Source organism: Telopea speciosissima, chromosome 2 (genome assembly GCF_018873765.1).
Source record: "Telopea speciosissima isolate NSW1024214 ecotype Mountain lineage chromosome 2, Tspe_v1, whole genome shotgun sequence".
Classification (NCBI taxonomy): domain Eukaryota; kingdom Viridiplantae; phylum Streptophyta; class Magnoliopsida; order Proteales; family Proteaceae; genus Telopea; species Telopea speciosissima.
In genome coordinates this window covers 56,471,987-56,543,658 of record NC_057917.1, presented here as the reverse complement: position 1 = coordinate 56,543,658, position 71,672 = coordinate 56,471,987, and the positions used below count along the sequence as shown (strand labels likewise).

The 71,672-nt window shown below is 41.2% G+C and overlaps 4 protein-coding genes and 1 pseudogene across 5 annotated transcripts; 3 read left to right on the top strand and 2 right to left on the bottom strand.

Annotated features, from left to right (window-relative positions):
• Window positions 1-14,635: 14,635 nt before the first annotated feature.
• LOC122651519 (GDP-L-galactose phosphorylase 2-like) lies at window positions 14,636-34,463 on the bottom strand. 2 transcript variants are annotated; one of them, XM_043844928.1, is made up of 7 exons: window positions 34,452-34,463; window positions 23,062-23,068; window positions 16,980-17,094; window positions 16,445-16,890; window positions 16,118-16,303; window positions 15,693-15,953; window positions 14,636-15,051 (listed from the first exon to the last, which is right to left on the bottom strand). In XM_043844928.1, the coding sequence occupies exons 3-7, from the start codon at window positions 17,086-17,088 to the stop codon at window positions 14,713-14,715; spliced, it is 1,341 nt and encodes a 446-aa protein (XP_043700863.1). In that variant the 5' UTR covers window positions 17,089-17,094; window positions 23,062-23,068; window positions 34,452-34,463; the 3' UTR covers window positions 14,636-14,712. The 2 variants fall into 2 exon arrangements, with proteins under 2 accessions (XP_043700863.1, XP_043700862.1); XM_043844927.1 differs by lacking the exons at window positions 23,062-23,068; window positions 34,452-34,463 and adding an exon at window positions 17,397-17,529 and having other exon boundaries at window positions 16,980-17,342.
• LOC122651522 (kirola-like) lies at window positions 23,164-33,906 on the top strand. Its single transcript, XM_043844931.1, has 2 exons — window positions 23,164-23,407; window positions 33,623-33,906. Exons 1-2 carry the CDS (start codon window positions 23,218-23,220, stop codon window positions 33,892-33,894), a joined length of 462 nt encoding a protein of 153 aa, XP_043700866.1. The 5' UTR covers window positions 23,164-23,217; the 3' UTR covers window positions 33,895-33,906.
• Window positions 34,464-38,096: 3,633 nt separating the features above from the next.
• On the top strand, window positions 38,097-38,998 carry LOC122651521 (MLP-like protein 423). Its single transcript, XM_043844930.1, has 3 exons — window positions 38,097-38,340; window positions 38,666-38,939; window positions 38,982-38,998. The coding sequence occupies exons 1-2, from the start codon at window positions 38,151-38,153 to the stop codon at window positions 38,935-38,937; spliced, it is 462 nt and encodes a 153-aa protein (XP_043700865.1). The 5' UTR covers window positions 38,097-38,150; the 3' UTR covers window positions 38,938-38,939; window positions 38,982-38,998.
• Window positions 38,999-46,500: 7,502 nt separating this feature from the next.
• Window positions 46,501-51,554, bottom strand: LOC122651520 (transcription factor MYB1-like). Its single transcript, XM_043844929.1, has 3 exons — window positions 51,427-51,554; window positions 51,182-51,311; window positions 46,501-47,098 (listed from the first exon to the last, which is right to left on the bottom strand). Exons 1-3 carry the CDS (start codon window positions 51,545-51,547, stop codon window positions 46,522-46,524), a joined length of 828 nt encoding a protein of 275 aa, XP_043700864.1. The 5' UTR covers window positions 51,548-51,554; the 3' UTR covers window positions 46,501-46,521.
• Window positions 51,555-70,886: 19,332 nt separating this feature from the next.
• The window catches only part of LOC122650902, an 8,158-nt pseudogene continuing 7,372 nt past the window's right edge, over window positions 70,887-71,672 (top strand).

Below are 71,672 nucleotides of genomic sequence, written 5' to 3'. Positions count from 1 at the left end.
ACAGGCCGATAGTCGATGTTGTAGCGGTGACAGAATGCTTGGAATTTAGGGTTGTTGAATTGTTTTCCATTGTCTGAGACGAGGATCCGTGGTACCCCAAACCTATAGATGACGTCGTCGCGGACGAACTTCTCCATCTCTGTCTCTGTTATCTTGGCCAAGGGTTTAGCTTCAACCCACTTGGTGAAGTAGTCGATCGCGACGACCAGGTACTTTCTGTTTCCTGGTGCTGCGGTGAAGTTGCCTAAGATGTCTAGTCCCCACATGACAAAAGGTATGGGGTTGAGGATTGATGTCAACTTGGTGGCGGGTAGATGGGGTACTGGGGCGAACAACTGACATTGCTCGCACTTCTTGGCATATTGGATGGCCTCCTCTTGCATTCGTGGCCAGTATAGTCCCTGGCGGAGGATTTTGTAGGCTAGGGCTCGTCCCCCCATGTGGCTTCCACATATCCCCTCATGGACTTCGGCTAGGGCGTACTCTGCCCCCTTGGGTCCTAGGCACCGGAGTAGTGGTGTTGTTACCCCCCGCTTGTACAGTACCCCGTCTAGGACGGTGTACTTTGCAGCTCTCATCCTGATCTTCCTTGCTTCGGCCTTGTCTTCTGGTAAGACATCGTTCTGGAGGTAGTTGAGTAGAGGGTCCATCCAGCTAGGTCCCTCCGTGATCTCGTTAACCTGCTTTTCCTTATACGTTGGCTCATGCAGGATCTCCACATAGAGCGCGCTAGCCAAATTTCGGAGTTCCTCATTGGCTAGCCTGGATAGGGCATCGCGGCGGCGTTCTCCTCCCTGGGAACTCGAACCATCTCAAACTTCTCGAAACCCTCGATCAATGCTTGAGCGCGTGCTAGGTATGATGCCATCCTCTCATCTTTTACCTCATACTCTCCATTCACCTGATTCACCACGAGCTGGGAGTCGCTCCGGGTGGATAGGTGTGTGACTTGGATGGCTTTGGCCACCCGGAGTCCAGGTAGTAATGCCTCGTACTCTGCTTCATTATTGGATGCTTGGAAGGTGAACCGGAGAGCATATTGGATACGAAATCCCTCGGGGCTGGTTAATATGAGCCCAGCACCGCTTCCTGCCGCATTGCTCGACCCGTCCACGAACATGTCCCACGATCCGTGATCCTTCTCTTTGGGCTCCCCTGTTTGTGACTCGATCTCAGATTGGGTACACTCTGTAATGAAATCTGCAAGAGCCTGGCCTTTGATGGCTGTCCTTGGTTGGAACCTGATGTCATGCTCACTTAACTCCACCGCCCATGCTATCAATCATCCGGAGACGTCCGGCTTATGCAATATCTTCTTCAAGGGTAGGTCTGTGAGGACTGTGATGGTATGGGCTTGGAAGTATGGTCGCAGCTTCCTGGCTGCCATTACCAATGCATAGGCTACCTTCTCGATCCTAGTGTACCTGGTCTCTGCATTGATCAGGACATGGCTGACGTAGTAGATAGGCCTCTGGACTTTGTCTTCTTCCTTCAGCAGTACTGCGCTAACCGCGACAGGGGTGGCGGCCAGGTAGAGCTGCAACTCTTCGTTAGGTTCTGGTCGCCCAAGCAATGGTGGGCTCTCTAGGTACTCCTTCAATTCTTCAAACGCCTTCTGGCACTCTTTCGTCCATGTGAAATCTTTAGGGCTTCGGAGGTTCTTCAATGTTTTGAAGAATGGTAAGCATTTATCACCTGATCGTGACACGAACCTGGAAAGGGCGGCGACCCTTCCATTCAACCTCTGCACTTCCCTGACCGTTCGAGGAGGTGCCATTTCTTGGATGGCCTTGATCTTGGATGGGTTGGCTTCTATTCCACGGACTGAGACCATGAACCCCAGGAATTTTCCTGACGTTATGCCGAAGGCGCACTTTGCAGGGTTTAGCTTCATCTGGTTCCTCCTCAGTACCGCAAATGCCTCCTCTAGGTCGGTCAGGTGTTGGCTGGCGTGGATGCTCTTTACGAGCATGTCATCCACATACACCTCCATGTTGCGCCCGATCTGCTCCTCGAACATCTTGTTGACCATTCTCTGATAGGTGGCCCCTGCGTTCTTTAACCCGAACGGCATGACGTTGTAGCAATAGTTCTCTTTGTCCGTCTGACATGCGGTGTAAGACTCATCATCCTCATACATGAGGATCTGGTTGTATCCGGAGTAGGCGTCCATGAAACTCAGCATCTCATGGCCGGCGGTGGCGTCGATCAGTAGGTCGATCCGGGGCAGTGGGTACTCATCTTTTGGGCATGCCTTGTTCAGGTCGGTGTAGTCGACACACATCCTCCACTTCCCATTTGGCTTTGGTACCATGACCACGTTGGCGAGCCAGGTTGGGAACTTCTCCTTTCTGATGAACCCGGATCGGCTTAACTTCTCGACCTCCTCCTTGATTGCTGCTTGTCGGTCGAGGGCGAAGTTACGCCGCTTCTGTTGAACGGGCTTCCTGGTAGGGTCGACATGTAGTCGGTGTTCCGCTATGGAACATGGTATTCCTGGCATGTCGGAGGTCGACCATGCGAAGACATCCATGTTCGCTTGGAGGAGGTGTCCAAGCCCTTCTTTCTGCTCCTTGCTTAGCAGCGAGCCGACCTGAACGACCTTGGAGGGGTCGTCCTGGTTGAGGGGCCATGGGATGAGGTCTTCCACCGGCTTTCCCCTTCTCTCTGTCGCCATCTCTCTCGGTCACCGATCATGCTCTCTAGGCAGAGTGCCATTCCACGGGTGTTGCCATTATTCTTTTTCATGAAGGTGGCGTAGCACTCCCTTGCTTTCTTCTGATCTCCTCGGACTTCGCCTACCCGTTCTCGGTGGGGAACTTCATCTTCAGGTGAAGTGGTGATATGACTCCTCTAAGGGCTGTCAGTGATGGTCGCCCTAAGAGGCCGTTGAAGGACACCACGGACTTGACTACCATGAAATTTACCATGATGGTTACTTGTTGAGGGTGTACCCCGAAGGTGACGGGTAGCTCTATGGTACCTCTGATGGAGGCGGTGGCACCTGAGAATCCATGGAGATAAGTGGGTTCTGGTTTGAGCTGGTCGTCCCGAACCCGAATTATCGATAGGCGTCCAAGGAGAGTACGTCAACGGACGCCCCGTGTCTATCAAACTCGTGTGCAGGTCGATTGGCTACCTCCACCTGTACTACCAGGGCATCTTCATGCAGGAAGTTTAGTCCTTCCAGGTCTTCATCCGAGAAGGAGATCACCGCCTCAGTCTTGGCTATCTTGCTGGGCTTCTCTGCCACTCCCACGAACCTGGCATGAGCTTTAGCTTTTCTGGTGGACTCTTGCCCTGGTCCTCCAAGTATGGTGAGGATAGGAGGTCCCTTGGTGCCACTAGGTTCTGTGGCATCTCTCCGCTCTTCTGGGCGGTCTCTCTCTCGATCTGTTCTTCTTTCTTCTCGTCTCGGCTCCACTCTGTCTCCGTCGCGACCTCTATCTCCTTGGCCTGAGCGGTTGTCACGTCTCCCCTTCACATACTTATTCAAGCTTCCTGCTTTTACCAGTTGTTCTATCTCTCTCTTCAATTGATAGCACTCCTCTGTGTCGTGCCCATTCTCTTTGTGGAAGAGACAATATTTGTTAGGGTTTCGCTTCTCTGGCGCTGCTAGCATGGGTCGTGGCCAATGGAGTAGGTCACAGTCCTGGATCTGCATGAGTATCTGGGACCTGGTGGTGTTCAGTGGTGTGAACTCAGGGGTGCTTGCCCTCTCTCTTCTCTCTGGGCGGCGGTCTATCCTCCTAGATGGGCGGTCGCTCTTCTCTTGTCGGTGCTCTGTCCTCGACCTCTTACTCTCGTTGCGGTCATCAGGTGCTGACCTCTTGTTGTCCTGTGGCTTGGCCTCGATTATTTTTGTTCTAGCTTGTAGTACCTCGGCCATATTTGCAAACTCGTTGCACCGCTCCAGGAGTTCTTTCATAGTCCTGGTCTCGTGACGTGCCAGGTCCTTGATCAAGTCCAGGTCCCTAATACCTCCTGCTAGGGCTGCATGCTGTGTCTGGTCATCCAAGTCTCGAACCTCCAGGGACTCCTTGGTGAACCTGGTAACGTATTCCCTGAGAGATTCCCCAGGGTTCTGTACCACGTTTAGTAGATTGACGGTGGTCTTCTTCTGCTTGACGCTGCTTTGGAAACGGGTGACGAACTGTTCGCATAGCTCTGCGAATGAGCATATAGATCTCGGTCGTAGCCTGGAGAACCATGATGTGGCTGCTCCCTTGAGGGACGCAGGGAATGCCCGACAGGATACCACGTCCGACCCCCCATACAGCGTCATCATGCCATTAAAGTAGTTGATGTGGTCATTAGGGTCAGTGGTACCACTGTAGAGTTCAAAGGTGGGTAGTCGAAACCTGGAAGGTAGTGTGGCTGACATGATCTCTGCCGAGAAGGGGTGTTGTCCAGGTATGGAATGTGTCTCGCCTTTGGTCTGCTTCTTCAACCCTTCCAGCTTCTCATCCAGGTCGCGGAGTCTTTGATCGAGCTCCTCGTCCCTTGTCTGCCCCCCACGCCTAGCCGGAAGTTCGCTGCGACCCCGTTCACGCTCTCTCCTGGATGTCCCCTCCCGCCTTGAGTGTTGGCGGGATGGTGAATGGTCATGCCGTGATGAACCCTATCGTGAAGGTGAGGGGCTTTCTTCTCTGTAGGTCCGGCTTCATCGTGGTATGTGACTTTCTTCCAGTCGTCCGTCAAACACAGACCTCCGGACCGATCTCTGCGGGCTAGACACCCTCGCCTTGGGTGTTGGCGTCCTCCCACGTTCTGACCGTGGCGAGAGGTCTCTTGTTCTCCTGGGATGCTGGGAAGGCTCCCCCCGCTGCGGAGTGGGGGTTGCCTGTCGCGCAAGTCTCTCTGATCTCGCGCCCCTGGGAGATGATCTCCTAGGGTTTGGCTCTTGTTGAGGTATGGACTCCACCCTTGCTGCTGGTGAAGTCCTCCGACGGTGAGATGTCGCACGCTGCGTCAGGTATTCTCGAAAGAGTCGTTGTTCATCGAGGATCTGTCGTTGCAGGTCGTTGATCTGACCCACAGTGGCTGGAGCATTGGGGTCAGGTGTCACCTCCACCACCACATCGTTGGCCTCGTCATTGTTGGGCTCGGCGATCACGAACTGGTCATTAAGGGGGATCTCCTCCTCCAGAGGGACATGGTCCTGGTCGTTGGCTCTGCGGCGAGAGCACTCTGGGGGTGGTGATCCATTCCTTGCTCCGTTGTTGGTGGTGGTAGTCTTCCTTCGTGCCATTGAATGAGTATGGAAGCGAGCTAGTAGCTGTAATGGCTAGCGTCGTTCCCACAGACGGCGCCAATCTGTTGCGTCAAGAAATCGTCGAGCGGTCCTGCGAGTGCCGTCACCTGCAAGTGGACCAAAGGGGTCAACAGAGAGAACCGGTGTGGTCCCGGCCTAGGGCTCTCCGATGCCAAAGTTAGATCTCCTGGCGCAAACAGATGAATAGTGATTATTCAGTATGAGTTTTTATGTCCCCTATGGGGTTGTGTACCTTTGTCTTTTATAGTAGCATATGGCGGTGTGGAGAGTCCCCGTTTGATTGACGATTGTGCCGTTGAGTGGATAGAGGCCCGGGGTAGCGGGCTCTATCCCGATTGGTCATCTCCCGTGGGAGGGAGTGTCTGGTGGCATCGGGATCCTTGATGGATAGATACTGCGTGTGGTGATAACGCCCTTGGTGCTTGAATCCGTCTGGATGACGTGACCTCTAAGCGGCGGTTTAAAGTCCTGGTAGTGACATGAGTCTTAGCGATATGAAGGGTCGTAGATGGGTAGCCCCCACCTCACGTGCCCACGATGCTGTGTCTGGGTGCAGGCCCCGCCTGGGTGAGGCCGCGCCTGGGTGAGGAGGCCGCGCCCTGGTGAGGAGGCCGCGCCTAGGTGAGGTCGCGCTGGGTGAGGCCGCGCCTGGTGAGGAGGCCGCGCCTGGGTGAGGAGGCCGCGCCCTCGTGAGGAGGCCGCGCCTGGGTGAGGCCGCGCCTAGGTGAGGCCGCGCCTGGGTGAGGCCGTGCCTAGGTGAGGGGGCCGCGCCTGGGTGAGGAGGCCGTGCCTGGGTGAGGGGGCCGCGCCTGGGTGAGGAGGCCGCGTGTGGGTGAGGCCGCGCCCCGGATGTGTGGCCGCGCCCGAGTAGTGGCCGCCCCCGAGTGGGGCTGGGACTCCGGTTCGTTCCCCCTGGCTATGGGGCGGGTCGTCTGTGACACATGGCGATCGTTGGTAGGCCCGGTGAATATTGGATGTATCAGAGGGAATCCACATGTTGGAAACTCAATCACCTATAATACTCATACCATAAAGAGAAGATTACAATGTTATATATGAAAGATTGAGGGAGATTATATAAAGATCATGGATTGTCAAAGGATTGCATGCTTGATGCTCAAGCAATGACAAACATAGAAAGAAATCGGATATGGTGTGATATGGTCTGATACACCCCCTCAAGATGAAGATTTGAGCGAACGAATCTTTAGCTTGTCTCGAAGAAACAAGAATCTGGCCGTACCGAGCACTTTGGTCATAATGTCAGCAATCTGATCTTTGGTAGAAATAAACCGGACTTGAAGGTCACGTTTGGCAACTTTGTCATGAACAAAGTGGAAATCAATTTCCATGTGCTTAGTACGGGCGTGAAAAACTGGATTTATCGAGAGATATGTGGCGTCGATGTTGTCACACCATAATACAATAGCCAAAGAGGTAGAGAGGCCAAGTGAGCTCAACATAGGCGTCAGCAAGGGCCTTGTACTCGGACTTAGTGGAGGACCGGGTAACAGTCTTCTGCTTCTTGGAAGCCCAAGAAATCAAATTATTTTCCATATAGATGGCATATCCACCAGTGGATTTACGATCGTCACCATCACCAGCCCAATTGGCATTAAAGAAAGCTTGGAGATCTTGGGATGAGGACTTGGTGATATGGAGCCCATAATCAACAGAGTGTTTGAGGTAGCGTAAAATACGCTTTACCATGGTCCAATGGTCTTCTGTAGGGTTATGCATGTATTGGCAGGCACGATTCACAGAGAAAGCTACATCCAACCGGGTGAGAGTAATATACTGTAATGCACCAGCTATCGACCGGTACTTAGTTGGATCAGAGTAAGATACACCCCCCGCAATAGATGCTTTAAAAGTAGTGGCCATGGGTGTAAGAACTGGTTTGCAATCTGACATGCCAGCCCGTTGGAGAAGATCAGTAATGTAGTGGGACTGAGATAAGGTAAGGCCATCAGAGTTGTAAGTTGCCTCAATCCCTAAAAAGAAATTTAAGCGGCCCAGATCTTTGATCGAGAACTCATAAGCAAGCTATTGCAACAGCGTATCAATATGCATGGGCTGATTACCAGTAACCAGGATGTCATCGACGTACATAAGAACATAAGAGGTCGTGGGACCTTGTGTATAAATGAACAGTGATGGATCTGTTTGGGAAGACCAAAAACCAGACTAAATCAAGAACTGGGATAGCCGGCTGAACCAGACACGAGGGACCTGTTTGAGGCCATATAAAGATTTGTGCAACCTGCATACATGAGTTGGTCGATTAGCATCTTTGAATCCTTGAGGTTGAGTCATATAAACCTCCTCATTAAGTACACCATGTAAAAAGGCATTTTGGACATCAAGTTGTCGAACACCCCATCCATTGCAGACAGCCAAAGTTAGCATTGTGCGAATAGTTGTAGGCTTGACAACAGGGCTAAAAGTCTCATCATAATCCAAGCTCAGTTGTTGATGAAACCCCTTGGCCACAAGTCTCGCCTTATATCATTCAATAGTCCCATCGGCCTTACGCTTGATCATGTACACCCACTTATAACTAACCAAATTTGCAATAGTAGGGGGAGGCACCAATGACCAGGTGCCATTTCTAAGCAAAGCCGCAAACTCATCAAACATGGTCTGGCGCCATTGAGAATCCTTCTTAGCCTGAGTATAACAGGTAGGTTCTAAAAGAGAAGGGTCAGAGGTGATTTGGCTAAGATTGGCACGAAGTGCTGTGGAGGGGTCATCATACAGCTCACGTAGGAGGCGTGTGCGATATGGGGGAGACAATGGAGGGGTTGAGGATGGGGAGGGTTGCGGACTAGGGGAGGGGGATATGGGATCAACACTAGGTATGGGGATTGAGGTAAGGGGGTCTGTGGCAAGGTAGGGGTTGGGGCTTGGACTATGGGTAATGGCGGATCGGGTAAGATGGTTAGGGGTAGGGAAGCCCATGGTGGTGAGGGGGATGAGGGAGGGGGAGGGGATTGGTTTTCGAAAAATGGAAATATAAGCTCGTCAAATCAAACATGGCGAGCAATATAAATGCGACAGGACTCAAGATGCATGCAACGGTAGCCGTGGTGATGAGAACTTTACCGAAGGAAAGCACATGGAGCGGACTGGGGATCAATTTTATGATTATTGTAAGGACGAAGAAAAGGAAAACAGAGGCACCTGAAAACTTTGAGAAAGCTATAATCGGGTGGATGAGATGTAATTAGATGGTAGGGGGAAAGGTTCCCAATTGCAAGGGTGGGAGTGGGCATTCGATTGATTAGGTATACTACTGTTTCAAAAGCATAATCCCAATAAGATTGAGGGAGAGAGGCATGATGCATAAGGGTCAGCCTGATCTCAACAATATGGCGATTATGCCTTTCAGCGATGCCCTGTTGTTCATGAGTGTGAGAGCAAGAAATGTGATGGTGAATGCCAAGAGTGGCAAAATAAGAATGGAGAGAGCGGAACTCTCCCCCCCCAATTAGTTTGCACATTTTTAATTGTGGTAGAAAATTGACGCTCAACTAATGCTTGAAATTGTTTAAACACAGAGAAAGCATCAGATTTAGTCTTAAGAGGATAAAACCAAATATACCGAGTAAAGTCATCCACAAAAATTAAGAAATAGCAATGTCCATCTCATGAAATAGTGGGAGAGGGTCCCCAAATGTCACTACAAATTAAAAATAAAGGAGAACTACTATGATTATGTGATTCACAAAGGATCATACGGCATGATTTGCCTATTTGACAAGCAAAACACAAATATGGAGATGAAGGAAGCTTGACATCGTTAATCCTGAGGCGAAGGGAGAGGTCATGAGGATGACCCAGACGTTGGAGAGGCAACGGTGGAGATGGCAGATGGTAGAGACCACCTTTGCTAGGCCCCGTAAGTAGAATGTGATTGGACGTCGGATCCTTCACATGAAAATGGGTAGCATGAAATTCAAAGAAAACCTTGTTGTCAGAAGCAAATTTATTAACTGAAAGGAAAGAATTAGAAAGAGAGGGTACATGTAAAATGTCAGAAAGAGATAAAGAACGAGAAGAAGATGGGATGGAGGAAGAGCCAATATGAGAGATGGGAATAGAGTTACCATCACCAACCAACAAATCGTGCTTACCAGTGTAGGGCGCATATGAGGAGAGAGACTTCAAGTCAGGTGTCGCATGATGAGTAGCCCCAGTGTTAAAAATCCAAGTCGCTAGGCCCGGGTTAGTACTCGGTGGGGAATAATGGCCATGGTTGGGGGGGTAGGACGGTTGGGGTTGGGAAAATGCGAGTAAGGCTGCGGGGTGGCTAGCAATGGAGGGTTGGGCATGGCAATGTAAGCGGATGGAGAAGGAGCTTGATGAGACTGTTGACCAACGGTCTTATTACGGTAGTAACAAGTGGGAGCTTGATGATTGGTGCGACCACAAACTGTGCAAGGACTATGTGCAAATGCATTGGAGTGTCCAAAACCACTTGGACCATTGGGAGGGCCACGACTACCACCACCCCTGCCCAGACCGTGACCACCAGGTGTGCCACGACCATAGGGCTGGGTAGGGGGCCGCTAGTATATTGAGAAACATTTGCAGTTGCATTGGCAGCAGGGTCTACAACAACCTGTCGTGATTGAAATAGGTACTCATGGCTGACAAGGAGCCCATATAAATCAGTGTAACTGATTGGTTCTTTACAGTCCATCATGGTTGGAACAAGGGGCTTGAACTCAGCACGTAGAGCACGAAAAATATGAAGATTAAGATCCTCCATGGGGTGTGGTTTGCCGGCTGCACCGAGTTCATCAGAGAGGGCCTTGGCCCAACTTAAAAATTGAGTAACATGTTCTTCTGGTTTTTGAACAAGTTGTTGAAGAGCAGCACTGAGAGATAAGATCCGCGGGGTGGAGGCATTGTTGTAGGCAGTATGAAGAGCGTCCCAAATCTCTTTATTGGTTTCACGTCCGACGGCGAGGGACATAGCTTCGTTAGATAAAGAGGAGATGAGTATACTCATGATTAAGGAGTCTTTTTCCTCCCATGTTTCAACCTGTGATGCATCCTTGGGGCAGGGATTGGAGCCAGTAACGTAACCATAGAAGCGCTGGCCTTTTAGATAAGGGACAATATGGGTTTTCTAATAGAGGAAGTTCTTAGATGAGAGCTTGATTGAAAGAATTTGTGCAAGGCTAGGTGTAGTGGATGGTACAATGGTGGAGGAGGTGGAAGAGGTGTTTGGGGTGGAGGGAGGAGAGCCCATGTCGTCCAAGAGAGGGAGGATGTTGGGATGGAAGAGATGAAAAGAACAAAAAAATTAATAAATTCTCTTGCTCGGTGGAGCTAGAGGCTCGTGATACCATAATAGAAGTTGATATTTTATCTATTATGATATTTTATGTGATATTCCTTGGATTGAATTACAATTGTGAGTGTATAAATAGATGAGGGAATCCAAATGTTGGAAACTCAATCACCTATAATACACATACCATAAAGAGAAGATTACATTAATGCTATATATGAAAGATTGAGGGAGATAATATAGAGATCATGGATTGTCAAAGGATTGCATGCTTGATGCTCAAGCAATGGCAAACATAGAAATAAATCAGATATGGTGTGATATGGTTTGATACAGAGGGATGGATTTCCTGAGCTAGGGGAAAACCAAGAGCCGATCCTCCTTCCTATTCTTCTTTTTTTTTTCTATTTTTTCTCCATCACACAAAACCTGAACATGCATCTCTCTCTACCCTTTTCATTACCATTTCTTTCCTTCCCGATGACCCAGCCATCCCACATCAACTGAAAACCCAATTTCTTCATTCCACCAACTGAAACCACCATTTCACCATCCAAAACCATCATTTTCTCTTAGATTTCCAGGCCTTATCCCTAAACCAAAACCCTCTATGACTATCTTCTTTCCAACGTCAGTTCCAATGACAGTGGGCAACGGAAGTATGAAGGAACAGGTACACCATTTATTTCCCCAAATTGTTTAAAATTATCCATCCAATCACGAATATGAGCAACAAGATTCACCATCTGATCTACATGGTCTATCTCCTAACTGGTTTTTCTTGCATTCGGCCTTCACTCTCTCTTTTTTCAGTGCCACTCTTTTTATCGTCCTCTTAACATTACCGACACCCTCTCAAACCTTAATCCTAAATTCCCCACCACCACCACCACTAGCGTCACCTTCATCTCCAGATTCACAACTAACGAACCCCGTAAAGGTTCCAATGTCCTTATCAAAGCCCTCGAACGTGAAGGCGTAACCACTGTCTTTGCTTAAAATGGCAGAGAGAGAAGCGCGGGTCTCTCTTTCGTCACCAGAAGTTGCAACGTTTCGGCAAAGGGGGTTCATCGCCCCTCACCCTTCCAGCGATGATGGTATTGAAAGAGGTTAGGTTTTTAATGTTTTAGTGTAGAGGATATTTTAGTCATTTGCATTTTATATAGTTAATCTGTTAGTTTTTTGGGTTGATTTTGATATTTGAATACTTAGTGGACTTGCATTAAAATTAGAGTGTAACTTAGGGGGTGGCGTTGATAATTTCCCTAATTTAATTTACATTAGCATTATTTCGATAAAAGAAAAATCAGTGGTTATTAGGTAACTCAGCTTCCAAACAAACTATTTTTTTTTTTTTTATGTTTTGAAAATCTAGGAACATAAGAATTGTCATTTTCTAAAGGGATTGAAAATCTAGTAATGTAAGAATTGCCAATTTTTTTGAAAAATGGATTCTGGATTTTCAAAGCTTTGTATCGTCATGTGATAAACTTAGATCCAGTCGAAACTTGACATGTAAATAAGGACTTAGAAGCCTACTCATCCATAAAATATAGACCCCATCTCATCTATCACTTAATAGTTATCAGGACACAAAACAAGTGAATGCCTAGAAAGTTGGAGATCGAGAGTTAAGCTGTATCGGTATTTTTATTGTTAATGGTCAACCGTTGGGATATGACCATCGATCAAAAGTAGTCGTTGGAGATTTGGTGATTGATCATTGGTCATCCGTCAGGCGACCGTCAAATCCCGATCGATCGTAAGTCTGACAGCAACAACTATCAGACTACCGATTTTTTGTCGGTCGATATGTCTTATGAGAAACCTATTTTATTGGTCGATCGTCAATGTCGATTCTCTGCCTTGTTTTTGGCGGTCTGACTTTGAGAGTCTTTTGTTCGAAAATACCTTGCTGTAGCATTCTTCCACTCTTAAAAGGATACTTCTCCAGGCCCATGAGGGAGAACTACCCAATTTAGCTTCAAGGAACCCGCACTTAGGGAAGTAGATGGATTTGAAGAATTGGGCCCATTGGGATATTGGATCGCTGAAAATTCTCCACGCCAATTTTGAAAAAGAGCACTGTTGTGAGTAGCTTAGGTCTCGAATGCCTAAACCTCCCTTCTGTGATTTGAGCCACCTTGTCCCACGACAGTCAATTAATTTTCGTGGAGTCCTCCTCACCGCCCCAAAAGAAATGCAACATCTCCTTCTGAAGCCTATCATGTATAGATTTTGGGAATTTAAAATGGCAACCAACATAACTTGGCGTTGACTGTACCACAACTTTGAGCAAAACTTCTCTGCCCACGTGTGTGAGGAAGTGTTTCGCCTACCCATGCATCTTTATTGTAGATCTATCACTCAAATCATGGAATACTTCGTAGGACCATCTCTGAATGGAATATGAAAAATTCTCGAAAACCATCTTTTGATACGAGTAGCTGTATTTAGAGAGAAGCAGAGACTGAATTTGTTGGAATTTATGAGTTGACCACTCACCCTTCAATAGGAGTCAATGCATTGCTTTTAGGTTATGCATCTTACCAAGTTTAACCTCTACGAATAGGAGACAGACATCCACATAGAAGGAGGCAACTTAGCTAATGAGAGCGGTTATGCACTCTGATGCCTTTAATCAAGCCCCTCCTTTCAGCTCCAAGCAGCACATTGCTGAAGGCTGGAGGACACATTATAAACAAGGCTGGGACAACGGAGCCCCTTTGCCTAATGTCGCTAGAGGAGGGGACCACCGTCTATATGATATTTTTTTAGCTTATCAAATCCTTACAAAAAAAGATAAGAAGGTGATTTCAGTAGCTGATAGATTAGTTAAACCAGCAAAAGTTGAAAAATCATCATTCTCTTTTACTAATTTAATTTTTTTTAATAAAAAAAAAAGAAAAAGTAACTGAGGAATGCAATACGCCCATATGTTTTTTAGCTCCAACAGACATCCACATGGCATATATTTGGACATAAGACTTACCGAAGTTTAGATACCATAAACTAAATTTAAATAGGGTTTTTCTGAAGATTCTGGTTCTCTGAATCCTTGTGACGTGCACAAGACAATGCTTTAAGTACAATTTGTTTAGTGGGTCTTGACCTTTTGCATCTGAGATGTCATGAATGCAACTATCTTGCAATTTTTCAGATCTGGAGTTGTAGACTGATTACTGAAATTTAAATTTATAAGCTGGTTTTACATGTTTCTCTAAATATCCCCCAAGACAAATTAAGCAATTCGACACAGAATTCTCTTTTCTAGTCTAACCAAACATGACAGAAATAATAAACAATAACTGTGAATTGGCAGAAGCTACTGAGAACTTTACTAGTATAGATTTTAAATGGTGTGATATTATCTTATATGTACAAAACTCTGTAAGTCTATATATATATATATCATTTTCATCAAATAATAAATAAAAAAATTGACAGAAATAGGTCCTGAAAATTTGTGGGGCTCAAAATACAGCATTCTTTCCTGTGGTGCTCTGTTCTATTGTGAAATTCATGATGTCTTTGTGCTCTTGGAGACAGAATTTCATTTTCCATATCAGAAAGCCCACAAGATTTACATCACAAGCAAGGGTTTAATCATCATCCATGTGTGAAAACGAATTAAGCAATAAAATCTGTAACTCGTTCAAGGCAAATGTGACCACAAATATAGACCATCACTTTTGCCTTGACTGTTTAGCTTTGAAAACCTGTTTAGATAGGTTGAATCCAACCCTTCAGAACTGAGAGATGTATGCAGATTTCCGTTTTCTATTTAACGGATGGAAAGAGGTTACTCGGGGTAGTGATCACCATCAAACTATTAGCAAGTTCAAGAGATCGGAAGCACGTAAACTTTCTTTCTGCTAAATGGTCCAAGCTAATTTGGTAATCTTCTTTAGGAATACCCCAATTCATTAGCTATAACACTTCATTTCATTCTCATAAAAAACAAAAAACCACTTCATTTCATTACTTTAAAAACAGAAACAGACCACAAGGATCTCGTCCAACACAGAATCACGGGCGTGACAAAGACTATAATTTTTAAATTCTGGGCTACTGCCATCTTCACTGCAGAAGCAAACTACATAAATTTTTTAAATTGGCGATACTAGGTAGTAATTCACTGCAGAACTAAACAATCTTGGGGAAGATGAGGATTGGCAGGCAGAACTGGATGGTCGAACACAGCATCTTGCTGCTCCTCATCCGAGTCTTTGGCCTCTTCGCATGCCTCTTGCAACGCTGCAGCTTCCAGGATGTAAGCCTTCACCTCTTCGAACCTCTCATCTGAGAGAGACACTTCGGCAAGTAGGCTCCATGCGTAGTCCTCCGATGCATCTTCATAATCCTTCTTCCTCTTCAACACCATATGTCCACTGATCTCCCACACTGCTGGGTTTACTTGGGTGTCCAGAAGTTCTTGGCTCACTTCTCCAAGTGCTTGTTTCTCTGCATAACACTGCATATCCATAAAGGATGGATATCAGATGTTGATGTCTAATTTGAATTGAAAAGCAATTTTATCATTTGGATTCTAAGAATGCTGAATTTCTTGACCAAGTGAGCAATGTTGTTGAAACACCAAACAAACTTGGATGTAAAAGACCTTGGGATCCCTTAGGAAGTAACAACCCCATAGTTGGAAGAAGTGTTCTTGTTATTCTCTGTTTTGACCTAAACATTCTAGCCTTCCAAAATGTAAATTCTAGAGCTTCTGTGGTGAGGGGCTTGGGCAAATGAAAAAAAGACTGAAAACCCATTTTATCTAGAGGCCAAGAGTATGGTTAACAACCATCTAACCATATAATCATCTGGGATATTGCCCGCCATCAAGTAATGTTGTTCTTGTTCCCAATGTGCAGGTCATTTAGGATGGATTTCCATGGCCTACTTCAGGTTACACATCTACTAGAGATAGCTAACTAGAACAACCAACATATTGACAGTCTAAGTAAAGCAGGTAATTTGAAATATATTGGCAGTCTTCTAAGTAAAGCAGGTAATCTGAAACATAATGGCAGCCCAAGTAAAGCAAGTAATTTGAAAGGATTTAACCTGCAGAAGGTTGAGAGAAGAAAGGTCGAAGGAAAACACTAATACCTGGGGGAAGATGAAGACCCGTTTGCCACAACCAGAGATGAGGACGTTATAAGGGATATTGTTATCTTGAAGGCAAATACAAGAACTGGCAATAGCGTCCGAAAGATCTTGAATTGTGTTTCCACCTTCAAAGACCAGTCCTCTAACAGGATAATTCAATAGCTGGGAGACCATGACTCCCCTCTCTGGCAGCCCCTTCACCATGGATATTTTTCGAGTTGGTGCCTTCTCGACGGGGAAGGGTGTAGCTAAGTAGTACGCCTGTGCAACAAAGAATAAAATATCAATCCCAAGCTAAGGTAAACGGATAACTCTTTTTCCAAATGACAACACAAGTAGGTGATGGATTAATGGTGACAAAGGCACCCAAGCTGTCGTAACCAAATAAGGATGAATGTTCAAGAACGTTAGAAAGTTCAATTTACCTGGAAATGGAGGTGATTAATGGTGGCAAAGGCACCCAAGCTGTTGTAACCCAATCTGAAGAAGGGGTTTGCAGCTTCAGAGGCCATATGAAGAGCAAGCAACAAGCTGTCACGATCGATCCTCTGAGGCAAGCAGTCGAGCACACGAGGAATCAGAAGCACATGGCCGTACTCGATTGGGCTCACCTGAAACCCAGTTTGAATAAACATTGAACAACTGAGATGAAGCTTCTCTTACATCTAATTCTATGGAATACTGTTAAGATAATAATAAGTTTCAAAAGAAAAGGTTCAAATAAAAGAACTAGGAAACTAAATCGTGCTTACGTTAATAGCAACTACACTTGGAGATTGGGAGGCACCACCATTAATAGATGCATTAGGGACGTAGAGGGTCTTGCCATCATCACTGGGTTCGAACCTGAAAAGCACCTCCTCCTGGCCAACCTTAGTGAAATTGAACTTGTTCTCATCGAATGGCTGCAGAACCCTGTCGACACGGAACTCGGTGGGTCGCTTCTTCAAGTGGCGACCTTCGTTAAGCTGCGCAATGAACCCATATTGGCCGGGAATAACCTTGGTCTCACAGGTGGTGACATCGTAGCGGAAGAGCCCTCGACTCATCCGGTCCTCCCACTGTCCCAGGAGCAAGATGTCCAGGAAAGATATCTCAGGGTTCTCTTCGTCTTCCTCAGACAAGCCCACAGCCACAGCCTTGCTTCTCATCGAATCGTCCCCATCTCTTTTGAAAGAATACAGCGGGAGCCCCGATCCTAAAAAGTATCAAATCAAACAATTCAAGAACAAATTCTTACAGAATCAAAAGGGGGAACAAAAAAAGGATTAATGGTTCCAACGTTACCAGGGAGGCAACACTTGCCGAGGCAATTCCGGCCGCAACCGGAGGATCGGAGGGCTTCGTCGTCCTGGAAGTTGGAGACGACAGTGGGAACCCTTTTGATGGTCAACATCTCAAAAAGAATGAAAGCAAACACCAAATATGGGACGAGATATGGTAGGTTAGGGAAGCTAAAGAAAGGGTTAGGTTGGGTTAGGGTTAGTAAATCCCCAGTTCGTCGAGGAGATTGAAGATGGAAGAAATCGACGAGGGGGTAAGGTTAAAGGGAGCAAGAAAACCACCACCTGCAAGGAATAGAAGATCAGAAGGACTACCGCCTTCAGAAGGTAGAGCGCCTCTACCACCGTTAGGGGATGGGATTCTTTTCTCCACCACCAGATTCCACTTCTTTTTCTGAATTTTCTCCACTTGCGAAGACACTTCTATCTCTTGCTGGTGGTGGAGATCCCACCAGAGGGTTCCAAGAACAGCCGTGATGACGAATTTCTGTGATTCTTCTTCTCCTTCTTCTCTCGCGCCCTTCCTTTCTTTTTTCTCTTTTCCTCTCTCTCTCTGCTTCTCTATTTGACGGCGGCAGGCTTCTATTTTCTTTATATAGACGAGTATTTAGGAGAACAGAATATACTCCAAGTTCTAAAAGTTAGGTCCTTATGCACCCGTACATGTGGGCCATGGGACTTTATTGGATTCCAATCAGACGGCTTGAGACCCATTATTAGGTCAACGATCAAAATCCTAGGTCGTCTATAATTTGATCTTTATTAATGGCCAAAAAAAAGAGTTAAAAGCCCTTTAGTATTTGAATCTTGAATAGAAAGCAATGCAACAAGCGCAGGAAACAGGATTACGGGACCGTTATTAAGGTCGTTAGAAAGGTTGTTAATTATACAAAGTTAAGGTTGGCCAAATTTTTGGATTCCAATCTGATGGTCTAGATTGAGACGCTTGTTTAAATATAATCTTTTGCTTGCTTATACTTTACACGTGAGGGTAAGGGTATCAAAGTTCAGCCCACAATGGTCTATACGATCAAAACCGATTGGTTCAGCCTGGATCAAACCAAACCTTGATCGGTTTGGTTTTGGATTGGGGTTTTATGAAACCGGTAGAAATCAAAATCAAATTGAATTGGCTGAATGCACAAAATTAGATCCGATCCAATAAAAAAATGAGACCAAACCAATAGTAAACTGATAAGAAACCGAAAACCCAAAAAATTCCAACGACTTTCCTATAAATTTCCTTATGTTTATATACATTTACCAGAAACTGGACCAGAACAAACCTGATGGTAGCATGATTGCAGACTGATAACAATAAACCAATAAGAAATCAAACTAAAAATGTCCCAACGGTTCGGTTTTGAGTTGATCCAATAACAAACCAACTGTTCCGATCGAGACCGGACCAAAACAACCGATTGAGACTGTTATGTGAAACGCTTGATCAAAAAGGCTTAACTACTGCCACGTGAGCCATCAAATCGTAACCTAATGCGCCAGTTTCCAAATTTGAATGCTCAAATTCAATGTGCTCCTTTGGGGACCAAGGATCAAGTATTCGTACCAACCATCAACAACCATACTATATAGCCTTGCGCTTTCTTGTCTGGCTGGAAACTTCGACGTTGGAGCCCATTGTTAAAAACACCTAATGTGGCTTTCATGGGTTTTTCTAAGTCTGTAAACGGATTGGATTTAGTTAGGATATGGATCCGGATATTTTCTGGCCGAATGGCCGAATACAAATACCTCTAAACAGATTCAGATGTGGATCAAATTCGATTTTTTATTCGTCTGTTTATATTTCTGCCTTGTGAAACCCAGATCTTCCTCCCCATAGCGGATACAATTCACTCTCAATCCATATCTCTTAGATCATGATTCTCATTTCCTCATATTCTAGAATCTGTTGTATTTATTTAATTTTTTATTATTAAATATTTGGATTTTTTTTTTCGGATATCTCTAAACAAATATGAATGTCCCTAAATGGATACAGATGCAGATCAAATTCAGATTTTCGATTGTCCATTTGCAACCCTATAAATGAGTACTTGAGGGAAAAGTAGATCCAGTGACCATCAGGTGTCAACTGGTCGAGCCTGGTCGCTTTTAGTCGGGTTAATCCGTCCCCACTAATTTAAAGTTCTGCATTGTTATCGATCATACTTGGGTCTCGTAGGGCCTACCAGAGGTGGGGTTAATATTTGATACTCTTAACCGTAAGGTGGTTCTTACAAAATGGAAGGAAACCGGAAAAAGGTATGGAAGACCTTGCTCTAAAAAAAGGGTAAGATAACTTGATTGGCTAATGACCACAATGGTTATCCAGTTCCGAGTCCAAACAGGCCCCAAAAACGAAGCCCTCCATGGAGTTTATTATTAAATTCTTGTGGTACGTATTCCATGGCGCACAAAAGGCCAAAAAGAAGAATTGGATTTATATTTTCAGATGCAAGAGGGTCTTCTTCAGTCTTGTGTGGTTGATAGAAGGATGAATGTGACTTCAACCTTCAAATCTCCAGTGAAAAAATGGTGTGGGACAAGGGAAGGGATGGCCACTGGTTGATCGCACGCAAACGAGAGATGAGAAAGTAAGGAGCGTGGGTGGTTCTCTATCCACTTGGTTAACTGCAACTTTCATGGCGAGGAATGAGATATTCTGTGTTGGATTCTCTTCCCTTGTTTATTATTGCTTCCATGAATTTGATTGGGATCAACTGTGGCCCCCATTTCTCCATTCCACTTGGCCTACTATCTCATGGATTTGGTTCTAAGTACGTCCTGTTGATGGCAGTTTGTCACCCATTCGAAATAGCATTTTAGATAGGCTTTTTTTTTGAGGAAATTTACGAAACACCCCCTGAAAATGGGTCGAAATTCGGATTACCTCTTGAAATTTGAAAATACTCAGATCACTCCCTCTACACTAACGGTGTTAGTCTGCCATTAGTTATTGATGTAAAATGACTATTTTACCCTTGTACTAAATCATTAGAGTTGAATTTACGTTACTACCCTTTGCTCTTCTTCTCTTCTTGCTCAACACCATCTCCGTCTCCGTTCTCTGTTGTGATTTAACGACGGCCGGCGGCCAAACTCAGACCTCATAGTTTCTGACCTATATGGCGAGTTGGGCACTCGTATAGGTCGGAGCTAGCACGGGCAGCCTGACGAACTTGGTCACCTGATCCACCAATTGAATCGGCTTACTGATCGGTGCTTCTCCGTCGCCCATCATCAGTCGCTGGCAATCATCACCAGGCCTGTTCGCCCCTTTTGATGGCTTTGCCGGTGATCTCCGCCCTCTAGCCTGGCTATTGGGCCCTCTCCCTCAAGGCCCCAGGCCCCTGACGTCATCTCCGCAAGGCCCCAAAGCCCCTACCGTCATCGCCGCGAGCCCCTTTGTTCTCCGTCCTCTCGCTGTGAGCCCCTCTGCAACTCTCCCTCTTTTTCTCTTTCCCTCACTCTTTCTCTCTGTGTTTTCCTCTCTTTTTTGTCTGCAAGGATTTTTCCATTTGTCTGCAAGAATTCACGGATTCCACCATCTAGGTTAGGTTATGGATTGAGTTCAAGAATCGAGAGGGCAGCTAGAAAATCAAGACCTGCAACTCATCTCTGTTTGATTTCCACCATCTAGGTTAGGTTATTCTCTCTCCATTCCAAAACTCCGACTGAATCAATTCTACCCTTTTGCTTTCTCTTCACTTCTCTTCCATCTGAAATCCAGAACCGAACCCCATAAACTTGCAACCCATCTTCTTCGTCTATTCTGAACCCACTTTTTTCTCCTTCTCCTCTTTATTTTTTCCTCCATTAACCGAGTCTGGGTCTTTGGAGGGTGGTGGTGGAGGTGGTGGTGGTGGCGGAGGCTAAAAATGGGCAATGGTAGTTGCAGAGGAGAGGGAATATTCCCTCTTTGATTCTTTATTTTAATTAAGAAAAAAATAAAGGGCACATTTTGGGTTTTTAAATCTAAGGGTAAAATGGTAAGTACACTCTTATCAAGGGTAGTTTAGGGTTTTCAAAAAATTTAACTAGTTGACTTCATCCGTTAACTAACGGTAGAGTTGAATCTGAGTATTGGGCTCTATTCCAAGGGGTGATCTGAGTATTTTCAAATTTTGGGGGGTGATTCGAATTTCGACCCATTTTGAGGGGGTGTTTCGTAAATTTCCCTTCTTTTTTTTGGGGGGGGGGGGTGGGAGTGTGGGTGGGGGGATCCAGAGAATCGTTATCATCTACGGTTGTTGATCGGTGCAGTTCCCTAGTGCCTCTCACAAGAGGGGGTGGGACCCACCCGGGGCATCTAACCGAACACTCTGCCTGGATGGGGTCCACCCTCCTCTTGTGAGAGGCACTAGGGAACCGCACCGATCAGGGAACCGCATACGATAATACTACCGAGTTGCCCGGTAGGACCGTACTGCCAAGACACGGTGCTGCGTGCAATGACCACCTTACCCTCACTCAGACAAGGCATTTGGGCAGGGGTAAGGCGGACATTGCACGCAACACCATGTATGGGCAGCACGGTCCTGCCAGGCAGCTCAGCAGTAGAGGATCCAAATTGGGGGGGGGGGTTGTAAATATTAGTTAATAGTAGTATTACATCGCATTAAGAGTTAGTGACGTAAGGTTAAGGGTATTAAATGGTTCGGTTTCGGTTAAACAGTTTAATTAAAAGTTTTCAATTTTGAAACCATAAATGAACCATTTATTAAACTGTTTCACAGTTTCGCTTTTGAATGGTTCGGTTTAGTTTTGGTAAACAGTTTTTGTTTGATTTTGACACATTTATGTATATTTAAGAGTGTTAAACGGTTTATTCGATTAAATAACCTCAATTTTAAAATCATAACCGAACCATTTATTAAATGGTTTCACGATTTCGATTTAAAAAAGTTCAATTCAACAAAGGGTGTTAAACGGTTCACATAACCTTTAAAGTTACAAAATCTATAAAAGATTGTGGAACCACCTCTATGAAGAAGGTACTAGCAAAGAGATCGAGCAATGTCGTGCCCTACGGTTGGGTCTACAAGTTGTGTATTAAGATATAGGACCCCGGTGAACCTTTTTCTGCTTAATTCAAGAAGAGATGGAATGTTACGTGCAATAGGAGTTAAATGGCATTAAAAAGTTAGTGGTGTAAGTTGCATGAAATCTTGATATAGTTAGAAGTAGTAGGTGAGGGGGGTTGTTATGAGAAACTTCAAATTACGAGTTATTGTGGGTTATTTTAACGTCTGTGTAACTGATTTACGTGGGTTAGATACAATAATAGGAAATAGAAAAGCTTCCATGAATGTATCTTGGTCGAACCAACCGAAATCAACATGAGAATGAGAATGGGAGCCATAGAAAAATAAGAATGCCTTATATCTCATAATACTGAAAAGATTCACAATACTACTAATGAAATCATCTCATAAGAAACCATGCATTAAAATTCTTCTTCCTTCTTCTATCAAGTTTAGGATCATTTAAGGAATCAGTACCGTCTCATCCCATTGATAATCGAGACTAGGACCTAGGTTTAATTCTGTTAAATAAATGGGACGGTATTGAAATTGACACCTATCGACCAGTCCCTAATACCGGAACCGTCCCAATAATTGACACCCTTAGTCTTGCATGTGTGAGCTCAATGTCAGGTTCAATCAGGCTTTGGGCTAGGGACTTCACAACTTTGGTTGGGCTCCTGCTCTGCAAAGCTTGAGCCCAGAGCGTGGCCCAATTACACCACTAGCTCAAATGAAATCAGTGCACCACGTGGCACAAATTAAACTGCCAGTGCAGGTAGATAAAGCAACATGGCTATGCAAATCACAAAAAATCATCACGCATTTCTTTTCCTCTCTCCTTTCTTTTGAAGTGGTCTTGTGAATGTATTCGGCCAAACAACTCACTACTCCCACTAAGAAATAAATAAAGAACCCTCCCCCCCTTTTTCCAATATGCGTAAATCAGAGCCATTAATCAATCTTTTTGGGTTTGGTCTAAAAGCATCGTCCATGTGAAAGCATATATATGGAATCTACCATCTAATCATATTATATATTCAATAATTAAATTGATGTGATGGTCCTTAATCCTTAATTACCTTCTAAACTATGCATATAAATATGAACGTATCAGATCAACAACAACCACAAAAAACCTTAAGACTTCTTCAATTCCCTACTAGTGTGTACGACCTTATTCTTTGTTTGAACATTTTAATTAATCTGTAAACCATGGCTGCTACTACTGGTAAGCTTGAGATAGAAACAGAGATACAATCTCCAGCTGATAAGTTCTTTGCCATTTACAAAAACCATGCTAGTCTCTTCACCAAAGTTTCCCCGGACCTCTTCAAGAACACTGAAGTCATTCGAGGAAGTGGGAAGAATGTGAACTCTGTTATTCACATTAAATATGCCTGGGGTATGTATATGTTTGCTTTGATGCTCTCATCAATTATATAGTTAGTTCTTGTTGTTGGAAGAATAGTCTACCATTGGTCAACCCTGAGACTTTGGATGGAAGGCGTCAAGAGCGACCAATGTGGGACTACTCTTCCAACATTCTACCTCATGTGTAAGTAGGACGTAATTATGTACACCATCCCAAAAGCTCGACTTATTGGGTGGAGGGACTCACATGTTGGGAATAAATCCGATGCACAGCGGAATTTGGATAGGATCAATGCTTGTTGTTCATGATCAAGAATAGGGATGAAACAATTTCAAAATAAAATCATAGTTGTCTTAGAGTCGCAAGCGTAACTCTTCTTATAGATAATAGGTCTTCTAACTTGTGCAAATATGGAGATTGAAAAAATTTATTCAACACTTTGAAGTTTGATCAATCCTTGCAATTTGTAGAAGAAGCCAAATTATTAAAGCCTCTTGAGTTCTCAAACTCAAGTCTCACTCAATCACACGCCACAAGAAAGAGGGAAGAGAGAGAGCGAAAACGTGGAGAGGGGGAGGAGCACTACCAAAATCGTGGAGAGGCTCCTCCCTCTCCCTCTTTTATAATTTTAGAGATCCTTGGATTTCAAATATTCCCCTTCCATCTTGGCATTGGTTCAATCTTTTATTTTGGTGTTTTGTGAATCTTCTAATTTTTGTAACTCTAATTTGTTACTAAAGTGAAGACATAGAATCTCAAAAAGAATACAATCTTTCTAAACTATGGTTCATGAAATATTCTCATAATATTTATTGTCATAATATAAAAAGATATTCAACCATAAATATTTTGTTCTCCCATATAATGTTATGTGTCCAATAAACTCTTTTATTATACATAAGCCCTTTCATTTTCCTAATATCTCATAATGAACTATAGGGTATGTAATTTAATATTACTTATCCCCAATTCATCATGTACGTTGATTGAAAGAATATGTGATTGTGATCGGACGGTCGTAAAACTTTGAAATCAAAATTCAATATATTATATATTAATTTTATATTAAAAATAAATTTATAAAACATTTCGAATAAACATTGGATCTAGATTTCTATCCGACCATTCACTGACTTTCTCTCTCTTGGATATTCCACATAAATGGGTAGTGGATTCAATGTTGAGAAACCTCTTTGCTTACAATACAGGATCACGAATCCAGTGTACTGGTTTATAGTCCGATTGGACATCGACCATTGGCTTACCAAAATCCGTAATGCCACACTGCAACAAATGGAATCTCTCAAGTCTAAGGGTCATCGAGTGACAAGTACGTGTATCACTCACACAACCAAGTAGCATTATATAAGATATACGTATCAGATTCTTATCTATACACATTCTTGACGTGTACACACATCCATGCACCGAAATCACCATTTCTCGTGACATGCGATATGGAAACCATATAAACAGGATGTTTAATCCCGTTCCCAGTTCAGACCAGTTTTAGGTTAACACCTATAGAACATTCTTATAAACCCTAAATAAAATAGTAAAATGCAAAAATTAAATTTAATAATTTAATATTTCGGGCTTGATGGACACACAAGTCCAATATCACAGGTATATGAGGTTCACATGTAGGCAGGATGAAATTGTATAAACCACCCCAAAAGCTCGGACTAGTGGGTGGAGGGACTCATATATGAGATTTCACATGGAGGCAGGATGACACTACATACACACCCCAGAAATTCAAAAAGTTCAAACTATTGGGTGCGGGGACTCATAGGTATATGAAGGGATAAGAGACCTTAGGGGTAACCGATTAGGACTACTCTTCCATCACTTACTTGAAAGATTAATTGATATGGTCTTGCAGGGGGACATGATATGACTGCAATGGAGAAGATCGAATCTATAAACGACGAGAACAAAACACTTATCAAGAGTTTCTTTGAAGGAGATCTTGGGAAACTATACAAGTCAATCTTATAGGGTGACAATGAAGGCCATGTCAACGGGTGGTAAGAACTCGATGAAATGGTCTATTGAGTATGAGAAGGCACATGAGGAAGTGCTTGCTCCGACCACCTATTTGGATTTCATTGCCAAGTTGGCTAACGACTTTGATGCCCATGTTCTCAATGCATAGAATTTATAAACTGGAAATGGAGTCAGTAACACACACACTCTCTCTCTCTCTCTCTCTCTCGTAAAATCCATTGACAACCTCTCAGAACACAACTTATGCACATGATGATTGAAACTCTTCTTAGAACAAGGGGAATGGAGTCCCCTCACATTTTAGGAAAAAAAAAGGCATGGTCAAGAAAATAATATAGAATCAATTATTAGCAGCAAGAAGTAGCATCAAGGATAAGCAAAGAGATAAGTGTATTGTCTCCCCTGATTGGGTCAACCTTTTACTTCATGTATCCCTTAAGAAATTACAAGCAATACGGTCTGATCATAATTCTATTCTTTTGACTTTAAATTAAGGATGTAAACGGATCGAATGCGGTCAGATAGTAGCATTATCATATTCGTATCCGATTATATTCGGATGGATTCGAATAATATTCTATTGGTTTTTGGACGGATTCGGATAGTTGTCGGTTAGTAATTTTTTGAATATGGATTCTCCTAAATGGATATGAACACGGATCGAATACGAATTTGTAACTATCCATTGACATCTTTATCGTTTTTTGATTTTATCTTGTATCACATTGCATAAAACAATATATATAAAACAATAGAAAATCTAGAAAAAGAATCACATTATCTTAACTTATAAAATTATAAAAATAAGATAACAAAATCCAATAAGGTAACTTAAAAGGATAGACGGACAACGATCTATTTTAGATATTTTATTACCGTCGGATTGTTAAATAAAGCAAATAATAATCGGTTGGATAGGGGGATTATCATATTCGTATCTTATTAGTTTTGGACCGATTCGAATTCTCCTAAACAAATACGAACGCGGATCAAATACGAATTTTCGAATATCCGTTGACATCTCTACTTTAAATTATCCTTGTGTGTCTTTTAGGAAGCTTTTCCATTTTCAGGCGGCTTGGCTTTTGCATCCCAATTTTAAAAACTTTTTGGCAATAAATTGGGTAGCTTCTGACTCTGATAATGTAATGTGTAAATTAACCATTGTAGGTAGGAAACTTAAAAGATGGGATGCTGAGTTTTTTTTTTATGGATATATGGAAATGAGAGCTGTCCAGTAAAACCCTAAAACTAGATAATGATGTAGGTTTGGATTGCAATTATAAGGCTAGCTATTCAGGATAATGAGAAATCAATTAGGTGGGTTTTGGAATCAAAAGAGGTGATTTGGATGCAGAAGTCTAGGCACATGTATACCAAGGATGGGGATCCGAATACTCAATATTACCATGCTATAGCTAGGAATAATATTAGGAAACATAATATTGAGTTTATTATTATTATTTTTTTTTATAAAATTGATAATAAGCTTGCTTCCGCGGCTCCGCTCAAGATGAAGCTAAAGGCTTAGCTGATTTCCTCAGGGAATTGTGTGCATGGTTTTAGTACACGGTATCGAAATGGTTATTGGCAACACGGAAAATTGATACGATATCGATACGGTATCGGCCTAGATCGGCTGTATCGGACAAAGTTACCTATTGGTTTGCTTAAAAAATGAGTTTTCGGACCATTTTACCTCTTGTATGTACCGTGCTACCGATACTGGATCAATATGGTATTAGTATCGGTGACTAGCAAAACTGATACGTATCGCCCGATATGGGTGAAACGATACCGATACTTAGAACCATGATTGTATGCCATTTTCAATTCCCTTGACTGTGCCTTTTGTTGAATCTCTGTTCACTCAAATCCTCTCAGAGTCAGACAATAGAATTCTTTTTACAAACGGCCATACCGAGTGCACAAGGCTCCCGTGTTTCCAATTCCCTTGACCCTGCCTTTGTTGAATTTATGTTCACTCAAATCTTCTCAGAGCCAGACAATAGAATGCTTTGTTACAAAGGGTCGTACCCAGTGCACAAGCCTCTCGCGTTTCATAGGGTTTGAGAGAGATAGATGGTATGCAATCTTACCCCCTTCACAGAGAGGCTGATTCCAAGGACTTGAGCCGGCGCCATTGCATTGGTGGTAACGAGACCTTACCATCGCACCAAGCGACGACCCTCTTGAACCATAGAGGCATTAGACAAGGATTCCTTGTGTCATTTTATTTTTATTACTGTCATTTGAAATTTGTCTAGATTGATCGGAGTGTTTAGGGAACTTAACATGTTCCAAGGTGTTAAAGTAGCTCGTGGTGCATAAAAAATTACACATTTTTTTTTTTTGCGAATGATACCTTCATATTTTGTCATGCCAAAAGGAATATATGTTGATTATGAAAGCCATTTCAGAAATTATTTTCTTATTTGTTAGGGCAACATATTAATTTTAGTAGACGTCACTAGACGTGTGAGGTGTATTTTAATAGGAATGTGTCTATCGAAGACAGAGGAACCTGAGTAAGAATTTTGGTGTTAAAATTGTGACTGAGGAAGCTAGTTACTTGGGAGCTAAGTTTTTTTTTTTTTTGTTTTTTTGATGGAATACTTGGGAGCTAAGTTGTTCCATCCCAGAGCTAAGTCTAGGGGATTAAAGTATTTGAGTGTGACAAACTGGATTCGATTTGTGCCAAATTCTTTTGGGGAAGAAATTAGGGGAAGAAAGGAAGTCATCTTATAGCGTGGAAGAAGGTATGTTTGTCTAAACATTATGGTGGTTTATGTAACATTTCGCTTTAAACTAAATATTTATAGAATTTCATTTTGTTGCTAATAGGTATGTTACGGGACAGGTTCAGTCGATGGGAAAAAATTTGGCTGCTACCCAGGTTGTAGCAATGTTCCTGCTACCTGGGTTCACAACCAAAGAAATAGAATAATTCACTTCCCCTAGGGTTCACAAATACCCTTCTAGGTTATAGTATTTTCCAAAATATCTTTTTTGATTCCATTTCTCCGGCTGTCAATCAAGTAACAGAAACATTCGTGCAACCCGGGTAGCAGCAAAGTTTCATCTCGATCGATGCTGGACTTGGGCTCATTATACTTAAAAGATAAGTGCATTTAATTAAAGTTTTTGAATTTTAACAAATTAGATATTTACATATTAATTTACCATTATACCCCCTATTAAGTAGAAGTACTAATATGGTTGGACCATATATGGTAATATTTATTAGGATAAATTACATGTCATCCCCTGATTTTCAAACTCAACTCAGATCAACCCCCCTGATTTTTGAAAAACTCAAATCACCCCCTAGTTTAGACTCCAATATGACAAATTAGTCCCTACTGTTAGTTTAATGTTGTTAAGTGATGATGTCAGCTAGTTAAATAAATTTAATTCCCTAAACTACCCTTGACCAATGTTGAAGATGAAGGAAGGGTAGTATTGTAAATTTAATTCTAATGTTTTAGTACAAGGGTAAAATAGTCCTTTCACACCAATAACTAACAACAGACTAACAGTATTACTGTAGAGGGGGTGTGATTTGAGTTTTTTCAAAATTCAAGGGGTGATTTGAGTTTCATTTGAAAACCAGGGGGTGACGTGTAATTTATCCTATTTATTAATGTCCCTATGTTTAAATAAATTAAATAACAATTGTGGATTATAATTATTTGGACATTTCATCAATATTTAATAGCATGTAAATCTAAATAAGTTCATGTGTAAAAATTATTTGGATAATTGGGCCAACTACATAGCCATGAGTTCAATTTAAATTAAATTGGCTCATTTGGGCTGATTTAATAACTAGGATAATTGAGTGGGGTTAGTTCAATTTGGATTTTAATGGGTTCAGTTCTATTAGAATGCTTTGTTACCATGGTTTGAGGTATCGGATTGGATCGGCCAATATTGGTCGGATTGGATCGGTATCGGTATCGGTCGATCCCAAGATTTGATCGATACAACAAGGTTTGATTGGATCGTTGATTGGATCGCCCAACTCGGTTGGATCGGCCGATCCGATCCGATCCTTGACCAATCCAATTGAATATTTTTTTTATCTTTTCAAAGTTTTTAAGTTTTTTATATTATCTTGACCGATACCAATCGATTTTGACCGATCCAATCTAGATAATATCAATTGATCCGATCCCAAGATCACAACACCCACCAACTCTGGTCGATACATGACCCGATCCATAAAAAAAACGATTTTGGGGGGTTTTTTGACCGATCTTGACCCTTTTGGACCGATCCAAAAAGGTTTTGGCCATGACCGATCCCAAATCTGATACCTGGATTTTGAACCTTGTTTGTTACACATCCTCCAAAAGGGAGGTCGGATAGGTTGTTTTTATTATTGGGTCTTATAAGGCCCCACGAGTTGACAAATTTCAAGCGATCTTCTACCATTCCTTTTGGGACCTAATTGGGAAGGATATGGTCAATTTTGTAAATTAGTTTTTCTTCAACTTTACTCTTCCATTTGGGGTTATCCATACTCTTATTATATTAATTCCTAAAAAGCCTAATGCAACTCTAGATAAACACTATCGTCCTAATAGTTTTTGCAATATTTCATATAAGTTACATTATACCTAAATTTCTAACTAAAAGACTTAGGTTCATACTTTATTTATCTTTTTCATGTTGCTTTTGTGCTAGGCCGACAAATTGTGATGGCCCAATAGATCTTTCATACTTTTAGACAGAAGAAAGGAAAATTTGAGCGTAAACTTAAAATTAGATATGCCAAAGGCTTATGATATGATAGAATTGATTGGATTGGACATTTACTGGTAATTATTTCATATTCTATTAAAATGGATGGTCGATGTTTTGATAATATTATTTTAGTTGGTTCATCTTAGCTCGTTTGGGTAAATTTTTCATTTGGTTGTATGTGCTTGCATGTGATTCTTTTGGTTTAACTTGGGTGGACCAATTGAGGACTTGACAACCTACTACCCTATTGGTCATTGGTGGAGGTGGAGGTGGAGGTGGAGGTGGAGTAAGGACTAAGGAGCAAGTAAAATGACTTTCTTCTTTTTATTTTTTGTGCTTTGTGAGGTAAAAAGTTCCACAGAAGAAAAGAAAAAAAAGAGTGTAAATCAGTGAGTTGTTTGTGTAAATAAATCATCATCCGTTAGTGTGTTACTTGAACAGAGATAGAAACACAGTGGAAGGATTTCGTACGAATTGGTTACAAGCTTTACGTATTCAAACGATCTTCTACAATCTCTAGATATCTTCAAAGGCTTCTTTACAGAGATCTCCACCCCGCAAATTTTTGGGAACAGATGAAATCTCACAGAAAACAAACTAGTAAGTTGGTGAACAAGATTGAGAGTGAGAGAAAGAACTCAATGTTGCAAGATTGCAATTGGCATTAGGGTGACTTGATTATGTATGTATGTATATATGTATATATATATATATATAATTAATCCCCACCTCCTTACAGTGTCCCACTCTAAATAGGAAACACAAAGAGGGAAGTGACCCAAAGGGGGAAGGCCACCTCGTTAAGTCATCGACCCACATACCGTGATCCAACCGGCTGCCCCATGGGTGGGAGCCAAGGTCTGAACCGGGTCTGCCCAGATTCGGTTAACAGTTTGGACATTTTAAGGGCTGAAATTGAGGAATAATAAGAAGGGGTGCAATGAGGTTGAAAGGCCCAAGCTTAAAGGGCGATTTTGAGTTCTTCAAGAGGTAGGTAGGTTTAGATGTCCTTAAATTCTGGTTTTGGGGGTTGTTTTCATTTTCTCTCCTTTCTTTCAAGGTGGTCTTGCGAATATATTCGTCCAGCTTGTAAATAAATATTTCTCCCCACCTCCCTTAATCTATATTTATTAAAACTATCTTACCTTAAACTTCTTTTCTGAAACTACCCTGCTTTTAAACTTTTATATCTTCTTCTATCTTCATATTTTTAAATACCCAGATTGCCCTTCCTTTTCACATAGTAACTTGCTAATCTATTTAATCTATCATTCATCTTTCTTACTTCTATTTTTTATTATTTTTATCCTTAAAATAGTAAAAAATAAAGCACCCACCCACTTCTTCTCTCTCGTTTTTTACTCTATTTTGTTTTTTTTTTATTGTTTTTTCTTCAATTTTTTTATTTAATTAATTTTTTATTCAACATTTCATCCTCATCGTTTTTCAAACAGATCATGGTTCTAAGTATCGGTATCGTGTCGCCGTATCGGACGATGTACCGGTTTTGTTAGTCACCGATATCGATACCATGCTGATACCGTATCGGTAGCACAGTACTGACAAGGGGTAAAATGGTCAGAGAACTCATTTTTTAAGGAAATTCAAGGGTAATTTTGCCCGATACAGCCGATCTAGGCCGATACCGTACCGGTATTGTATCCATTTTGTAGGTTACCGATACCCGTTCCGATACCATGCACTAAAACCATGGAACAGATTGACTCTCATCAAAAATAGTAAAAAGTAAATTGAATAAAAACAGGAAGAGAGAGAAGAAGTGGGGTGTTTTGAAGAGAGTCCATCTGTTCCATGGTTTTAGTTTTAGTGCACGGTATCAGAACGAGTATCGGTAACCTGCAAAATCGATACAGTATCGGCCTAGATCAGCTGTATCAAGCAAAATTACCCCTGAATCTCCCTTAAAATGAGTTTTTTTTTTTTTTACCATTTTACCCCCTTTTCGTACCGTGCTACCGATACGGTATCGGCACATAATCGGTGACTAGCAAAACCGGTACGTATTGCCTGATACAGGTGATACGATACCAATACTTAAAACCATGATCTGTTCGAAGAAGAACGATGAGGATGAAATGTTGAATAAAAAATTAATTAAATAGAAAAATTGAAGAAAAAAAAATCGAATGGAATAAAAAATGGGAGAGAGAAGAAGCGGGTGGGTGCTTTCATTTTTTACTATTTTAATCACAAAAATAGTAAAAAGTAGAAGATGAATAGTAGGTTAAATAGATTAGCAGGTTACTAGGTGAAAAGGAAGGGCAATCTGGGTATTTAAAAACATGAGGTTAGAAAGAGATGTAAAAGTTTAAAAACAGGGTAGTTTTAGAAAAGAAGTTTAAGGTAGGGTAGTGATAGTAATTACCCCAATAATATATAGAATCTACCATCTATCCATATATCTATTCAATAATTCAATTGTTGTGATGGTCCATACTCCTTAATTACCTCCTAAACTATGCATATAAATATGATCGTATCAGATCATCAATACCCACAAAACCATGGCTGCTACTACTGGTAAGCTTGAGATAGAAACAGAGATACAATATCCAGCTGATAAGTTCTTTGCCATTTACAAAAATCATGCTAGTCTCTTCACCAAAGTTTCCCCCGATCTCATCAAGAACACTGAAATTATTCGAGGAAATGGGAACAGTGTGAACTCTGTTATTCACATGACATATGCCTTGGGTATGTATATATATTTTTGCTTTGATGCTCCGATCAATTCTATAACTAGTTCTTGTTGTTGGAAGAAAGCTTTGATGCCCATGATCATCAATTCTATAGCTAGCTCTTGTTGTTGGAAGAATAGTCCCACAATGGTCACCCTTGAGACTTTGGGTGGAAGTCCTCAAGAGTGAATCATGTGAAACTACTCTTCCAACGTTCCACCTCAGGGACTCAGGCATATGAGGTTGAATTTAGCTCGCCTCCAGGGAGCTCAGCACGCCCAGGGTGTTGCTAGCCGTTGGGCTGTGCCGCGCACATCCCTAGGCATGCACTGAGATGTGTGCGGCACAGCTCAACCGCTGGATGCCCCCTAACAGCACCCTGGGTGCTGGTCTCCCTAGAGAGGATCCTGATCCTATGAGTTTTCATGCATACACAGAGTGAAACTGTGTACAACACCTCAAAAGCTCGAACTATTGGGTGGAGAGACTCACAAGTATATGAGGTTCAAGTGTAAGCAGGACGAAACTGTGTACCTCAACCCAAAAGCTCATACTATTGGGTGGAGGGACTCACAGGTATATGAGATTTCATGTGTAGGCAAGACAGAAATATATACACCACCCCAGAAACTCGAAAAGTTCAAAATATTGGGTGAGGGACTCACAGGTATATGAGGGGACAAGAAACCTTAGGGGTGATCAATGTAGGACTATTAATTGTTCCAACACTTGTTACTTTGGCATATATGTTTAAGCACTTGAAAGATTAATTGATCTGATTTTGTAGGGGGACATGATGCTTTGACTGCAATGGAGAAGATTGAATCCATAGACGACGAGAACAAAACACTTATCCATAGTGTCTTTGAAGGAGATATTGGAAAACTGTACAAATCTTACAGGGTGATAGTGAAGGCCATGTCAAAGGGTGGCAAGAACTCGGTGAAATGGTCTATTGAGTATGAGAAGGCACATGAGGAAGTACCTGCTCCAACCACCTATCTGGAGTTCATTCCCAAGTTGGCTAAGGACTTTGATGCCTATGTTCTCAATGCATAGAATTTATAAATTGGAAACCGAAATTGTAACCCAATTTGAATAAAGAGCTTTATGTACCTCTAATAAATCAATATATTAATTTGTGTTATGGAGTCAGTAACTCTAAAATTCAGACCGGTACGTATGTGATGCAGTCGTATCTTGATTGGAGTTCGAATGATAGGGGATGAATTGTTGAAGGAGAGAAAATATGATAAAAAAGATAATAGAAATAGGGAGATAGAATAAAGAGTGCTTTACGGACGAAACCGAACGTCTTGGCTTATTGGGAGGTAGCTGACGGGAGGTAGCTGACATTTTCTCAAGATAACGTCTAGAGATAAATTAGGGACTCAAAGACTTCATTCTATTTCTTCATTCATCAATAAATATATGGATTATCGTGGCCACCCACATCCCACTCTTAAAATTTCTCCCTACAACTCAATCCCACTTCTAATAACTACATATATATTACAAACAATAACTAACCACCATCTCATAATACAATGTATACAAGCCACATACATACTCTTACGGATGTACCCCTCTCACCCATGTAAGCCGATGCATGTAACAATCAAACAATCCATTTCCCTAAGATTGGTCTTGTCCTCAAGATCATTCGTCAAAAATTGAATTGTTATGACATGTAGATCCTCCCATGTTGCTTCAGCCAGTGGTATTCTCTTTGCTTAATTGAGGAAGCCATGACTTTGTTTTTCGATAGAGAAAATATAGAGAATTTGTCGTGGCCGGCATGCCTAGGCTCTGATACCACTTGATATGTACAAGGATTGCTTCCCTTGGCCTACCTATTTTTTTTGGAAGAAAGCAAAAATAAGTGTTGGTGTAATAGAGGAGACCATGACCTCTTTACTCGGCTGAGTAACTGATTAGTTTTTTAAGATGTTCTTTTATTCAACGAAACTAAATATAAATAGTACAGAGATGATAACTACTACTTGGTTATAGAACCCACCTACTCTCCACGTGCTACTCTCCCTCCATGTCCACTTACATATAACTACTCAATTACTTAATAATTCAAACAACTCTACTATCCTATTACAATATTACATTCACTATCCCTTAACCGACAATTATGCCAAACAAGACAGTAACACCATTTAAATGCATATGCAGCCATGCTCCACGTGTGATGCCCTTGCAATGATAGGAGAGTCATACATGTAACATATTCCACCCCTCTTAAATTCAGGTCTTGTCCTCAAGACGAAGGTCTACAAATTACTGAAAATCTAAGGTACTTGATCGATACATCAAAAGATTCAGAGGTGATGGAACACGTTAAATCAAGCCCTTTAACTTATCCCATACTAGGTTAGCTCAATCTAGCGTTCATACACTAGATCGAACCCCATTAGGTACATAATAGATCACCATGTTTCAGCAGCTATAGTCCTTGGCGGCTCTCACTCTAAGCAGCTCTCCCTTTGTAGGTAGGTAGCCTTTTCCAAGTGGTTCCACTTTGCCCCAGAGTTTCTACTTGGCAAAAGGTAGTCCTTTCTTGACGGCTTTCACTTTACTCTAGGTAGCCTTCTCCTAGGTAGTCTTTTTTGTGATTCGAGCCTGTAACATGGTGTTTGACTCTGATACCAAATGTTAGGTACTTGATGAATACGCCAAAAGCTCTAGAACTGATGGAACGCATTAAATCAAGGTAAAATTACGTTGCCCTCCCTTGAACTTAGGCTATAAATCAAAACCCTCCCCTGTGTTTTCTGAAATGACACTTACACCCCGTAGGTTTTTGAAACAATTACAAATAGACCAGACCATTAGTAGATGCCCATTAAGTGCTGATGTCACTGGCCATTAATTTCATTAATGGCCAAAATACCCTTCCTTCATGGTTACTTTACCCATTTACACTTTGATTAAAATGGAGAAAAGAACCTAGTTCTACCTCGGTTGGAACATTTCTTCTTCTCCTTAATTACCTCTTCTATCATCTCCGACGACATGCGAGCTACACATCCCTTGTTTTCGGCGAGCTATGAGCTTCACATTCCCCGTTTCTACTCTCTTTGGCGACCTATGAGCTTCGGAAGCTACCTACGGAGCTTCAATTCCCTCTTCGAGTTTCAAATCGTTTGAGTTGAGGTGAAGATCTTGATCTCCAACCAAACCCTAGGAGCTGGGAAGGTTGAAACGGCACTTGCGCAGGTTATTGAGTGAGGGTCATTGTTATTTGCAAAAAAGGATAAACAACATAAATTAGAATTTGGTCAATAAAGGGTACCTGGTACAACTTAAACGTACACGTCAAAAACAGGTAGAGCATCTAGATCAATTATTAAGGAGAGAGATCTAATGTTTCTGTGAGCCAATTATTACAATTTGGTGGTCTTGAATCAACAATGAAAAGTATAACTTACTACACATGAGAAACACAAAATTGTATCCTAACTCATCCGTGAGCTACAAATGATTATTTATCATATAGAATCATAGTATAACTTCTGAATAATTGATTGATTCTCTTGGTCCTCTCACTATTCTCTACAGCTCTTTTATGCCTTCTAATAAGGAGAGTTGAAATCCTTTAGGCATATATAGAGAACACTACCACTAATCGCTCTTGGGGTCTGTGTTTTTGCCAATGATCCATCCATATATATGAGAATTATTTCTGGTTTTTGAAGTAAGACTATAACTGTGCATTATGGTATTCAAATCATTTGTGATTCAAGTTCGTCGGAGAGTTGCAGGAGATTTAAGTTCGCCGGAGATAGATTTCACACGGATAGCTCTCTTAATTTCCCAATTCTTATTTCAAAAACGATTTCAATTGGGGGATGTTTTGTGGTTGAAGATGATTAAACGGTAAAATAGTCTTTTTCTTTTTTAAATTTGGGATGTTTTTGGGATGTTTGGGGTGAGGGTATAATAGTCTTTCACATTTCATAACTAACAGAATACTAACACTGTCAAACGTAAGGTGGTGTTAGTGTCATTTCTAAAAACACAAGGAGGGTTTTGATTTAAGTTCAAGGGAGGGCAATGCAATTTTCCCTCACATCAAGCCTTTTAACCTATCGTATATTAGGCCAACCCAATCTAATGCCCATACACTAGATCAAACACCATTAGACATTTCCTTTTAGATCCTTTACCATACCAATAAGGAATTCTTGATTGCATCAATGAACAAAGCGTGCTACATGATCGATACGAGTCAGTGGTGTCGATATGGTCATAGGGTAGTTAAAATGATCAAAATAATGTCGGTATCAATATTTTTTAGGGCAAAACTATCAGATATGGGCTGATACATATTGAATTCAATCCTTAAAATCTAGGCTTCCCTAATTTGTTTTGCTTAATTGTTCAATACAATACTTGCATTCAAAGATATATGTCAAACCATAACCCGAACCAATTAATCAAACAAATCGTAAACAAACAAATGAAGAAAATAAAGATTGGTAGACTAAATAGATAATAATCAGACTGGTTTTAACAAAACTCAGTCTGGTCTGGGCCGGATAACCTGTTGGGACTCAAACGAATAACCAGATGAAAAATGAAAATTTTGGGGTTTTAACCAGATTGGTATATAAGCTTAGGCTATTGTTCTGGGCCCGAGCTAACCTAAGCACAGTTGGGCAAGGATAGGTCCTGCTTGTGCGAGCCCAAGGTTGGGCTGAGTCAGGCTTTGGGTTAGGAATTTCACACCTTGGGTTGGACTCTCGGGCTTTGCGCCCAAGCCCAACCAGGCCCAATTGCAACCCTAGCTCAAATGGTTTGGGCTTAATGGTCTTGACTATTAAGATAAATACCAATATAGTGACCATCTTATCCATCAAACAATCAGTTTGAGATTAGTGAAATCAGTGTACCACGTGGCACAAATTAAACTGCCAGTGCAGGTAGATAAAGCAACATGGCTATGCAAATTACAAAATCATCACCCTTTTCTTTTCCTCTCCTTTCTTTTGAAGTGGTCTTGTGAATATATTCGGCCAAACCAGAGCCATTAATCAATCTTTTTGGGTTGGTCTAAAAGCATCGTCCATGTGAAATAAGCATATATATGGAATCTACCATCTAATAACGTACCATATTATACATTCAATAATTAAATTGATGTGATGGTCCTTAATTACTCCTTAATTACCTTCTAAGCTATGCATATAAATATGAACGTATCAGATCATCAACAACCACAAAAAACCTTAAGACTTCTTCAATTCCCAACTACTGTGTACGTCCTTACTCTTTGTTTGAACATTTTAATTAATCTGTAAACCATGGCTGCTACTACTGGTAAGCTTGAGATAGAAACTGAGATACAATCTCCTGCTGATAAGTTCTTTGCCATTTACAAAAACCATGCAAGTCTCTTCACCAAAGTTTCCCCAGACCTCTTCAAGAACACTGAAGTTATTCGAGGAAGTGGGAAGAATGTGAACTCTGTTATTCACATTAAATATGCCTGGGGTATGTATATGTTTGCTTTGATTCCACCCAATGATCAATTAATTCTATAGCTAGTTCTTGTTGTTGGAAGAGTAGTCCCACATTGGGTGAGGGACTACTCTTCCAATATTCCACCTCGTGTGTAGGTAGGACGAAATTACATACACCACCCCAAAAGCTCGAAAAGCTCAAAAAACTCGAACTATTGGGTGTAGGGATTCGTAGGTATATTAGGGGATATGAAGCCTTAGGGGTGCGTGACCGGCGTAGGACTATTCTTCCAACACTTGTTACTTTGGCATATATGTTTAAGTAGCTGAAAGATTAATTGATTATGATCTTGCAGGGGGACATGATGCTTTGACTACAATGGAGAAGATCGAATCCGTAGATGACGAGAATAAGATACTTATCAAGAGTTTCTTTGAAGGAGATATTGGGAAATTGTACAAATCTTACAGGGTGACAATGAAGGCCATATCAAAGGGTGGCAAGAACTCGGTGAAATGGTCTATTGAGTACGAGAAGGCACATGAGGAAGTGCCTGCTCCAACCACCTATCTGGATTTCGTTGCCAAGTTGGTTAAGGACTTCGATGCCCATGCTCTCAATGCATAGAATTTATATATATACCTGGAAACTGCAGGAAGTCGTAACCTAATTTGAATAAAGAGCTTTATGTATCTCTAATATATCTATATATGTGTGTTATGGAGTCAGCAACTCTAATTTGCACTCTCTAATATATCGATATATGTGTGTTATGGAGTTAGCAACTCTAGTTTGTACTCTCTCTCTCTCTCTCTCTCACTGCACAAAATGATCTAGCATTTCTTCCTTTGGATCCTCTACCATACCAGTAAGGAATTCTCTATTGCAACAATCAGCAAAGAGGACTATACTGACTTTGATTAATCCACTAGGGAAACATGCATGATGTTGAGGAATTAGGCTGAGTGAAAAAGAGAAATAAATATACAAATAAATGTAAGAGATTGTTGAAAGGTCCTAGCCGTCTAGATGCATGTCTAGACTAGCAATTATGTTTTTGCCACGTGGAAGGGTGATGTCTGCATGCCACCTGATAATCCTTGTTTGTAACACAAAACTTGACATGTGTGCGCATGTGAGCAAGGGATCTTGGAAATTATCTGTTTGCAAAATTTCGATTACATCCAATTTGGTACATGGTAGATATTTATGGTGGTCTAGAAATTAATATACCCCCTAGACATGCTAGACTAGAAAAACCTCCCTCATTAAGCATTCTCTATAGAGTGATGAGGCTAAGACAACATGCCTTGAAACTGATCCCAAAGGGACTTGCTTTGTTTTAAAGTCAAGCATGGTTGAGATGATAGTCGTCACTAAAAAGTGGTTGTCCTCTACTTTTGAGATGACAGACATGGGTGAAGCCAACTTTGATCTGGCATGAAGATTATGGGAACGTTCTAGGAAATTCTTTGGTTTGTCTTAAGAGTCTTACATAAAAAAAATCCGTGAATGATTCCGTATGAATAACTCAAAGCTCATAGACACTCCAATGGACAAGGCAAGTGCTTTAAACCTAGACTAGTGTCCTAAGACTGATGAAGAAAGAAACCAAATGTCCAAAGTACTCTATGCAGCCACGATAGACAGTTTGATGTATGCAATGATATGCACATGTCCAAAAATATGCTTTACAGTTGGCATGGTCTATCGTTATCAAAGTAACCTAGGACTGAGTCATTGACAAGTTGTAAAGAGGATCCTTCGATACCTACGTGGGATTACAGACCTCATGCTCACCTACAATGGTTCATACTTGAGTCTGAGAGGATATAGTGATGTTGATTGGGCTAGTGATAGATATGAGAGCAAATTCACCTCTAGGTATGCATTTGTCCTAGGAGGCTGGGTTGTTACTTAGAGAAGCAAAAAATAGATCTATATAACCCTATTCATGATGGAGTCGGAGTATGTCAAGTGTTTAGCAACAGTTTAGGAGGCTTTTTGGCTTAGGTGGTTCTTGTAGTGCCTTGACGTTTCTGCTCATTCAGGTGACACTATGCTTAAACATTGCGATACCTTAACATTTGCAAAGGACCCCAAGTTTCATGGTAAAGCCAAACACATTGACATCCGTTATCACTACATTGGGGACATGATTGAGCTAGTTGAAGTGGTCCTGAAGCATATCTCCACTAGCAATATGCTGACTGATCCTTTGATGAAGCACATTGCTAGATATATTTTCCTTGTTCATGTTAGGAACTTGGGATTGAGATGGATTTTATATGTATTTTCTTCTTTGGACATTTTATTGGATGGACGTTTTATTTGTATCACTCTTTTCATAAATATGAGATATATTTCCTTTGAGCGATATTGTGTATACACATCTGTTTATTTTTGTATATGTCACCAAGCATTGAATCAACCTACTCACATGGATGATTTGCTATGGTGCTTAAGTATAGCGAGCAATATGAGCCTATTACATTTGTGCTTAGTGGTGCCTTAGTTAGAATTAAGATCAAACCTTATTTGCTCAAACATAGAAGATTTCCCACTTCTGTGTAGCCTGTGTATAGCCGAATGTGAGATTTCAAACAATAACCATGAGAGTGATTGTGTTAGAAACTCAGGTTAGGCGCTTGCTCCAGTGACTAGACTTAGATTCGTATGATGTCTATCTTATGAGTGATATGCCCATTCCAGTGGGAGTTACATCGTAGCATAGATATCGTATTGTACGTGCTAATGCTGACTGATAGTTGAAGTGATTGAATGGATCCCTGCTTTGTTATGGTGTGAGCCATTATTACCTGAGACCATGTCATAAAGAGGACATTCAATGGCACTACTTTAGCATAGTTTTTAGGATAAAGGATGATGCAGTCTGATGGGACTTGTTTAGGAAAGCGATTGAGATTTGTCGAATTCATATGTGTGGCTCAAGGAAAACCTTCAATAATACACCTTTTGCTTTATGGCTAATTGCCCGGGCGACTTGTCATATTTGTGATCAACATAGTCGTGAGTACATTACATGCAAGGGGTTAGCACTGCTCATCATGAGGGATCGAGAGTGATGAATCTGATGTAGTTGGATCGTTTAGGGTATTTTGAGATTGTTTGTGAGTGATGTGCTATGTTGATAATAGGTATGGAAGCCTGATATAGCACTCCTACCTTGTTCTTTCTCATTAGGTTGCATGTCACATTTCCTATATGAAGAGTTACATGTTTGAGAGATGGTTAGATGAACGATTGAATTAGTATGCCCTGTGTGGGAGAGTGGGAGATGTACACTGAACCGAGTATAACCTGGTTTGGGCTCCCACTCGTGAGAGGATAGCCGCGCAAGGTGCGACCTGCATGGGGAGGTCGGCTACTTTAAGTGGCCTACCCCCTTGTGTCTTATACCTATTAGAATACTGAGAGGGTGAGGTGGGCTCTGTATATATACATATCATTAGCCCCTCAAACCCTAAGTTGATATAATTCTCTCTTTTTTGCTAAAGGTCAGCAGATATATGTATTAAAGAAATAAAATAAGATACAGATACAGTGTTTGACCAACATGTTGAAGCACATTCCCCGCCTTCGGCATGGCCATCAACAGGGAAGCACTCCACCACTAGACATACAAGGATCACCCCCAGTCACCTAGAGAACCTATATCTCGGCCTCAAATTAGCATCCCACATCATCTCATTGCCAATGAAACCTGGAGCAGCGTCCCAGATACTAGATATCCTTGTTAAAGCACCCCTCTTCGCTAACATATCTGCAACCCCATTAATCTCTCTATAACAATGGGTTATCCTCCACACCAGCTTAGCAAGGTAGCCACTGTAAAACCTCCATCTCTGCTGAAATTCCCAAGGAAGCGAATTATTGTCCACACAACTCACCAACACAGTCAAATAGCTTTCAATCCACAAATACTCCACCTACAGTCGACTCTCCTATTGTATGCCATAGAGCAGACCCTCAATTTCTGCCCTGAAGTTTGATCCCATCCCTATGTAACATGCGAAGCAGCATCGAGATTGCCCATTGTGATCTCTTAGAATTTCTCCAATACCTGATCGCCCTGGATTCCCAAGAGAGCACCCATCTATGTTGAGTTTGACCCATCCCTGAGCTGGAGGCTGCCAAAAAATTTTGGTAATCAGCCTGCTAGGTTGTCGAATAACCTTGAGAGAAAGCTTCCTTGATAGCAAATGATCAGCCACCGTAGAAATTTGTACCTGTTCCAAAGTTGAAACATCGATTAAGTCCTTCCAAATACCTTTTAACACAACTATTTGATTGAATTGCACATTCTCGAACCTCCTCCTATTTCTTTCCATCCAAATGTGGTATGGCAGTAGAATGACCAACACTGGCCATATTTTAGACAGCACCATGCCTGCCTTTTTCCTCCTCCACCATGAAAACAACTCTTCAATAGAAGGAAAACCAGTCCATCTTAGCTCAAACATAGATAGTACAACACCCCAAACCCTGTTTGCAAACTCACATTCAATAAAGATATGATGGCTGGACTCCATGCTCCTATAACACATATCACACCTTGACGCCCCATACACAACACGCTTTGTAGCGTTCTCGTTAGTTGGAAGGCTTTGGTGCATTAACCTCCAGCCAAAAACCGAAGCTCTTGGCGCTAATCCTCCTTGCTAGACCAGCCTCGACCATCTACACTGAGGTTCATGAACTCGCATCCTCTCCCATGCAGACTTCACCGAAAATACACCAGACTCTATCAAGGCCCACACCCTTTTATCATCGTGCTCAGTAGTTGGAAGCTTTATCTGCAAAATCTAATTGCAGATCTCCTGCAGCTCCGGATTTCTAGGGACTGGTAAACTCCACTTGCCATCACCAATATAATCAGCAACCTTATCTTGCAACAGCCTTGGATTTGTGACATAAGGCATTATGGTATCATATATACGCTGCCCATTCACCCACCGATCGAACCAAAAACTTATCTTCTTTTCATTTTCAATTATCCATTTTTCGTTATCCCCTACCATCTCCCACACCTTTCTAATACCAGGGAGAATAGAAGACTTCACCCCCTACTTTAAAGACCCATTCGCCATAAGCAGCCTCCCCCTCAAGAACTCTGCAAATCTGGAATTATCACACTTAATAAACCATGCCAACTTTGCTAGCAGCACAAGATTTATCTCCTTAAGCCTTCTCACCCCCAGACCTCCCTCACACTTAGGCTTGCACAGCTTGCTCCACCTAACCGTGATAGACTTCGACTTATTTGCATCTCCACTCCAAATAAAATTCCAGATCCACTTTTCCATCAACTCCACAGCCAAAACCGGCCATAAGTACACTGAGAAGTTATGCACTGGAATGCCACACATAACAGATCTCACCAATTCCATCAATTTTCAAGTGGTGCTCGTAACCGTTAACTATTCAAGGTCCTGTTCCGCTGCGTTCATCTCCGTATCAGGTATTACCCGAATGGAATGTTATTTTAACTACAACTAGGTATTTTATCTAAGTTCATCGAAATCATATTCTATTCCCCAAAAAAAAAAAAAAAAAAAAACCCTTGCTGCGATATTGCATAAGTGTTTCGCTGAATATCAGACCCGCCTCTTTTTACCTCTATTTCTAGTTCTAACCCCTTGAATGAGATGGGAAGATTTCCTTTGGATCTTGCTAACAACCTTATGCAAGACCTTCCAATTATCTATGTGGGCGTACTTGATTTCAAATGATAGGCAGTTCATTTTTGCTAGTATTGGTTATGGGTGCACAAGTGACAAGATAGAAGAGGAACCCAAATAACAAGTGGTTTTTACGTGGAAGGTTTATTTTCAATTTAATTAAAAATAGATAATTAGGATATAGTCTTGATATGTCATGAAAGTAAAAAAATTATACAATATAACATACTACATGATACACATAAATATGGATCCAGATCCTCTACTGTCGAGCTGCCCGGCAGGACCGTGCTGCCTAGACACGGTGTTGCGCGCAAAGATCGCCTTACCCCCACTCGGGCAAGGCATTTGGGCAGGGGCAAGACAGACATTGTGTGCAGCACCATGTCTAGGCAGCACGGTCCTCCTGGGCAACTCGGTAGTAGAGGATCCAAATTGCATAAATATCACCTACCAATGCGAGTTGGACGTGCTATGAAGGGTTCACACCCCCATGAGGGATTTCTAAAAAACTAGGTTTCTTAAAATAACCACAAGAGATCCGAACCGTTCAATCAAAGGTCTTTCTAAATGAAGCACTTTATTGTAGAATCCTTAACAAAACCAAAGATAGAGGATCAACTAGCAAACTAGTCAAAGCTAAATCTATGGCGACCTAAGGAATCATCTAATTGGAAGCCATTTACAGGGGAAGGAAGAACCGAATCCTAGACACAAGAGGAACCACTTCTAGCATATAACTTAGCTAAGAAATCGGCCACTGGGTTAGCTTCCCTGAAGCAGTGAGAAATCTTCCAAGTAGCGGCATTCAAAAAAGGTTGGAGATGCAACCAGGTCTGCCTAGCAAACCAGAGGATAGAACCAGATTGGAAAAGGCCCACCACCGCCACAGAGTCGCATTCAATCCAAAAGCGTTGAACACCCAACTCCTTAACATCTAAAATACCATGCAACACCGCCATATTTTCAGCCAAATAGGAAGCCAACTCAACAATTAATCTGGGGAACTCATATTAAGTAGATTCCCATCGAAGAACTACTTTCTATTCTTTCTTGAAGGAAACCAATTCCTACTCAAGGATGCCTTCAACTTCCTAACTGGGACTCTCACGACCGCCCTGCTCAAGGTATAAATATGTGATAAACCTCATAGGTAAACCTCAAATTAACTACTGGTTAGTGGTTACATCTTGCACTCTTGCTCTACCTATTCCTTTTACTGTTGCTAAAGGAACGGACATAGGCATCAGAGAGTCTAGCTCCGACCCTCTCTTGTGTTCTTTGTTCCATCTTTTCAGGCCACACAAGTGCCACGAAGGATCATTCCAGTTTTTGCGACAAAACTACATTTATAAACCTCTCTTTATTAGTATTTTCTCTTGAATTTCAAATATGTATTTATTTTAAATCATTTATTTAAAGTTTGAAATTTGTAATAGACTTTTGAAAGCTTTATTTCACAAAGTGGCCGACTCGTCTTAAAATATAGTTTAGAACCCCAACTCCTATTTATAGTTTGGGAAGCAGTTTTTTGTCTAGGAGAGTGGTCTACGCCAACACTCCCATGTGTCCATCTCTCTCCTCCTCAAAACAAGGGAGTAGAGGTGTCTTTTCTATGGAGAGGAGAGAGATAGACTCATGGGAGTGCTGGCATAGGCCACACTCCCAAACAGAGTTTCTTTTCCCTTATAGTTTATACATAGAATTCTGGCGGGCTTGGTTTTAAAGGGTTGACAAGCTCGGACCGATAGGGAGAATAGTGGGCCAAACAACGGTGGAACAAAGTTCCATGAACTCCAAATACAGTTACTCTTCTAGAATGCCCTATACTATTTTTCTTTTAGATTATTTTAGAGAAAAGAATGCTATCTGTTTGCATGGCTTACATTGCTCTTGAGCCTAGACATAGAAGCATGCGAAAAAACTGCTGCTCCATAAAAAGGTGGAAATCCCACCCAATGCTTACATGTGTGCTCCCATTGGCCAGCGTGTGCATGCAAACTCTAGAGACCCAAGTAGCATATCTTGCCCATTCTTTTTTATGTTTCCAACCATTTGTAAGGGATTAATGGTTACACGTAAGCTAGCAAAACCTGGGAAAAGAAAGGAAAAACGAACCCCATCCGAGAGTGTAGCCTACGCTAGCATTCCCATGAGTATCTCTCTCCTCCCCATATGAAAAGACACATTTGCCCCCTTTGTTTAGAGGATGAGAGAGATAGGCACATGGGAGTACTGGCGTAGGCCACACTCTCGGACAAAAACTGCTTCCCCCAAAAATAAGAAAAAGAGAAGAAAGGATTCTTGATAAATGTCACAACACATACAGTTGCCTTGAATAGAAACAAGCGCCTGGTCACTTGATCCGAATGAAATCATAAATGCAAATATAGCACAACATATCAACAACGCTCTTTAAGGGGAATTGGGCCGGGCAGGGAAGTGAAGGAGATAATTTTCCCGCATGTGAGCGCGCACACACTTTCTATGCATAGAGACACAATTTGCATCATGAAACAAGTTGTTCCCCTTCAACTACCAGCGTATCCCAAAAGTTGAAATCCAAACAGAAGTCGTCATCCCAACCAATGATGCCTTCTTCCAAAGAAGTGTCGATCCCAACCTCTATCATTTGCTGCAGATCATCTTCAACCCATAGACTTCTAATTATATCTTCTGCAAATCCACTAATATTATAGCCTGACTCGCCTTTCTCCACTTCTTTATCTAAAGAGTCTCTTTCCTGTTCTACCCTAGTAGACCCTTGAGCACTAGGGAGAATAGGAAATGTCATATCCATAATTTCTCTTGAATCACTTGTGGTACCAGCATTAGTAGCAGATGAGTCAAGAGAGGTAGAAGAAGAAGAAGAAGATAAGCTTCCCAATAGCCAGCGGGAACTCTTGGGGAAGGTCCATGGCCGAGGCTTTATGATTTCGTTTTTCTTGCTTATAGCACTTTTGACTTCCATCTCTTCCCTTTCCGAAGCAGTAATACCAGCTGTCTTTCTGTTGAAGCGAGTGTTCCAGTAATTCTTGATATCGTTGGCAGTTCTTCCCGGAAGCCTACCAGCAATTAATGCCCATCTACATATACAAAGTAATAAAACATCATAACTGATCAGGATAAGGAAGAGAGAAAGGGCTCAAGCATGAGCATGAATGCATGCAAGGTAGACCAAGATACCGATTTTTTTTGTAAGTTGGGTTGAGTTTATCTGCTGATGGCCATATGGAAAGTGGATTTCTCTTCCTAATTTTTTTTTTGTATTCGCGTTAAACTTTTGTATTTTTTACTTTACTTTAATACAATTGCTGATCTTTAACGAAAAAACGTAAAATAAACATAAATGTTTCCAGATTGGGATTAGAGTGGCCCAAATATCTCTCACGTGGTAGATCGTATGAGGCCAAATTTTGGGGATCGATGTGTTGACCCCAAAGATCTCTCTTACCTACATGTTAAATTTCCACCCAAATAGAGTCATTAAGTGGAAAGATTATGTTTTGAAATATCTAAGGACTATAGGAGGGTGAATGGACATACATTTTTTTTTTTTTGGGGGTCAAATTACGTGTGTTACACATGAAATTTGAATTACAAGCTTCAAGAAACCATGGAGTGGAAATAAGCCAATTAGTCCTATACGTTACGGATTAGATCTTCCTGGCAAAGGAGTCAGTCACATTGTTTCCCTCTCATTGAACAAAAATAAAAGAGCAAGACTCTAAATAAGAAGCAATGTGAATGATATCTTGGATAACAGGAATCACTGATGATGGAGGAGAGGGGTGCTCGCCGTTGAGAGTGTAGTCTATAACCTAATTACCTGATTCAATCACAAGATGATCCCAATTTTCCTCAATAGCCTGTAGGATGCCTGACCGAATAGCCATGACTTCACCTACAATGATGGAGGAAAAAAGAGATGGCTCAGAGCCAAAATATAAAAGGTTCCCCTTGTTGTCACGAAAGTTAAAGCCAAGGCCACCATTAGTGCTATCAGATGGTTGAGATGCATGGCCATACATGTAGGTATCTAGTTGAATTTGAGTCTTAACATTTGACACATGAGGAATCCGCGAGGTGTATATAGTTAATCCAATTGTCAATTGGCCAAAACCAATTGTGACACACGGCTCAAAATGGTAGACCATTCTCATAATAATAAATTTCCATAAAATTTAAGATAAATGTTTGACAACTTGGGAAATTATCTATACTAAAACTAAGTTTGGGTGAAGAGACTCCCTTGTAATCAAATGGGACTCTGAAGACAAGGTGGACATTGTACCATTTTTGTTTTGGGTGAGGTTGGGGGGGGGGGGGGGGGGGGATGGGCGGGGAGGGTGAAGAAATGATGGCCCTTGTCTATCTGTAAGATCTTGTGGTTGCAGAATAACATGGTTTTAGTGCACGATATTGGAATGGGTATCGGCAAAATGCAAAATCAATATGATACCAATACGGTATGGGCCTAGATTCTGGTAGATATCGTATTGGTATCATATTGCTAATCCGATCCACCCTGCTGATATTAGTAAATTGCTAATCAACCAGAATCTGAATCGAATCCAGTCGATTGCAATCCCACCGGATAGCATTGAATCAATGGTTTGATTCCTATTCAAATGGAAACCGGAAAGGGTGCAATTTGGATCCTCTGCTGCCATTGCCAGTGCGGCTGGCGTGTAGCCTCACACAGACAGGACGTGGACCCCACCTGGGTAAGGTGCTCGGGCAGTAGGGAGGGCAGTCATTTTGCCCCTGCTTGTGTGAGGCTGCATGCCAACCGCACGAGCATGCGGTAGCAAAGGATCCGGATCTGAAAAGGGAGACATGGGTTTGGACTTTGGAGAGGTAAGGGGTCAATGCAAATTTATATTATTAAAATTTTTAAAGGAAAAAGAATTCTATTCGGGAGTGTGGCCTACACAAACAATCTCATGAGTCTATTTCTCTCATCTTCATATAAAACGATATTTCTACCCCCTTAATTTGAGGAGGAGAGAGATAAACACATGGGAGTGCTGACATAGGCCACATTACCGGACAGACAATTTTTTTCCTTTTTTTAAATAACTGGTACATCCTCATATAAAGACACAAACTCATACGATTAGATATTTTTCTGTTCAAAAAGGGGATCAATTTTTCCTTACATGACCTAGCAAAAAAAAAATCGCTTTTCCTTAGATGGGTGGTAGACCTTACTCGACGATTGGAGTGGGGCTTTCCCAAAAAGAACAAACAGAAATTTCTTCGTTGGAAAAAAATAGCTCATTCAATAATGCATTGTCTGACTCCAATAAATTCTGTCCCCAAAAGCAGTCCAGATCCGACGTATGTGTGAGAGCCTGAGAAGATTATTAAAAATTATTAAAAATAAAAAGAACAAATAATTACCTCTCACATGTATGATCCACCTGTACATACGTATGCGCAGGTGATTCATTCTCCTCCAATCTCCCCACCTCCACATAATTTCTCGATTTCAATTTAATTGTATGACAAAAATAACCCTTTCTCAGTCTTCAAAAGGCACATGTTGCATCATGGTAGGCCCAGCAATTAAATCTTAGTGGGGTTTACCCACTGTTGCTCACTTGCTTGGCCATGAAGTATTATAACTATCGCATCCAAACAAAAAAAGAAAATTGGGAAAGACGTAAAAGAGTAAGGCGAAGTTTTTCTAGAAAAATAGTGACGACAAAAAGACCATTGTGAAATCTGACAGTCTTACACAATAAAGCTATTTCCAATGATGATTCATAATACTTTTTTTTTTGGGTTACACTGAACAAGGATTTTAATTATTTATCAAAATAAAAAACAAGACTGTTGATTTTTCATAGAAGTGTACTTAAAACTCGACACTTGACCAAAAAATAAAGTATTCAAAACTCGATACCTATTTTTAATGGATTAAGTTTAACTTCACACCCGATGAATGGATTCTTGTCATCTTAGGGTTCATAAAACCCTTTTAAGTTTTAGTATGTTTTTTAAATTATCTTCTAATATCCTTGTGTGCATCTGAAGCCGCTTGGTATTTGAATTCTTGTGGCAGAAGGAAAACTCAATTCTTTTTTAATTGTTGTTTATCTTATTTTTAAAAATTCTTTAGGTTTAAGAGTAAAAAAATAATTTGAAAGTTAGTTATATTATGTTTTTATAAAATTAAAAAAAAAAAAAATAATACTATAATTGTCTTCCACATTTTTCTTGCAAACATGTGAAATGACATGATTTACTTTCATTGAAAAAATATATATTGTTATACTAAAAAAGCCAAAAATTCAAGTTACAATAAAATTGACCCTATGGTATTAATAAGAAAATCTCATTTTGTAATTGAGTTTTTTGTTACCCACAATGAAGAGAGTCTTTCTTCATTCAAAATCTCTAATGCTTGGGTGAGACTCCTTAGATTATTGAAAAGGATAATTCAATAGGGGGAATAATGATGAGATCAAAATGATGGGTGAATAGGAAGTGCAAATGGAGGAAAGCTTTCACCCTTTATTTTTTTTTTTGAAGGTAAAATTTTTGTGTTCAAGGCAATCATGGAAGAATCTTTCATATTTTGATTATATAATACGTCATATAGAATGATGATTTGATAAATTCAACCATTGAAAACGAATAGAGTGATCAAGATATATTAATATTTTATTTTTTATTTTTAATAAATCTATTTATTTTCATAATATAATGAATTTTCAAAGTTTTATATTATCACATGTATAACCCTGATTGAATTCAAATTTAACAAAGACAATCAGGTACCATAGGACTTTACTTCTACCCAAAATTTGGGTCTTGGTTCACTTACCCCCATGAAGGATATGAAGTCCGACCACCTCGTACACTCTATGGTCGGACAGACCACTAATTTGGCACCCTATCCTACCTCGAGTTTGGGTCATCTACCCACATGGTGAGAATCAATCAATCAAACAAAATATCAACTCAATCGACTCAAGGGTCAGAGGGGATCAGAGGTATGTAGATTCTGTTTGGTTGGTTCTCACCTTGTAAGGTGGCACCCAACATGGGTAGAGGATCCGGACTCCCTCACCCGCCAACTCAAAAGGAAAAAACAAAAAAAAAAACCTATTATATGAAGTATTAATTAAAAACACCGCTACTTTAGAAGTAGAACTTGCCTGTTGCCTAAGAGCTTGTGAAGCCGGAGAAGGAGGTCAACTTCATCCTGGGTGAACTCTCCTCTTTTGAGATTGGGGCGGAGATAGTTTAACCATCTCAACCTGCAGCTTTTTCGGCATCTTCTCAGCCCTGGAAAGAAAGGCTTTCTTTAGTTCCATTTTTCTTTCTCTCAATCTCTAGGAAGGGAATCCAAAAACAGCACCCAAGACCAGAGAGAGAGAGAGAGAGAGAGAGTACAGGATACCTGCTCTAAGAGGAACTTGGCGCCAGTTTCCTTCGCCATACTTTTCAATGCATCGTCGTAGAAGAATATCTTCTTCTTCACTCCAAGCTCCTTTCCTTACTCCAAACGACCGATCCATCATTACAAATATTTTTTTCCCCCAACCAACTTAATACGAAGGGTACCTTAATTACCTATTTATAGATGAGATAGTCTGAATATTATTATTACCACATAAAGTACCCACTACTCACCCATGTCTTATAAAGCCAGCCTAATACAGACAAGGGGTATAAATGACATTTAAATTATCATTTCAACCCTAGCAACAAAGTCTTTGTACCAAGGATAAAAGAGTAAAATTCGTCGAACAAGTACGTGGGAACCTGGACTCCTGGAGTCGTTGTTCTCTTCCTTCCAAGTTCCAACTACGTAGCTTGCTTGTTTGCTTGCTCGTTTGCTTGTTTGACTAGGTCGTCTTTCCATAAAAAGGAAGCCAAGGGTTCTTCATCGCCGGCGAATTTCTTACACTTTACGGCCAAAGCCTATAGAAAGCAGGTGTAGTGTCTGGTTGATGACTGATGAGTTGGCGTGCAGAACTGTGGGTACTATAGGTCCACCATGCTCATACCTACCTGATACATCAACTACCAGTCCATCCAACCTGTTTCACTCAATCAATTATTGTCGTCCATTGCTAACCGTTGGTTGATTTTTACTGCAAATGTGTACCTTGTAAGTAAGAGTAAACGCAAACTCATTCTTACACGAAAACATCCACATAGAGTGAGAGAGAGAGAGAGAGAGAGAGAGAGATTCTTATCAGAAAAAATAAAAAAGAGTGAGAGAGAGAGATCGAGAAAGCTCAATCATGGTCTCTAGTTCGTATGAGACAAGGTATTCAGATCCTCTAGGTCGTGTTGCCCATAGTGGCCATAACAGCGCATACACAAGGTGCAGTGCAATGACCGTCTTTCCCTTGACCGAGCATGGGTAAAACGGTCATTGCACCACGCCTTGTGTGTGCATTGATATGGCTACTACGGGCAGTGCGCCGTAGACGATCATGATCCTGGGACAAGTGGTTCATTGAAAGAAAGGTGCAGTCAAAAAAAAAAAAAAAAGGAGTAAGTGCTATAAGACAAATAGGGGCAACTACTATCACTATCCTACACTTAGCCTATATTTACTAAAACTATACTACCTTAAACTTTTTTTCTTAGCCTATATTTACTAAAACTATACTACCTTAAACTTTTTTTCTGATACTATCTTGCTTTTAAACTTTTACTTCTCCTTCCACTCTCATGTTTTTAAATACTTAGATTACCCATCCTTCTCACCTAATAACCTAATAATCTACCATTCTTCTTTTATATTTTTTTTATTTATTATTTTTTTGCATTAAAATAATAAAAAATTCACAGCACCCACCCGATTGTGGTTCCACTTTCGAGCTGCACATTTGAGTTCCTTTTTAGTTCCAAAATTTTTGGATCCTCCTCTTCTTCTTCTTTTAATAATAATAACAATAATAATAATAAGGAAAGAGAGAGGTTTAGAATATGTAAGATAGTAGAATCAAACACAGAGTTACAGACAATTCGGAACTACTTGAAGAATCAAGAATGAATAGTTTGTTTTTCAAACAGATTTTATTATTACCCATTGGTTTCTCTTCTTCCTGACTTCGTTTTTTCTGAGGTTTCAGCTTTTCTGAAATGATAATTTTGTGTTTCAGACAACAAACTGAGCAACCTATACTATTTTTTTATTTTTTATTTTTTGGTTTTTCATTTTGCTGTCATTATATATTCTCAATCCTAGTCCTCATTTGAAGAGTTCTGGTTTTGATGATTGACGTTCAGTAATTTAAATAAAATGAGATAACCCATGAAAGTAACCACTCACTAACTAACTTACGAAGTTGCTAGCTGAAGATTTTCCCTTATTATTATTAATTTTTTTTGGTAAATAAAGATTTTCGTTTATTAGGTCGGCGAGAACATGTGATATGACTTTAAGCCTATCTATATAACTTACCAAAAAAGAAAAAAATCCATCTACATACACTCCTCCCTCTGCCACATAAAAAAACAAAGGCAAGGGAATGGTGGAGCTGAGTTCAGATCTGCTATCCACATGAGGACGGGTGGGGATAGATCTGAATCCTCTTTGGGGGTGTAGAACCAGTCTCTAGGTGTGGGATCCACACCCCATGGAGGGGTCAGATCTATCCCCACCCGTCCTCATGTGAATAGCTGATCCGGATTCGGTGGAGCTTCCCCCAACGCACAGGGTGCTCAATCTCAGCCACTGAATGGTGGAGATTCGGTATTGTTCTGGTTTTCCTGATCTTACCCTATCTCTACAGTTAATCATTGTACATCACTGCAGGCTTAGTTGTGGGATTCCATAATCGTATTTCTCATGTGCAAGAAAGTAAAAGGGAAAACATTTTGAATTAATATGCTCCCCCACTTATATCTAATTAAGACATTAGCTATAGTATTTTGCATCGTAACATTTATGGATGTAAATGGATCGGATTCGGCTCGGATAGTGTTATATCCGTATCTGCATCCGATTAGCTTTTGAACGGATTCAGATAGTGCTAAATGGATACGGACACGGAAACCGATTGGATATTTTATCCATTTACATTTAATTATAGTTTTTCGAATAGCTATAGCCTATCCGTATTAGCATCCGTTTAGCTTTCAAACATATTTAAATAGTGTTAAACGAATATGAATACGAAAACTGATTTCGAGTATTCATTTACACCCCTAGTAACATTACACAAATGTGGCATCAGTTCCATCACCTCAAGAGCTTTGGGTGTATCATTCAAGTACCTAGGATTCATGAACTTTCTTTTCTTGACTTTGAGAGGGGGGAGGGGTCGTTATTGTCCACGGTTCCTTGATCGATGCAGTTCCCTAGTGCCTCTCACAAGAGAGGGGTGGGACCTACTTGGGGCACCTAACCGAACACTCTGCCCGGGTGGGATCCATCATCCTCTTGTGAGAGACACTAGGGAACTGCACCGATCAGGAACCGCATACGATAAAAATTCAGGGGGACCCAATGTGGCTGTATCTGAAGGAAAAACAAAACAAATTAAAATGCAAAAAATGTTCAATCACTTTTCTGTCACTTTACTTTACGATTGAAAGGTAGTTCCTTGATCGGAGTGGTTCCCTAGTGTCTCTCACAAGAAGAGGGTGGAATCCATCCGGGGTAGTGTCTCTCACAAGAAGAGGGTGGAATCCATCCGGGGTATTTGACCGAACACTCTGTCCGAATGGGATCCACCCTTCTCTTATGAGAGGCACTTAGAGAACAGCACCGGTCAGGGAACCACAGATGGACTGGACCACGAGTGATTACTTACTACTCTAATGAAATAAACGACGACTGTAAAAAGATAGTTTTTGAAACTTGCATTCCTATAAGATATGTGGACAGAAAGAATTCGAAGAAGGTGTCCCCTACTCTGCAAGAAGACAACTGGCAGAAAATGCATTAATGCAATTGCAATCAAGACATGGTGATGGAGATTGGAGACGGAACAACCTAAAAACTTTTAGGGACAAGGTGTTGGCTACTCCCCGTTTATGACTCGCGTGTCACATTCCGATAATGGTGGAGATACATGGTGATAGATTATGTGAGGAGGAGACCTACTTGCCACTTGCTTACATAAAGGAGGGAAACTCTACATGAAAGATAAGGTCTATAGTCTAAGTTGATAACCGAATAAAAATTGCCAGTCAAATATGGAAACTATCTATTTGGTTGATACACCCCCCTAAGTCACTTCATATCCATATTTGGGGATGCGCGTGCAAGTATGCTTCAAGTATCAGAATCCATTTCTGCTATAGTTCTACGGATATGAAGTGATTAATTCTCGTTGAATAGGGTGAAGTAATTGCAACCAAGAGTAGAAGTTGAAACATAAAAGGAATCATGAGAAACCAATACCTCACGACCGTCAGAGGGCTGAACAGTCCAAGTCCAGGGACCGTAAATTCCCTGATAAATTGTTCGATTGATAGGTGTCCTTAAGAGTTAGGTGAGAAAATATTGAAGAGCATGCCCCAGGTTAGCCCCATATAAAAGAAGAATCTGAAACGAATTAGACCTGTTGAGCAATCTATTAAAACAACCAATAGCAACCGATCCCCCCCCCCCCCCGCGGGCAGGCCCCTTGTGGCTTGGGCTGTGAAAGCTTTTTTCTTTTAATAAAAAAAGGGGATCTAAGTAGTAGAAGAAGACGGAGATGAAACTGATTTAACAATCCACTGATTATTCCACCATGGATCTCCCTCCCTCCCTCTCTATCGGCTTCCCAGATCGCAAGGCTATGCAGGTAAAAGAAGAAGAAAAGAGAAGGCGGGAAGCATGTCTTACTAAAAATAAACCAAATGATGCTTTTACCCTCAATTTTGAGGCGTTTAAGAGCACATGCTCATTAAACTACCAAAAAAATGAAAGAAAAACATGTTTGGCTATACTCCATAATAGAGAGTCTACTATCTATTATCATTTTGGGGATTATTTTCATTTATTTTAAATAAAAACAAGTTACAAAAGTGATACCAAACACATGAAAAAAATGAAAAATTGTCAAAAAATGAAAATGAAAATAAAAGATGATACCAAAAAGGCCCTACAACCTGTTATATCTCCTCTTCCGGACCCTACAAAACAAAACAAAGAAAAATATCAACTTTGACATCCTTTTGTCTTTCTTCATTCTATAGCATATTTTGCTCTACATGCACAAACGCTTATGACTCAATCTCTTGAGGCTTTGTCTAGTTGTGACTAAAGGGAAGGGAACTGAAATGGATTGAAATCAATTTCAAAAGGAAAATAGAAACTTTTGTAATAATGTGATAGAAAATTTTTGCTGTTAACTTCTTGTTGTAATGTTCCTGCTATCTGGACTTGCAGCTAAAGAAATGGAATAATTCACTTCACCTTTAAGTTCACAAATACCCTCATAGGTTTTAGTATTTTCCAAAACACCCTTTTAGATTCCATTTCCTTGGCCGTAACCGAGTAATAGGAACATTCCAGCTGCAACCTAGGTAACAGTAAAATTTTGTCCTCATGTGATTGTCTAAAGTAGTTTGAAGTCTTTGGTTGTGTTTGTTATGCATTCTTGGAATAGTTTTTGGGTCTAGAACTTATTCTGAAACCCATTTCTTCTTTATTTTTTGTTTTTTCAAAATGTGTTCGAAGCCTAAAATCTATTCCAAGAATGGATAGCAAACAAAACCTTAGTAAATATGCCTAGCACTATGAAGAATGAAGTCGATAGTTTCACTATTACTTTTTTGCCCATGATTTCGTGCAAGTTAGTCAATATATTGAAGACTAGAATAGTAATTTTACAATCAAAGAAACTATACCAAACCTTAGACCGTCTCTCTCTCTCTCTCTCACTCGCTAGCGTCGAGCTCCTCTCCAAAAACCAGAAACACCCTAAGCAAGTGTGAGATGAGCTTGATTGGGAACTCAAATATGTCGATCAACTGCTACCGGTAGAAATTTTACAATGTACATTGACAAATTGCCGTATAGATTAGTTAGCAAAGAAATGGTCAAGTGGAGGAAGAGATCAATTCCCTGCAGCAACACCCATATATGGAGCGAATCAGAATCTCTTTTACAGTGAGGGAGCCGGTGCAATCTTCAACAAACCAAGTGCCAACCTGTAGAAGAGAGGCATGCTCTATGCTAACTAGAGAAGGAAATCAAGGTGAATATATCGGCAAGCAGGACCGGGAAATTCTAATCCATATCCAACATTGAAAAGTTGAACTACTTTTGGGATCTTTTCATTGTTTCACATTTACAACTACTAGTACCTGTAGATGCTGTACGATTTCAATTTACATGAGCAATAGGAAGCGGAGAACTAATTAAGAAGACGATTAAGGCGAATTGGAGAAGAAAGAACCGGCAGTAGATTCTAGCAGGAAACAAGCATTGGTAGCAAGTTTGAGACAGGAATGCAGAAATTGAGGAATGCCGTATTGACGTATATAGAGTTTCATGCATATAGAAACTCTATATGTGGTTGCTTTGCTTAGGCTCCAAGACTTTCCTATCATCACATGTACACAATCTTAGACAGTTTCCTATTCTCATATGTACACAATCTTAGGTAGTTTCCTATTATTCCATGTAGGGAATCCTCTCTAGGATTACCCAACCTCATGTATTTATTCACCTTTCCTATCAATGAAAAGATGCTAAGCATTCTAAGTTCTAACATGGTATCATATGCCGCCGCTCCCACGAGCTAGCGTTCCTGGTTTCTCCTTCTCCCTCTATTTTTTCTTCTCTTCTTCACCCTTGGCTGACGCTAATGCCTTACCACCACCACTTCTGCGTCTAATGTGTCCTTCCCACAGGCTCACCACTATATCTCCATCAAGCTTTCTACGAAAAACTACCTCTACTGGCAGTCCCAAGTCGAACTATTCCTTGTTGCCCAGAATCTTTTTCGACATCTTGATGGTTCTACTCCATGCCCTACTGACGATACTACCGTTACCACTTGGGATACCCTATCCACTGCTCTCTCCTCCCCTTCTGAGAGTCGTTTGATGTCTCTCTCCATGGCTATCTCAAACATCACCCAGCAGCAAGATGAACCTGAATCTCAATTTCTTACTCGTGTAAAAGCTATTGCAGCCGAACTCACTGTGGCTAGTCAACCCTTGCGCCGGCTTGAAACCCAAGTTTCAAGCTATGGTTTCTTCTCTCCTCACCAGGACCGAAGCAATCTCTTATGATGAGTTCCATGCCATGCTCCTTATCCATGAGTTTCTTTATGATTCGTCTTTGAATAAGCTCTCTCTCACTAAGTCATCTACATCAGCAAGTTCACCTACTGCTAACACAATGCAGCGCAGTCCCTCTTTTCCTAACCCAAGTGCTGCCATGTCCTCTAAAGGGTCCACCCGCGGTAGGGGTGGTTGCAGCCATGGTCGTGGTTATGGGGGTCATTCTTCTTCACAAGGAGCCACTACATGGTGCACCATCTGCCATCGGCTTTATCACACTGATGCCCAATGCCATTACAAGGACCAACCCAACCTCTTCCATCACCCCAACTCCCCTACCAACCAACCCTCCAACCCCCCATACCGTTCCTATTCCTCTACCCCCCTGCCGCCTACTATGCCAATCCCCCTGTACTTCCTACCCCACTACCTTCCACTTCTCTCACCTGGTATCTGGACACTGGTGCTTCTCACCATGTCACATCGGATCTCCATTCCCTCTCTTCCTATGACAGCTACCATGGCCCTGATCAGCTTCACATAGGTAACGGTAAGGGACTCCCCATCTCCAACATTGGTACTGCCAGTTACCCATCTTCTTCTGACTCTCTTTCTTTTCGTTGATTTAATATTTTGCATATTCCCTCTATATCTAAGAATCTTCTTTCCGTTCAAAAATTCTATTAGGATAATTCTGTTTATTTTGAGTTTGATTCTTCTCACTTTTTTGTGAAGGATAAGGTAACCAAGAACACACTGCTTTTCGGACCGAGTATCAATGGCCTCTACACCATCTCCTTTGATTCGGCTTCTTCCCCAACTACCAATACAGCAGAAAGGACATCCTTGGACATTTGGCACTCTCGCCTTGGTCATCCCCATGAGCGTCTTCTATGTTTTATGCTTAGTCAGAATAGTCTTCCTTGTCATTCTAATCATTTATCAACTTTATGTAATGCTTGCCAACTTGGCAAAGCCAATTGTCTTTCTTTACATCTTTCTCCTTCTCGTGGCTTGTTTCCTTGGGACTTAATATATAGTGATGTTTGGGGGCATGCTCCTACTGTTTCAAGTGATGGACATCGTTCTTTTGTAATTTTGTTGATGATTGCATTAAGTATATTTGGTATTTCCCTCTTCAACGCAAATCTTATGTGTTTTCTATTTTTCGCACTTTTCATCTTATGGTTGAATGTTTATTTAATCGTAAGATTCGTGTTGTGCAAACTGATTGGGGGGGGGGGGGCGTGAGTATCGCACTCCACCCACCTTCTTCTCCTCTGTAGGAATCTCTCATCGCCTCTCTTGTCCTCACACTCATGAGAAACAAGGGGCTGTTGAGCGCTGCCATTGTCATATTGTTGAAACTGGGTTGTCCTTACTTGCCCATGGTCTTGTTCCACAATGGTACTGGCACTTTGCTTTTGAAAAGGCTATTTTTCTTATTAATCGCATGCCTTCTCGTGTGTCAAATCATCTCTCGCCATTCCAATTGGTTCATCACAAAGCTCCTGATTACTCTTTTCATCAGATTTTTTGATGTCTTTTCTACCCTTATCTATGACCATATAATCGCCATAAGATGGATGTTCGATCCACACCCTGTGTTTTTCTTGGTTACAGTCCTTTGCACATTGGTTATCGATGTTTTGACATTCGTTCCAAAAAATTTTGGATTGCTCGTCATGTCCGCTTTGATGAGCAAACCTTTCCCTTTCTCTCATCCTCCCCTCCTCCCCCCTCTCTTCCCCCTCTCCTTCCTCTCCATGGGCCTCGCTCCCCTGTATGTCCCCCTCCAAGCCCCTACCCCTTCCATTGATCCATCCCCACACGCTGTGTCCCCTCCTTATGATCACCCCTCCCCACCTTTACTGTCCCCTCCCCTACCTCCCTTCCCTAGCTCCCCCATTACCGCCAACCCCACCCGGCCATCCCCCTCTCTTTCACTACTTGTATCCCCCCCATCTCCCCCCTCCTTCGTACTCGCTCCATTCAAGAGTTGTATGCTGCGCCCCCATGGCCTCATGCATTATCTACTGATGTCCCCCCCCCCTTGAACCTAGTTTTTTTTCACAGGCTTCCAAGGTTTAGGAGTGCCGCACTACTATGAATGAAGAATTCAATGCCTTAATCAAAATTGGGACATGGTCATTGGTTCCTCGTATCAATGCAATGAATCTTGTAGGTTGTAAATGGGTCTACCGCATCAAACGCAAAGCTGATGGTACCCTAGAATAGTACAAGGCTCACCTAGTTGCAAAGGGTTTCCATCAGCAGCCCGGGGTTGATTATCAGGCAACATTCAATCCTATTATCAAACCCACCACCATCCGGTCTATCTTGTCCTTGGCAATTTTTCATGGTTGGCCGGTTCGCCAGCTTGATGTCCACAATGCCTTCTTGCATGGCATTCTATCTGAAGATGTATTTATGGTCCAACCATAGGGTTTTGTTGACGCTAATCGTCCTGGTTATGTTTGCAAGCTTCATTGTTCTTTGTATGGCTAAAACTGACCCCTCGTGCTTGGTTTCACCGTTTCTCTTAGTATCTCCTCTAACTTGGTTTTTGGGCTTCTCAAACGGATCCCTCATTGTTTATTCTTTAAGATGGCGGTCACACTGTCTATGTGCTTATCTATGTGGATGACATCCTTGTTACTAGCAACTCAGCTGATCGAGTTAGCACTGTCCTTATGAGATTATCTTCAGAGTTTTCCATCAAGGACCTAGATCCTCTATCTTTCTTTTTGGATGTTGAGGCTACCTATCTCTCCAAAGGGCTGCTCCTATCTCAATCTCAGTATATGGATGATTTACTAAACCGTGCAAGTATGCAAGATTGCAAACCCTGCTCCACCCCGATGGCTCTGTCTAGTTCGGCTTCTGACCAAGGGGGTGCCCTCTTCTCTGATGCCACCAAATATCGCTCCATTGTCGGTGCACTCCAGTACATTACCCTTACACGCCCTGATGTTGCATTTGTTGTGAATCGTGTTTGTCAGTATATGCATGCCCCCACTGAGCATCATTGGTCGTTGGTCAAACATATATTGGGTTACTTAAAGGCAACTCGACATCATGGCCTCCTTATCAGTTGTTCCACTGATCTCACTCTTCAGGCCTACTCCGATGCAGACTGAGCTGGTAGCAGTGATGATTGCAAATCCACTGAGGCGTATGCGATTTTTTTTTGCCCTAATCTCATCTCTTGGAACTCCAAAAAGCAATGGACTGTCGCTCGTTCTTCTACCGAGTCTGAGTACAAGGCTCTAGCCGATGCTACGGCAGAATTGGTGTGGCTAGAGTCATTATTCACTGAGTTGGGGATGTCTCTCCCTGGCCCCCCGGTGCTTTGGTGTGACAATATTGGTGCAACCTATTTATCGACAAACCCGATTTTCCATGCTCACACCTAGCACGTTGAGATAGATTTTCACTTTGTTTGGGATCGGGTTGCAAAACGTCAGCTCCTTGTTCAGTTCATTTTTACTACAGATCAACTTGTGGATGCATTGACCAAGCCACTGTCCACTACTCGTTTTCAATTTTTACGGGACAAGCTGAAGATTCGCTACCTCGATTCTCCACCTTGAGGGGGTGTATTGACGTATATAGAGTTTCACGCATATAGAAACTCTATATGCGGTTGCTTTGCTTAGACTCCAAGACTTTCATATTATCACATGTACACAATCTTAGATAGTTTCTATTATCACGTACACAATCTTAGACAGTTTCCTATTATCACATGTACACAATCTTAGGTAGTTTCCTATTATTCCATGTAGGGAATCCTCTCTAGGATTACCCAACCTCATGTATTTATACACCTTTCCTATCAATGAAAAGATGCTAAGCATTGTGATGAGCACATTTATGTGTGAAATCTTAGGGCCATAGAGCATGCATTTTTATACTTGGAACGGAACTACTAGAGGTTTTTGTTTGTGCTTTTAGGTTTTTGGTGAATTCTTATGAAAATGGAGCAAATGATGCTAAAGATCCATTTTTTAAGCTATTAAGTGGTGTTTGGAAGTAGCCGGAAGCGCCCACGAGTCGAGAAAATCAAGTTTGGATTGAGCACTGAAAGAATCATGCCAATTAGTCAAATTTGAATGTGATTATAGTGTGTCCCTTAGCATAATTTTGAGGTGTTAAGAGTATGGATGCGTAGACCATTGAGTCAGCTTCGCAACGATTCAAACGACACTTGTTTCCGAGTTGAAACGAAGAAGTTATGGCCGTTTTCGTAATGACACACGAAAATGGTCTATAGGGGTTTGTTTGTAATTATCAAAAATTTATTGGAGACAAAGTAAAGCGAAAGTTCGGATTCGAGGAGCTTTAGCAATTCGCAGAAGTTATCTTTTCAGACGAAAGATTCCATTTGGAAGGCTCGAGCGACCCAACTTCAACTTGAGATATCTTGAGCTCCCGAACTCCAAATTGGACAAAATTTGGGTCTATTTTGGGTGATTTTTCACAAGGAATGCAACAGTGAGGCCTGTATAAGCATCCCATGCTCCACGTTTTTTGAAGGACAGAATGGGTATTTTATTTATTGTGAGTGAAATCCTAGTCATCACCCTTATTCTCTCTCTCCTCCAACTTTTCAAGGGCACTTTTGGAATTCTATTTTGGATAGATTTCTTTTAAAAAATATTCTCTCATCCATGGAAGGTTGAAAAGTCAAAGATGTCTTGATCTCATTGTTTGGAGAAGACACCTACAAGGAAAAGGAAGCACAAGTTAGAATTACAAAGTTACTTTTTGATAAATAGAAAGTTTATGTAGCTAGGATTTTTATCTCTTTTTTCTTGGGATTCAACATTTTTGTAAAGGAAGGAGAAGGGAATATTTCTCCTACCTCTTCTCTCTTCTCCCTTCTCCTCTCCTTTCCCCTATAAATACCCCTTGCCCTTTGGGTTGTAACTAGTTAATTTTTAGTTAGTTTTAGTTCAGTTTTTAAGTTAGTTTTAGTTTAGTTTTAATTCAGTTTTTAGTTTAATTAATTAGTGAAATTTCTTCTTCTCTTCTTCTAGTTTTTGGCTTTCTAAGTTCTAGTTTGATTTCATGCTTCCAATTCCATGGTTGTAATGCTTTGATTCATGTTTTAATTTTATGTTTTCAATATGGTTGTAATAATTCTAGTTTAGTTTCAAGCTTTCTAGTCTAAGTTCCTAAGTTGATGACAAAACTTGGAGATTTAGAAGAGGAAGTCATGCAAGGTTTGTTCAAGTATTCAAACTCTTCAATTACATTCATGCAAGTAATTTTAGTCCGTGTCAAGCACATCCAGGTTTTTACTCTCTAAACTCTTAAACTCATTCTCCCTCTCTTCTATCTCATTCTCTCTTCTTCTATCTCATTCTCCTTCTTATTCTTTTGTTTTTTTTTTATGTCGTTGTGGTGTGTGGTTACAATTTATCCCTTCCAATCCACGTTAGTTTGATAGGTTAGATGGATATGTGTTAGGACGTCAATTTAATGCATGCTAATTTAATTCGTTAGATGCTTGTGAGTTAGGACGCGTTAATTTGTTAGTTTAATTAGTTTAATTTAACACTTTAATTTGGTTCACTTTGCATTACTTTAAAGTGAGTAAAATAGGGTGGGGTATATCTCCTCGTGTTCGACCCGTAGCTACGATTGACCCGTACGCTTGCGGTTAATATTTTATGCAAAAAAGTTTTTGGTGCTGCTGTCGGAGAGATTATTGTTCACTTTATTTTTCTGATTCTTAAGTAATTCGAAGTGCTTTAGTTTCTTCTCCTCTTCTTTTTATTAAAAAAAAAAAAATCAATTTTTGAAAACCTCATCTTGTTTCTCTTCTGTTTCAAAAATGGTGCGTCCAATCTAAAGTCCTTCTTATGCTCAAACTCAACCTCTTTTGGTGTCCCTCATAGGATTAAGTTACCTATGACACTGCATCTTGACTTGGTTAGGTGGATTGGCATATGACTTATCTTTGGAGGTGACCAACTTTGATAACAGGAAGGAGATATAGTGAGTGCCTTGGAAACAGAAACGTATAGTAGTCTTCCACTCTACATTAGAATCCAATTGGAGTCACCCGTAGGTGGCTCTTGAAGACTATACGGGTTCCTTTGTTGTCAACCTATATGGCAACCTTACAGCTTTGGAACCATTGCTTCGATTTTTTAGGGCAATGCACCAACTGTCTATTTATTCCCTCATGCATGTTTTTAGTGAATTTTTTCTAGTCTTTTATTTTTCTTTAATTTTTCTAAGGGAGACCTCAATTTGGGATAGGTGGTTAGTTTAGAATAATGGGAGATACACTTCCACCTATGACTTTGGGGGAAAGATGGAACTATGCTAAGGCAATCATGACTTTGGGGGAAAGGTTTAAGCAGGCTAGGAAAGCCAAAAGTGGTGAGATAGAGAACAATTTTGCACCACCCCAGTACAACTTTGCTCCCCAACCCAACTATGGGCTTTTAGGAAATTTTGATTGGTCAAATCCCCAGACTATCCATGTAATGGAAGGATGCCCTAATCATTATGGGGGTAGCTATGGTGATGAGATTGTGAGTCCTCTATTTCAGTAAAATTCTTTTGGCACTTACAATTAGGGGTGGAGTAATCATCCCAATTTCTTGGGGATCAATGAAATAACCAAGATGGACCACCCAATTTCCAATGTCATGGTCAGTTTGGTCCTCCAATGCCCAACCCTCCATTGAATCTCAATGGACCACCTCTCCTTGAACCATATCACCAACCCCCTGAGTTTTAGAAAATTGGTGAGGAAGCCAGACTGACTGAGATTGAGAAACACATAGCCATTCTCACGACAAGCCACAATACCATAGAGAAGCAACTCTCTCAACTGATCACCATGGTGCAAGAGGAGGAAACGGGTACATTACCTAGTCAACCTGAACCATCCCATCCCTAGTTTAGTGATGTTGAAAGTCCACCACCCCAGTTTGAAATTAATGAGAGTCCACCCCCAACAAACTGATCGTCAAGATGATTTATTTGTTGAGATTGAGTCCCCTGAAGATGTTAGTGAAGCACAGTTTGATGAGCCACCTGGGGAAGTCCAACTTTTGCCTGAAATTTTTGATCTTAGTGAGCCTAGTGTTTCTACTGATTTAAAATCAGATTTTCATGATAACATAGAAACCCAGGAAATTCGATCTCCCTCTCTCTCTTTGAAAAACCCAGATAATTATCATTTTGAGGATTCAATTGTCCCGTATGTTGATTGGTCCAAACCTCCTAGGTTTGATGATTTTATTGAAGTGGATACTGTTAGTCATGATGCTCTTCAAGCATGTTATTGTGATCCTTATTTGGTAAACCAAGTTCTGCAAAGAGTGGATAGTTGTATTGTTAGGATTGATTTGAGTACACCTCCCATTTTTTATGATTATTTTGATGAGGTTGTTCATAATCCTTTTTATGCTTACTGTGATCCATTCTTGGTTGATTTTTGCGATAATGACATGTGTTCTACATTGCAAACGGGAGAGAATGGGAGGATTTATGGCCTAAGTTTTAATGCTTTCATTTTCCACTATCCTATGTGGACAGATTTTACTATTGGGTATTACTCATGTGTGCTTAACTTTCATCTTATTTCTCGCTTTACTACAATTCATGGTCGAGTATTTTCTGGTTTTGAAGCTCTTTCTACATTTACCGGCCATGGATTGAGGTTTCTGTTGCTGCCCCTAGTACTTCTTGTGGAGATCATGACTCTTCATGATCCTCTTTATTGATTATATCTAGTAAGCCCCCTCATCTCATCCCTTGTCCTTATTCTTTCTTTTTTGCATGCATTGAGGACATTGCATGAATTAAGTGTGGGGGGGTGTGTTTGGGCTTAATTGGTGAATTTTGATTGTGGCGGTAGTTTTGGTAGTGTGCATACGTTTCTTTGATTGCAAAGCGAGAGAGAGAGAGAGGGAATTAGATGCCCTAACATGCGAAATAATAAAAAATCCCTTTTCAAGGACGGTAGTTGGTTTGTATCTGGTGAGAGGGATTGAGTTGGAAAATATGAGCGTTATTTCATTTGATGGCTAGATTCCTCTATGTGTTTTATGCACCCCTTTGATCTTTTGGCTAGTAGTTGAGACCAATTTGTTTGTGGCAAGGCAAGGCATGAAAGTGAAAGTGAAAAAAAAAAAAAAGTGGAATTCCTTGGGACTAGCAGGGCATTGTTGCCTCAAGAAGGAAACTTGTTGAAATTCCTTGGAAAGAAATTCAAAAAACTCTTGCATCAATGTCTCAATGTCTTATGGATACATGCAAAAAGAAGCTACCAAGTGTTTGGGTTCAATGTTATTCGGAGAATAGTAGTGGAGTAGAAATAAAGTTTGTTGTTGAGAAAGAAAAAAAAAATGCTTTTGCCTTAAGGCCTGAAAAAAATGTATGGCAAAAAATACTCAAAGCCTAAGTCTTTGGTTCCATCGATACTATAAGTGGTTTACCTAAAGGTGAGTAGTGTTCAGAAAATATGAGGAGATCCCTTAATCTTGATGCATGCTTGTTACTTGAATTGATGTTTGGTGACAAAATTCAAGTATGGGGGAACCTTTGGCTCCTTGAGCTTTAGTTGAGCATTTTTAGAGCTTGTGTGCACTATCTTACTTATGCCATGATTAAAATTTACAGCATCATCTTTAGACTTATTGAATTTTGGGTGTACATTTACTGCAAACACCCACGAGACAAAACCCATCCACTAGGGGTAACCTAGGGGTTTAAAGGCTTGTTACACATGCTAAGTGCAACTGTGATTCCTACGAAAGTGAATTAGGATTTTTTGCATTCTAGATTAGCTTTTTGTTTTGTTTACTTGAGGATAAGTAACGTTCAAGTGTGGGGGAATCTGATGAGCACATTTATGTGTGAAATCTTAGGGCCATAGAGCATGCATTTTTATACTTGGAACGGAACTACTCGAGGTTTTTGTTTGTGTTTTCAGGTTTTAGGTGAATTCTTGTGAAAATAGAGTAAATGATGCTAAAGATCCATTTTTTAAGCTATTTAGTGGTGTTTGGCAGTAGCCGGAAGCGCCCAGGAGTCGAGAAAATCAAGTTTGGATTGAGCACTGAAAGAATCACGTTAATTAGTCAATTTGAATGTGATTACAGTGGACCCCTTAGCATAATTTTGAAGTGTTAATAGTATAAATGCCTAGTCCATCGAGTCAGCTTTGCAACGGTTTAAACGGCACTTGATTCTGAGCTGAAACGAAGAAGTTACTGTCGTTTCGATAACGACGCGCAACAATGGTCTATAGGGGTTTGTTTGTATTGTTAAAAATTGGCTGGGGACAAAGTAAAGCAGAAGTTCGGATTCGAGGGGTTTTATCGCAATTCATAAAAGTTATCTTTTTTGTTAGCCGAAAGATTCTATTTGGAAGGCTCTGGAGCAGTCCAACTTCAACTTGAGATATCTTGAGCTCCCGAACTCCAAATTGGATGAAATTTGGGTATATTTTGGGTGATTTTTCGCAAGGAATGTAACAGTGAGGCCTATATAAGCATCCCATGCTCCACTTTTTTGAAGGACAGAATGAGTATTTTATTTATTGTGAGTGGAATCCTAGTTATCACCCTTATTCTCTCTCTCCTCCAACTTTTCAAGGGCACTTTTGAAATTCTACTTTGGATAGATTTCTTTTGAAAAATATTCTCTCATCCATGGAAGGTTGAAAAGTCAAAGATGCCTTGATCTCATTGCTTGGAGAAGACACCTACAAGGAAAAGGAAGCACAAGTTAGAATTAGAAAGTTATTTTTTGATAAATAAAAGGTTTATGTAACTAGGATTTTTATCTCTCTTAGTTTCTATTTTTTCTCTTTTTTCTTGGGATTCAACCTTTTTGTAAAGGAAGGAGAAGGGAATATTTCTCCTACCTCTTCTCTCTTCTCCCTTCTCCTCTCCTTCCCCTTATAAATACCCATTGCCCTTTGGGTTGTAACTAGTTAATTTTTAGTTAGTTCTAGTTCAGTTTTTAAGCTAGTTTTAGTTTAGATTTTAGTTCAATTAATTAGTGAAATATCTTCTTCTCTTCTTCTAGTTTTTGGCTTTCTAAGTTTTAGTTTGATTTCATGCTTTCAATTCTATGGTTGTAATGCTTTTGATTCATGCTTTAATTTTATGTCTTCAATATGGTTGTAATAATTCTAGTTTAGTTTCAAGCTTTCTAGTCTAAGTTCTTAAGTTGATGACAAGACTTGGAGATTTAGAAGAGGAAGCCATGCAAGGTTTGTTCAAGTATTCAAGCTCTTCAATTACATTCATGCAAGCAATTTCAGTCTGTGTCAAGCACATCCAAGTTTTTACTCTCTAAACTCTTAAACTCATTCTCCCTCTCTTCTATCTCATTCTTTCTTCTTCTATCTCATTCTCCTTCTTTTTTTTTTGTTTTTTTTATGTGGTTGTGGTGTGTGGCTGCAATTTATCCCTTCCAATCCGCGTTAGTTTGATAGGTTAGATTGATATGTGTTAGGACGCCAATTTAATTTATTCCAATTTAATTTTTTAGATGCTTGTGATTTAGGATGCGTTAATTTGTTAGTTTAATTAGTTTAATTTAATACTTTAATTTGGTTTATTTTGCATTACTTTAAAAGTGAGTAAAATAGGGTGACGTATATCTCCTCATGTGACCTGTAACTGCGATTAAACCGTATACTTGCGATTATTAATTTGTACAAACACATTCTAAGTTCTAACACACCGGTAGGAGAGGCGAGGAAAAGAGAGGATTGTATTTGTCATAATCTCTTCTTGTGTAGGGACTCAGGATCAAACCCATTAAAAGTTAAAAATTCCTTGCAACAAAGCCACCACACCCACTAAAACCCACGTCTTGAAATCTCCATTAAAGTGAGCCCAAATTGATTTTTCCGTTTGGGGCCATGGGAGTTGGGATTCACAGCTCTCTCTCTCTCTCTCATTTTTTGGGGCCATGGGGACTCAGAGCAGAACGCGCCAAGTCAGCTTGCATTGTTAGTAAATAGGTAATTCTATAATTTCAATATCGCGGAGAGAACGAAGATGATTTGTTTCATGGTGTATGATTGCGGGAAGTGGAGAAAAGGTTTCTGTCATGGCGGGAGCTGGACCGTCCCCTGATTTTGCTGTCGTTTAGTGGGGTTGGACCTTCCAACTCCCACCACAACTGGACAGGAGCCAGGTCCTGCTGCAAAGTTTGAGAGAGAGAGATTTGGTACAGTCCTTAGTCTATGAAATTCCAATATTAACATGTCAACATATTGAACAACTTGACTAAAAAAGTATTATTAAGTCTGAAATCTAAATCTGAGAATCCCCCTATTCAATGCCTCAACTATTACCACCCCTCCACTTCCACTTCCCTGCTTACAGTTAAATAGTCCAGGTGTCTCTGGTTTTCTCGTATCTCGAGATAATTCCTTGATCCCCATTCCCTTTCCCCCCTCTTTCTTCCTTACCCTGATGGGGTTCTGTGCTTTCAGGTCTCAGTGACTCTCTCTGGGTTCTCTTCTTTGCTCAGTGTGGCATTCTCTACCCTCTCCCGTTATCTTAACTATCCTACTTTTCCTCCCTTTCGCCGTTGTGTTTGCGACGTACTGCTTTGGGTGCTCTGCTGTGGTGAGCGTTTGTTTCCATCGTCCCAGGTTTTGGTGACATTTCTCTGTTTCTCTTCCCTGTTCTTCTTCCCCCTAGGGTTCTGTAGCCGTTCGATCAACTTCCCTTCTTTCCCCTCCCTCCCACCACTTTTTCCCTTTTTTGGCTAATTGCTTTCACTCTTTTCTCTCCCTTCTGCAGGTTGGTATCCATGTCTTCCTGGGGCTCTAGTCACAGCACTCTACTCCCTTTCGCAGACTTGATCGCAGGGACTTTCGGTTTGCTGAGGAGAGATCACCTTGTTTTTCCACTTAGGTGTCCCGTTCAAAGGAACCTCTATCCATAAATCTCTCCCACCAAGAACTATCGGAGCACTGCTTCCATGGCTATGTGATTGGTTTCCCTAAGCCCCTTAAGGACGCCTTTTGTAATTTCTTGGGGTCCTTGTGGGAGCCTTTTGGAGCCCTCTCTGTCAAATGTTTTGATAAAGGCAATTTTTCGGTGGAATGCTGCTTTCCGTCTCAATGTCTTGCTCTGATGGACCATGCCCCTTGGTGGTATGGTCAATGCCTCTTGCACTTGGTTAAGCATTTTGTGGATGACCCTTACTACGTCTTTGAGCGGGATCCTGTACCGCTCTGGATTCAAGTATTTGACATTCTAGCCAGCTGTCTCAACGCTGCTTCTCTCAAGCGTTCGCTGAAGGAAGTGGGAAAACCTCTGGAGTTTTTGTTTAACATCGTTGAGCTTGGACTCTCTCCTTCCTCAGCCAGGGTCAAGATTGAGATTGATAAAAGGAAGCCTGTTGTTATTTCTTCCTCCGTCGAAGATATTGGTGGCTCCAATTAAGCACCCGATCAGGATCAAGTATGAACTCACCTTCCTTTGCTTCTGCTGCGGTCGCATTTGCCATGACCTGTCTCATTGCCCCTATGTCAGAGGAAACCAAGGTCATCCCCTCCCACCTTTTGGATACTTTAATGATGCTATCACCACTCCACTTCTGGTGAATCAGTCGCCTGGTCTTATTAGGCTACCTAACTCCTCTGCAACGGCCTCTCTTGCTTCCTCTGATATGGACATTTCGACGAGTGCTTCTCATCCTCCTGACCCTGTGCCTAAGGCCACCACTGCTGCTGTCCCTGCCAGCTCCTCAAATCCCCTGCCTGAAGATGTTGGGAGTCCTATACTGTTTGACTCCACGGTGTTACCCCCTCTCTTCGATACGTTTTGCCCCCCTTACCCTCTTTACTTTCTGTTGCTGAAGACCTTCATTGGATCCCACCGGCATCACCTTTGCCTCAACAATAAATCCCTGTTCCTGCACCACCAGTTATGGATTTCACTGCCAGACGGCTGCTTTCTCTGAGGTTTCTCTACATGGCTTTGGCTCCACTGCCCAGATGTTCACCACCAGCCAATTGCATTCCAGTTCTTTTGTTGCACCTGCATGTACCCTCCCTGCCAGTAAAAAGCGAAAGTTGGAACAGCCGCATTGGACTAGCCCAGTTGCTTCTGAGTTTGCTGCCCTCAAGACTTCACTATCACAGACTTTGCTCTCTTCTTTTGATCTGCGAGCCCTTATCTCTCTCCTCAAAGAATGGTTGAACGAGCTCTCTCCTTCTGCTTCTGAGAATGCCCAGATGCCTGCTTCATCGGAACCCTTGCACTTTAACTATTTCGTCACTGAGCCTGATGCAACGAACCCTGCCGAGGTAAGTTCTGAACCTTTTGTTGCAAAATTCTTACAATTCTTTAATTTCTTTTGTGTATATTTTGTTCTGCTTCTTTCCTTTGCTGTCTGTTGGTTTGTGCTAGATCGTAAGGCTAGACACAGGTGCTTTATACCTCGCAGGTTTTC

Excerpts from the sequence above, each read along its gene's own strand:
- LOC122651519 (XM_043844928.1), bottom strand. The coding sequence starts at position 17,088 with ATGTTGACCATCAAAAGGGTTCCCACTGTCGTCTCCAACTTCCAGGAC. Across the intron at positions 15,954-16,117 it reads TTAATCACCTCCATTTCCAG|GCGTACTACTTAGCTACACC; the intron begins GTAAATTGAACT and ends TTTGTTGCACAG. Across the intron at positions 15,052-15,692 it reads GGGTCTTCATCTTCCCCCAG|TGTTATGCAGAGAAACAAGC; the intron begins GTATTAGTGTTT and ends ATGGATATGCAG.
- LOC122651522 (XM_043844931.1), top strand. The coding sequence starts at position 23,218 with ATGGCTGCTACTACTGGTAAGCTTGAGATAGAAACAGAGATACAATCT. Across the intron at positions 23,408-33,622 it reads TCACATTAAATATGCCTGGG|GGGGACATGATGCTTTGACT; the intron begins GTATGTATATGT and ends CTGATTTTGTAG.
- LOC122651521 (XM_043844930.1), top strand. The coding sequence starts at position 38,151 with ATGGCTGCTACTACTGGTAAGCTTGAGATAGAAACTGAGATACAATCT. Across the intron at positions 38,341-38,665 it reads TCACATTAAATATGCCTGGG|GGGGACATGATGCTTTGACT; the intron begins GTATGTATATGT and ends ATGATCTTGCAG.
- LOC122651520 (XM_043844929.1), bottom strand. The coding sequence starts at position 51,547 with ATGATGGATCGGTCGTTTGGAGTAAGGAAAGGAGCTTGGAGTGAAGAA. Across the intron at positions 51,312-51,426 it reads CCAAGTTCCTCTTAGAGCAG|GGCTGAGAAGATGCCGAAAA; the intron begins GTATCCTGTACT and ends CTTTCTTTCCAG. Across the intron at positions 47,099-51,181 it reads CACAAGCTCTTAGGCAACAG|ATGGGCATTAATTGCTGGTA; the intron begins GCAAGTTCTACT and ends TTGTATATGTAG.